This window comes from Adelges cooleyi, unplaced genomic scaffold, assembly GCF_023614345.1.
Source record: "Adelges cooleyi isolate 19-005CV unplaced genomic scaffold, UGA_ACOO_1.1 ACOO_flye_CR_arks_rails_tigmint_CR_PRNA_30, whole genome shotgun sequence".
Classification (NCBI taxonomy): domain Eukaryota; kingdom Metazoa; phylum Arthropoda; class Insecta; order Hemiptera; family Adelgidae; genus Adelges; species Adelges cooleyi.
The window spans coordinates 7,378,151-7,450,239 of NW_026095971.1; the positions used below are offsets into that span (position 1 = coordinate 7,378,151).

At 28.1% G+C, this 72,089-nt stretch overlaps 7 protein-coding genes across 17 annotated transcripts in view; 5 read left to right on the plus strand and 2 right to left on the minus strand.

Annotated features, from left to right (window-relative positions):
* The first annotated feature begins 5,385 nt into the window (after positions 1–5,385).
* Positions 5,386–25,120, plus strand: LOC126839091 (longitudinals lacking protein, isoforms A/B/D/L-like). 5 transcript variants are annotated; one of them, XM_050574126.1, is made up of 5 exons: positions 5,392–6,269; positions 9,403–10,144; positions 10,792–10,875; positions 24,513–24,621; positions 24,918–25,120. In XM_050574126.1, exons 1-5 carry the CDS (start codon positions 6,096–6,098, stop codon positions 24,946–24,948), a joined length of 1,140 nt encoding a protein of 379 aa, XP_050430083.1. In that variant the 5' UTR covers positions 5,392–6,095; the 3' UTR covers positions 24,949–25,120. The 5 variants fall into 5 exon arrangements, with proteins under 5 accessions (XP_050430079.1, XP_050430080.1, XP_050430078.1 ...); XM_050574122.1 differs by lacking the exons at positions 24,513–24,621; positions 24,918–25,120 and adding an exon at positions 22,098–23,282 and having other exon boundaries at positions 5,386–6,269; XM_050574123.1 differs by lacking the exons at positions 24,513–24,621; positions 24,918–25,120 and adding an exon at positions 18,792–19,136 and having other exon boundaries at positions 5,390–6,269.
* Positions 25,121–25,947: 827 nt separating this feature from the next.
* LOC126839094 (probable NADH dehydrogenase [ubiquinone] flavoprotein 2, mitochondrial) lies at positions 25,948–28,807 on the minus strand. Its single transcript, XM_050574131.1, has 6 exons — positions 28,650–28,807; positions 28,530–28,589; positions 27,928–27,990; positions 27,465–27,860; positions 26,746–26,822; positions 25,948–26,666 (listed from the first exon to the last, which is right to left on the minus strand). The coding sequence occupies exons 1-6, from the start codon at positions 28,680–28,682 to the stop codon at positions 26,573–26,575; spliced, it is 723 nt and encodes a 240-aa protein (XP_050430088.1). The 5' UTR covers positions 28,683–28,807; the 3' UTR covers positions 25,948–26,572.
* A 134-nt stretch (positions 28,808–28,941) lies between these two features.
* LOC126839086 (exocyst complex component 7) lies at positions 28,942–35,859 on the plus strand. Its single transcript, XM_050574066.1, has 14 exons — positions 28,942–29,145; positions 29,679–29,844; positions 29,928–30,124; positions 31,060–31,177; positions 31,247–31,497; positions 32,503–32,570; positions 32,680–32,777; positions 32,848–33,032; positions 33,097–33,276; positions 33,589–33,826; positions 34,125–34,341; positions 34,413–34,515; positions 35,072–35,205; positions 35,591–35,859. The coding sequence occupies exons 1-14, from the start codon at positions 29,110–29,112 to the stop codon at positions 35,691–35,693; spliced, it is 2,094 nt and encodes a 697-aa protein (XP_050430023.1). The 5' UTR covers positions 28,942–29,109; the 3' UTR covers positions 35,694–35,859.
* A 1,240-nt stretch (positions 35,860–37,099) lies between these two features.
* LOC126839095 (U6 snRNA phosphodiesterase 1) lies at positions 37,100–40,265 on the plus strand. Of its 2 annotated transcripts, none has more exons than XM_050574133.1 (5): positions 37,100–37,338; positions 37,443–37,607; positions 38,252–38,417; positions 39,544–39,700; positions 39,777–40,265. In XM_050574133.1, exons 1-5 carry the CDS (start codon positions 37,314–37,316, stop codon positions 39,942–39,944), a joined length of 681 nt encoding a protein of 226 aa, XP_050430090.1. In that variant the 5' UTR covers positions 37,100–37,313; the 3' UTR covers positions 39,945–40,265. The 2 variants fall into 2 exon arrangements, with proteins under 2 accessions (XP_050430090.1, XP_050430089.1); XM_050574132.1 differs by having other exon boundaries at positions 37,103–37,338; positions 37,443–37,603; positions 39,777–40,205.
* A 72-nt stretch (positions 40,266–40,337) lies between these two features.
* Positions 40,338–41,727, minus strand: LOC126839099 (nuclear envelope phosphatase-regulatory subunit 1-like). The gene is made up of 4 exons (XM_050574138.1): positions 41,328–41,727; positions 40,934–41,005; positions 40,719–40,853; positions 40,338–40,659 (listed from the first exon to the last, which is right to left on the minus strand). Exons 1-4 carry the CDS (start codon positions 41,353–41,355, stop codon positions 40,511–40,513), a joined length of 384 nt encoding a protein of 127 aa, XP_050430095.1. The 5' UTR covers positions 41,356–41,727; the 3' UTR covers positions 40,338–40,510.
* A 385-nt stretch (positions 41,728–42,112) lies between these two features.
* Positions 42,113–48,942, plus strand: LOC126839092 (ruvB-like 2). 2 transcript variants are annotated; one of them, XM_050574127.1, is made up of 10 exons: positions 42,113–42,260; positions 43,394–43,628; positions 43,907–44,057; positions 44,136–44,298; positions 44,369–44,478; positions 44,547–44,665; positions 46,402–46,514; positions 48,066–48,286; positions 48,370–48,623; positions 48,691–48,942. In XM_050574127.1, exons 1-10 carry the CDS (start codon positions 42,255–42,257, stop codon positions 48,765–48,767), a joined length of 1,449 nt encoding a protein of 482 aa, XP_050430084.1. In that variant the 5' UTR covers positions 42,113–42,254; the 3' UTR covers positions 48,768–48,942. The 2 variants fall into 2 exon arrangements, with proteins under 2 accessions (XP_050430084.1, XP_050430085.1); XM_050574128.1 differs by lacking the exon at positions 42,113–42,260 and adding an exon at positions 43,197–43,315.
* Positions 48,943–59,732: 10,790 nt separating this feature from the next.
* LOC126838715 (uncharacterized) overlaps positions 59,733–72,089 on the plus strand; it is a 14,017-nt gene continuing 1,660 nt past the window's right edge. Inside the window, exons 1-2 of one of the 5 annotated variants that reach the window (XR_007685725.1) lie at positions 59,733–59,851; positions 60,491–60,680. The gene's annotated coding sequence lies outside the window, so the exon portion shown is untranslated. Of the gene's footprint in view, positions 59,852–60,490; positions 60,714–65,476; positions 65,559–72,089 lie in introns of those variants that run through there. The other 4 variants (XR_007685726.1, XM_050573366.1, XM_050573367.1 and 1 more) reach the window with 4 other exon arrangements.

Sequence of the window (72,089 nt, forward strand, 5' to 3'; positions counted from 1 at the left end):
TTGCATTAAAGAAGGCCCCGCGCCAGATAAATATTAGGGTTGGGCCTATCCGGATAATTGATCAACTATCCGGATATCCGAAACTATCCGGATAGTTTCGGATATTCATTTAATTTTTATAAGACAAATATACCTTAATAATATACAGTGTTTTTAAACATACCGAATAATAAAATAATGACACCTAATTAAATTTTACTATCACATGAATGATTTTTAGATATATCCGTGTCAGTGGTTGTTAACCGACTATTCGGACTCTTTGCAGAGTCCATCCTCAGGGTTGTCACGACTGTTCCGCTGCCGATTAATAACGACACGATATATCTGAAAATCATCCACGTGATATTTCAACCCGTGAATATTTCAACAAATACATAAATTTGAGTACTCAAAAAAATATATTCGGATGGTTAAAAATCAAATGAATATCCGGAAAACTATTCGGATAGTTTTGGTTCTACGGATAATTGAAATATTATTTGATATCCGAAACTATCCGGATTTCGGATATCCGTATCCGAATTATCCGGATATCCGCAAAATCCTAATTTTACGGACACAACCCAAGTAAATATTTCATCGGTAAAATATCGGTGCGTCTTAGAGGACACGCGCTATAAAAAAATGTAAATAAATTTTGGCTTCGACGACTTTTAATAAAAACATTTACAAAATTAACCCTTTAAACGTACGAAATTATTTTTTTTTCAAAAAAAATCGTTTTAATGTGAAATGTTATCAAGATTTCAGGAAAAATATGGAAAACATTTTTTTTTTTTATTAGAAATTGTATTTTATGAAAATTTGCATTATGTTACTGCATGCAGGGTCACTTGAGAACCCAATAATAAATTCATTTTCCCACTATAATTTCAAACTAAATTCAAAGAAAGACAATAACATATGATCCCCAAGGATATTGTAGATGTATACATAAATTGTTTTAGCGATTTAGCTCTTACAATTACACAAACTTATTTTTAAATTGTATAGAAATGTGAAATTGATAAGATCAGTGTATATTTCAAAAATGTGTAATATTTCTTTTAAAATCTGATATGAAAATTAATTAAATTAATCTGAATACATTTTTATAAGTTTTTGCCTATTTGTTGTAATAACGTAAAATAAAATCTAACAATAATATCACAACTATGTAGCCTTATGGGCCATGGAAAACCTGCTTTGCATTTAATGGTTAAAATAAAGTTTTGATTTTTAATTTTGTATAGCAGTATTTTATAAGTAAATATAAGATACCAACGAAAATTTTAGTTTCATAACAAGTTCAAACGAATTTTGAAAAATATCTTATAGTTTACTCTCTAATAAATAAGTGACTTTGCCTCCTCTTAATAAAATATATAATGCAATTTGCATTTACGATTCTGTTTTGTTAAGTACCTAACAAGTACCCGTATAAATAATAGTATGTAATTTTGTAATATATTATGTTACTTATGTTTACGTTCTCCTTATTATACAAAATTTCTAATAATAGTTTATACCTATTCTTAAAATGGTCTCAGAAAATCGGATTTTAATTATTTATTTAGTTTCTGCAATGCTAAAATAAATCTAGTTTAGCGCCCACGCGTTTTTTCAATTTTTTTTCTTCTATTGTATGCGTTTTTACGCTGATAACGATAGTGAAGTGAGATATTGTCGGTCTGACACACATTTAATGTTATAAGCGAAAACTTAATTTACTTCTTTTTTTTTTAAAAGTGCAATTACTTATTGAATTATGACTTTTATTACATTTTTTTTCTTCAAAATTTGTATTTGTTATGCTTAAAAAAATGGCGCAAACAGAAATTTAATATCATACTTATTTTTCACGTTATAAGCAAAAACTTGAGATCCGTAATTTATCTTATAAACGCGATAACGCTTTCAAAAAAAATATTTTTTATTTTAATTTTACTCAGTAATCGATTTGGAAGTTTTTAGTAAAATCAGAATTCACCTAGCGTACTTACTTTTTGAGTTATTTATAACTTAGCAAAAACCAATGCGAATTATTATCATGGCGCGCGGAGCCCAAGGCACATCTAGGATGATTCGTCCCAGTTAAAAAAACGTGTTTGCGGACAATTCGTCCCCAGTAACTATTGAAAATAGACAATTCGTCCCCGGTCTAGTTTGATTATAAAATTTCCCATCATATTTTGTTTTTGATAACAATTTTGTACGGCAGGTCACCGAGTGTTTTGGCTTATTGGGGATCTTAGTCTGTGTCATAACATATATTAATATCTGTGTGCACAAGTGTTATCGGACAAGATATAAATAACTCAAAAAGTAAGCACGCTAGGTGAATTCTGATTATACCAAACACTTCCAAATCTCCTACTGAGTAGGTATAATGAAAACAAAAATAGTTGAAAAATTATAATTTTTGAAAGCGTTTTTAAGAAAAATTACGGAAAAAGTAAATAAGATGTTAAATTTCTGTTGCGCCATTGTTTTAAGCATGAAAAAATAATAAGTAAATTTTTTAACTTCAAAAGTAAGTCAGACCGACCAAATCTGACTTACTATCGTTATCAGCGTAAGAAAGCACAGAAGTTGAAGAAAAAAATATCGAAAAAAACGCGTGGGCATTAAACTAGATTTCTGCTGCATATTTTGCGAAGTGCATGTGCTTAACATCATCATTTCAAACCTATCAGCTAGATGCATTTTTATATCTGATTAAAACCTATACAGAACCCATTTTTTATACACCTAATGAAATTAGCATGCTAGCGATATTGCAGTCACATTTTTGTATTGTATTTTTTATAATAATGAATGGGATAGGTATCTAATAGCTGTAACAATACCTAGGATACCCTAATTTAAGCCTAGAAGGCGGTTAGACGACAGTGTAATCCACTTGCCGTACTGCATTGTAAAATAACTAATAATGCTTCACTACTATTTGCTTTTCAATTATTTAAGTTTAACATATTTAAAAATATGATAATCATATAATGATTTTTTTTTCAAATAGTTTATTATGGCAGGGTCCCTTAGCTAAGGAAATAAATACATATAATCATTATATTATACAACATTTCATGTCTTATTAGTTAAAATATTTATTGTTTAATTATTTTGTAAATGTGTTTTTAGGATCTAATAACTCGTGTGGTGTTAACATTACTGCAACTTACAATATTGAAAATGGTCGTTATTTGTGCCCCAATTGTTACAAATCATATAAACATAAAAGTTGTGTTTGGCGTCATTTAAAATATGAATGCGGTGTTGAACGAAGATTTTATTGCAGTATTTGTGAAAAAAAATTCACAAGAAAAACTGTTTTGGACAGTCATTTGGTAGCTGTTCACAAAATATTGCCACAACAAATAAATACAATTGTTTAATAGTTGAAAATATGTTAAAAATAACAAAATGTACAACTTTTTAAATCTGAAGTTAAGAATTCACTAAAATGTTTATTTTGTTGTTTTTTTTTTTTGTGTTATTGAAAGTTTTGGCAAAAGTTTATAAAGTGTATTTTTATATCATAAATAAGCAACACTTAATTGAAATCAAATATTGGTTATTACTCTTAATTATAAACTGCATTTGGAATACATTTGTTTATGATAGATTAATAAAATAAAATGTTTATATTATCAAATTAAAAATATATTGGATATTGCTTTAATAGTTTGTGTTTACTATTTAATACTTAGCAATAAAAAATCCGTCCTTGAATATATTTTTGTTTTCTGATGGATTTGACGTTATGAATGGTAATAGTTTGGTTACCTTCATTGAAATCTTGATTCGGTGTCATGAATAGGCAGTAGTATATAAAAAAACTTCTAAAACTTAATAAAATAAAAAATATTCTTGTAATATTTTTAAAATTGCAATTAAATTTACAGATCAAGGGAACTTCAGATATTGGTGCCCTAACCACTGTGGACGATCATACAAAAATAAGAATGGAATTTTGCAGCATTTAAAGTACGAGTGTGGAGTGGACCCTATGTTTAAATGTCATTTATGTCATAAAAAGTGTGCTCAAAAATCAGCATTGAAAACACATATGGTGGTACATCACAAGCGTATTCCTTTGTAATTTAATTTGTTAATAGTAATTTAAGAAATAAGAATTACATTTTTTTTTTAGATATAAGAATTTTTTTTGTAACAATATTTATTAATTCAATCAAATAAAAGACAGTATAAGATGCTAATCTTTATAAGACTGACAATGCTAGCTGCTTAAATGAATAAAAATTATATATATACAAGGCAGAGAGAAGTCAATATAAACAATTGTTTTAGAACTTTGAAGTAATAACTAACTTGACTTTTCTTAACTAACTCTGAAAAATGATATGGTACAATGTAAACCGGAATATTAGCATAATAGGTGATGTAATTCTATAACTTGTTACCTTTAACTCTAATATATAATATATATATTTATTTTTTTTTAGTTTGATTTACTTTATTACTTATTATAGTTAAAGATTTTATAATATTTCAAATAATTTACTTTCATATTGGTCATCAGTTAATAAATGTATTAGTAAGAAGTAGTGATACCTCGTAAGGATTGATAAAAGTAGAATCGTTAATTTTGAGTTACTGATCACTTGATTATTTACCAGATACAATTACCAATTTACAAAATAATCTGAAAATACAATAATATAGTAAAATACTAAACACGAATTAAATGTTATTTGGGTTACAACTAATAAATGGATATGAAAAATCACATACTGCCATACAGTTAACTGACGTACACAAATCAACAACACAACATTGTCAACGATAACTTTCAACTTTGTATTTAAAGAAACCATTAACCACAATCTTGTTCATTCATTTAATTTAATTCTTTTTGCTTTTTTTTTTTTGTTTTTTATAATTACTATGATTTTGTAAGCGGTGTCGAGAATCGAGATGACGAGATCGTTGATGTAATGATGGCTCAATTACTGATACTAATTACTAATAAGTAATATCATTGAGTATATAATACTGTACAATATATACCTACTCAATGGTAATGTTATAGAAAATATAGCCGGTAGGATGCGGGGGCGGATGGTGAAGTCACGGCTGACTTATTATCAACTTCTCGTATTATCAACTGTCAACTCGAAATTCGAATGCGCATGTGCAAACATTTAACATTACCCGGTAAAAACGTACAGTGCTCTCATGTCAACCCTCTGGAACTACTACAAGCATGCTCCATCAGTATTACAAACAAGGCCTATAATAAGTAAACTATAAAGAAACCGTTGCTAACATCTGGTGTGATGGCGAGAGGCGGGCGCGCAGCCAACATCTGTACGGTCCCATAAATCCATTATGGCCGTATACCGTGGTTGGTGGCGGCAGACTATAGTTTGTAGTGGTGGTGTGTCCGCATGCGCGTGTGTGTGTGTATGTATGTAGTGGAAATGACTGTGTGTGTGTGTGTGTGTGTGAATAGTGAACCGTTCTGTATAGCGCGTGCGTGCGAACGAGTGTGTTGTGTTTGGTCCTTTTTTTCGTACACACACACACGCATATAATATATATATATATACATCCTATTATCTGTCGTACGGGTTCGGAATTGGTTTTTAAGGTGTGTGTGTGTGTGTGTGTATGAGTTCATGAACGTGTGTGTGTGTTCTGGTGTTTGTGATGTCCGAACGGACGAAAATATCGTCGCCGAGTAGATCTGCGTAGCCGAGAGAGCAAAAATATAATTAAATAAAAGAAAAAAACCGGAGAAGAAGACGCGTTAGTCGCCGCTACATACACACCGTATCATCGTCGAAGTCATCGTTGAACACCGGGCGTTTTCAAAAACTGGTGTCCCCCGCCGAATTCACGTTTAATGATAAGTCAAAAGGAAATAAGATTATTGATATTTATACATTGATCGATAGTAAAAAATCGCAAAGTCGCCGCCGAACAGTGCACCAACGCAAACCGTTAGGTTCGTGTGTTTTAGTGCGCGTTGCTGAAAATTCCGTCCCGTATGTGCTCTCGTACCGTGCCTGCGGTATAATATTGATCATTTTTGGCGAACAAATTTAAAAAAGTTCGGATCGTCCGATACTTGGTCTTTAGAACCCGTCATGTCCGTCAGCCAACAGTTTTGTTTGCGATGGAACAATCATCAAAGGACCCTGATTTCGGTGTTCGACAGTCTTTTGGAAAGCGGTACCCTGGTGGACTGTACGCTGGCAGCCGAGGGACGTTACCTCAAAGCTCACAAAGTCGTCCTATCCGCCTGCAGTCCGTACTTAGGGGTAAGTGCGTCATAGCCCTTTGATATAAAAACTATAAGTACCTATATATTATGTTTTTTGTTTAGTGTCGGGTAGGTTCTGATCGGTCTGTTATTAAAATATTTTAAGTAGTAGGTATAATGTGTTGATTGATATTTTTACGAAGTTTTTATGAACGTAGGTAGTGAAAATATGCAGATAGGTTTAACGTACGATGAACCAGGATCCTGGTTTTTTTTTCTTTTTGTTTCGAGGGCATTTCCGTTTGGTTTTGGCCTACTTACGCGCCGCCGCCGCATGTGTATGCGGTGTCTGCACACGATTTTCACCAGGCAGTATGAAAACCAGTTCCACACCCCTTCACTTTTTTCCGTCTTTTTTCCTGTTCCGTTATTCGCGCACTCTCAATATAATGACAAAGGAAATTTCTCTTTTTTTTTCGTGAATTCACTGTTGGCAGAGAAATTTCACATACCTACCGCATATAAATAATAATGTACCTACTAATTTTATTAAAACGAGTAAAATAGTATTGATAACAATACAACATGAATATATGTACAACAATATATGTAATAACTGAATTTCACGTAGGTAGCACATCATTATATAAATATAGTCTATAAAATATTAAAAAATTATTTTGAAATAATAATATGAATTATTATTTTTTTGTTTAATCCACCTTAATTGCAGTTACATTATAATATGTGTACGTGTTTTGTTTATTATCGTTTGCTACTGTTAATAACAATTATTGTTGATATAGCCTTTTAAAATAGGTATTTAATTTAGAAATATCTATTTAAATTATGGAATTCAATTAAATTAATAACAAGAAAGAAGTTTATCAAAACATGTTGCATTTTCAATTTTTTAATTACTATTCTGTAATATTTCTAATGTCTAACTATTTGTTATGTTCCTCCTATAAGTTTTCCCTTTTAAACCATAAATATGTTCAGTTATTGAACAGGCAAATATATGTACAGAACTTTTTTTTAGAGATTTAGAATTTTATGTTATTATATCTTAACAATTATGTATGGTGTCTCGATTATGTGGAATTCTAGAGTAAATATACAACTACATAGTATAAAAACTATACTACACAGTATGTGTTGTACTTGCTTATGAAATATGAAAATTGTTTTGTTCTTCAACGGTAAAGTTTTCAATTCTTGATTAAAAAAGAATATCCCGGAATAATCCATTGTTTTTTTTTATTATTTTTTTTTTTTTAATAATTAGAAGAAAATGACCACATTCAATTTTTAGTGAAACTCTAACAGTCACAATTATTCTTTCAGAAAATATTTATAAACAGAATAAATAAGTGTTCAAATAAATAAAAACTTCTCAGTATATTTCACATATACCTGGGAGATTTTCCACTTAAATAAAAAGACAAGAGGATTCAAATATAAATCGTTAAAAATCTATTTTACTCATTTATTACCAATATGAATAAATAATATAATATGTAATCAAATTTACCTGTTCGATAAAAAACAACTTTAAAAATAATGATAAATTTTAATTACCTTCTAATTTACTTATTAATGTTTACTGTTCCTCTTTATTTTAATTAACATAATATAATCTATCTATGTAGTAAATACGTTGTAACTACATATGTAATTGTATGATTCTATAAATTATGTGTTTAGGTATTTTGTTTTTATTTTAAATATATCAATATAACCAATTGTTTTATGATTAATAATAAATTGCATTAATAATTTTTTTTATTTAAGAAATGATAATTTATATATTTAAAAAATTATTAGGTACTTTTTCTTTACATAGTTTACAGACTTCCTTTCTCCTTTCTAACATACCTACAAAAATATGTTTAGCAGTGCCCTACCCTTCCAGCATACCTTTCCAATTTCTCTTTCTTAAAAGCCCACCACTAAATCTGCTTTCATAAATTCACACAGACATTCTCTTATACACACTGATAAACTTTTTTTTTAATTTCTTACACCTGATATAATAATAATTTACCTTGACTTTTTATCAGCATCAATATGTTATCTCTTGTTTACCTGAAAAATCTTTAATTTAGGGGGAAAAAAATGTCAAAATTAAGTACCTTTATGGGAAACATATTTGATTTTTTTATTGGTTTATTGACCAAATTGTTTACTAACTTTTAAGTACTCAGATTTATTATTTTAAAATAACCTTTCAAGTAGTGATATCAGTCAAAAGTTTTTTTCGTCATCATTCTAATAAGGTATCTTCGAAAATTATAGCTTCAAAACTAAACAATGAAGCTAAAAAAAAAAAAATGAAGTAAAAAATCAAAAATATATCTACTTTAAACGTGGCAATCAAATGGATAAGACAAATTAGCTTTGAGTCCACCACTAAATATTATCCCATCAAATTCAAGTAGGTTTATTGATTAGTCAAAATAGACTAGCTTAAACAATTTCTATTAATATAAGACAAGTGTTACTTTATAAACTGTCTGGTAAGGATGGAAAATATTTAAATTATATTTAGTATTCTGTTGTTTTTATATAAGGTAATATATATATATATATTATTATTATTATTATTATTATTAATGAGGTTACTTAAAATATCATTTGCACATTATTTTGTAGTTTAAAAAGTTAGTTAATCTAAAATATGGTTATTTTAAATGAGGAAAAGTGAAAGTTAAAAAATCCTATCAAATTAATTAAGTATGAAAATGAAATCAAATTTACAAGATTAGAAATTGCCATAACTTTCTTTTCAACAATAATTTTATTCATACGTCTATTAGTTAATATATGTTATAACATGAAATAGGTATAAATTAATTCTTGTTGCTAACAAAAATATTATTGCTACCTAATACTATTACAATATATTGTCTATACCAACTTAATTTTTTATTTTGTAGATTTCGAACTCTTATTATAAAAATACTAATTGTCAGAAATCTATAGAATTCAATAATGAACATAATGTTAACTATCTAAATAAAAACGTATTTAAGTCAGGTGTCACGAAAATTATATTTTAAATAATTAAAATCTCACACCTAGAAAATTACATGTTATACTTAATACACTTCTTTACTTAAAATCTACCTATTACTTATTCTATTAAACTGTTGTCTAAGAAGCCATTTCATCATAAATAATTTTTCTAGGTTTTATTAAGTCAACATCAAGAGAAACATCCAATTTTAATTTTAAAAGACATCAAGTTTCAAGAATTAAAATCCATGTTAGATTACATGTATCGAGGTGAAGTAAACATTTCACAAGAAGAACTTGGAACCTTTTTAAAAGCAGCAGAATCTCTTCAAATTAAAGGTTTAACAGAGAGTGCCGGTATTGGGGTTCGTGAAAATTCAGATTTTGAAGATCCTGTATCTAAAAGATTTGATCATAGGAAGCAGCCACCTTCTCTATCATCTGTTAGCTCTAATTCACCTACTACTTGGAGTCAAAATGAAACTACTCGTACCTACTCAAGACCCAGAGAAGGTAGCTTATCACCAACAACAAAAAAAAGAAAATTACAACGAACAAATGGTCCTGAAGATCATCATCAAGATAATGGTGATGATAGTATGACTGAATCTGAACCTCAAGCTGTTGAAAAATCGCCTACAAATAATAATAATATCCCTTCTTCAGTCAATAAAGTTATTAAAATGGAGCCTTACCGAAAGTCATGTTCGCCAGAAAAAGAGTTTAATAAGACGACTGAAAATCAAATTGTTAAGCCAAAAGTAGAATCAATTTCTGGTGACCGACAGGAATGTTTGACTGAAATGTCTTACGATGATAGTGTGGATGATATGACGTTAGAAGAAGAAGAAGAAGAGTATGATGAAAACGAAGTATCACAACCAGGAACTTCACAAGGAGATACCAATCATAATGGTAAGTAGATTATACTTGTTTTAAGTTAACTATAACGTGTATTTTAAGGGGAACAAATAAGGCTATTAAGGGCAAAAAATAGGCCATATTTCATATTAGTTTATCTGGGAGCTGTTTTAAATATAAGGGTTTGAGGGAAGTTATGTGACCAATAGTTACCATCATTGGTTTCGTATGTATATAAATAAAATGGTAAATGAATACTTATTTTTGGTAAGTTCATAGCTTAAAAGTTTTTTATTTTTTATTTATGACAAAAGTTTACTAAAAAATTACTTTAGTAAAGTCATCATTATCTATTCAATGTTTCAATTTTGTTTTTAATTTTTAAATGTCTGATTATTATTATATATTTTCTTTAATTATAAAATTAATAACATTTATTAAAAAGTAAATGCTAATTATTAGAGCTTCTTAAACTCACGTGTTCACCAAGATATGTTTATCAGAATTTTCGAATAATTTGTGTTTAAGTTTGCAACATTAACTTTAATACAAGTTATATGTTTGGTACTTATAAGAATTCATTCAAAATTGAATAAGTAAATTTTTGGCCAGTGTGGCCACTGAACTAATATACCCTTTATATGATGTAAAAAAAAAGGCACTTAAAAAAATTGGTAAATTTATTTATTATTATTTTTTAGCAATAACAGCATCAAATTCATGGCAGTTAGAAACAAGTAATCAAGATAGCACAAGTACTGTAAATACGCCGATGGATTGCAAAGGTAAGATTTGAGCTGTTGTACTATTTAGTTGCATATTATTAGATATCTAGTATATATAATTACTGTGAAATTTAAACAGTTTAAAACTTAATGATATATTATCATATTTGCATGATTAAGGGATTTAAAAAATAAACTAAATATATGGATGTAGGTTAATGTATATTGGCAAATTGATGCGTATAAATCCTTGAACATTATATTGTATTTTAATAGCCGATTATTCAGTTAATGTACCCAAAAAACTTAAGATGAGTTCTTAATTGCATAATTTAATGACATTTAATATTAAATGTAAAATAGGGAAAAAATAATAATTTGTATTTATTTTTTTTTATATAATGCATAAAATGGTGATTTTTTTTCATTTCATTCTCGTAAAACTATTTACAAATTCAAATTTTTTTCATAAACATTCACTTTTTCATTATACTTCTAATTATTTACTAATTTGTTTTATTTAATTTATTTTGATAAAAGTTTAAGAAAATATTTGCATTGTCAAATTTAAATATTCATCATACTTTATAGACTATGTATATAATTATGTATAGACTGATGTAAACTAAATACTTAAATGTTTATTTTTCAAGTAGAATTTTTAACACTATTTACTAACAACCAGTATCAATTATGCATGCTTTTGTGAGTGGCTTAAATGCATGTATGTATGAAAGCTTGGTTTTATGATGGCTTTTTTTTTTTTGAAAGCATAGAATTTTTGTTACGCTTTTTTATTCTTTATTTTTAGCGGGAAAAAAATGTACAGGTGAATATAAGTAAGTTATATAAATTACACTATCTTGCGCTCTACTGAATGATAAATTAAGGTTATCTGGCGCGATTGTCTCGTGTACCATTACCATATTAAAATCTGAAAATTTATTTTAATATAATGACTTGAAGATTTCTGTAGAGAATTTGATCGGTTTACTAGTACTTCTTATCTTACTTACTGTTTAAATATAGACAAGATTATAATTCAAGTTGTAGTATAAACAGATCTACTAAGTGTGGTTAAAGTCCAAATAAATAATAACCACTGTTAATGGATAATAACAGATATCTATAAATCATAGTAATTTTTCATTTTAGTCACGTAGACTGTTGTATTGTAAGATATGAATACCTGTCTGTATACCATATTTATATATATATGTATATTGTGTAGCACATTTGTATGTATAACAATATAAATGTGAAATTTAACTGAATTATTGAAATTGGTATCCATTACATTCTTCATATTTCTTTCCTAATTAAGCATTATTTTTGGTAGTATATATAATAGAAAAAGAAATACATTTATGGAGCATTTTTCATCAGGTATCAATACATCAACTTTTAGGTAGTTCACTTTTTTCCAATTATTGGGTATACAGAGAAGTATAAAAGTGGAAATGTTATAATAGCTAACAAGTATTGCAAGAAAATGATTTATTAAACATAAGAATTGATTATATAAGTGTTTAATGTATTTTATTATTTTTAATGAGCAAATTTTTTTTTCTGTCACAGGATAAATATAACATTAGTCTTATCTGTGGCCTTTCTTAGATATTTAAATGTAGGTTTATCATTGAACATTTGACTAGCGCAAAGTTTGTTTCTCATGATCGGTATATGAATGAGTTAAATATGTATAAAAATTGTAATAAAAATCTTAGTGGTATTAAAGAAATATGATTTGCCTAAATACATTTATGTATTTGTTAAACACAGTAACTATATCAATATATTATTTATTTTATTATAGTCTATTATAAAATTGTATTCTGGATTATAGAAGGTATGTCAGTTTGAACCTTGCCAGTCATTTCAATACCAATAATCTTATATCATTTTGTTTTGACATTTCACTGAAAATACATTACTTAGTTATTCAAACTTGACTGTGGAGTAAATATTATTTAATATCTTAAATTATTGATATTTTTGGGAACCCAACAAATAAACTATACATTTTATTAAAAATATATATACATATTAATTATTTTCAATGTTTAAAGTACAAATTGTGGTGTTGTATTAATTTTAATCAAGACATCTATTTAATTATTTAGATTTTAAAGCACTTGAAAACAATTATGTTTTTGATATAACAAATTAGGGGTTAATTAAAGTAATGTAGTGCTTTGATTATTCAATAATAAATCATTTTTTATTGAATAATTATTTAAATTATTCTGTTCTTCGTACAGTAATGCTAAAACCCTCCGTCACATTGTCTAGCAGGTATTTTTGGTGTTGGATCTCGAAAACAATCTAGTTGCAGTCATAATAAAATGTCTAATGAAATTTTCAACATTTGTTAAGCATGTCAATTGTGCCAGCAAGATAGCATGTTAATAAAACGGGGATAAAATATTTTATATTTCATTTATTTTCTAAAAATCTGTGCTTATTTTTTTAATTATAATATTCGGTTGTATTTTATTAGATAGTACAAACACTATACTCAGGTAAAATAATATATACTTTATTCCATGTAAGAGCGGTATTGTGCAAAAACTAAATCGCATTACTCTCGTTTGCACTTGCGCAGCCTGGTGTGACTCATTTTGGTTTATGTGCTGTACCCCTCTTAAATAGGATAAAGTATTGATTAAAATATAAGAACTATTAAAAAAAATGCATTGGATCAAAGAGGTACTAGATGTCAAATAAAGTTGATAAAGAAAACGAGACAATTTATATTGATTAAGTTGAAGATTTCTATAAATGATTTCTCTGAAAAATATAATTTCAACTTTTCAAGTAATATTTTATGTATAAAACATTTTTAAGCTGTAAATATTTTACATATATTTCTTAACTAATAAAATGGGCATGGTTCTACTAACTTTGGACCGGTTAGATTAAAACGTTTTAATTTGTATTTTTTTTATTTTGGAAACTCTATGTGGTATGTGTGTTATGTGTGCTTTTCTTAGCAATAAGCTGTACGAGGTGCGGCCGTCATTACAAGCTGAAGAGCTCATTGTTGAATCACCAGCGCTGGGAGTGCGGCAAAGAGCCGCAGTTCAAATGCTACATGTGTTCGTACAAAGCAAAACAGAAAGCTCACTTGTTGACCCATATGAAGTACAGGCATAAACCTGAAAAGATAAAAACAGAATATTTTTATTGACAATATTTTATAGAAATAGATTATTCGGTACCGAAAGAAAAATGCTCCAATGTTTATCTTATATGGGGTTCAGTTATAAAATAATATCATGTAACTTTATAGTTTTATTTAATAGACTGATTTTGAAACTTTTTTACTGTTTTTTTTATCTAATTTGTTTCAGTTTTAAAATTAATTTATTATAATATATAGAGCTAAATAATATTATGATTGTTGAATAGGTGCAATAAAACATATATCTACTTTTTTATATTCCATATGTTGTTAAAGGGCTGTGTCTTGTATATTTTAAATGTATAATTTAGGTAGGTATTGTTGTTATATTTTAACTTAATTCCTAACACTTGTATATTTCTATTTTAATTCAGGTTACAAGTATTATTAGATTTTGAATTATGACATTTAAATAGTTATCAATTTTTTACATTTTTTGTACATTAAATATTAACTATGTTTTTATATGTTTGCCTAGTTTATTCAATAACAATTTTTCCATGGTTCTATTTTAAAATTAAATGTGATATTATATTTCACATAAAAACTGTCTATTTATTCTATGAAAATGCAGGGTTATACATTTTTGACACCCTTTTATTTTACCTTATTTTAAGCAGTCTAAGTGAGATTTAATTTATTTTCCAAATTATACACCACTTGTGTGTAATACTAAATATTTGTTATGATTTATGAATATAGTTAGATGTGTAAAATAAATATGTCAAAGGTCACCTTTTCCAAAGTAAAAGTTACGATTCAAAACATTAACATAGAAGTACAAGAGAAAGCTTCCTTACACTTTACGAATTTTAATAACATATTAGACTTTCATTGAAAATACCAGACATGCATAATAAATTGTTGCTAATAATATTATCATGTATCCATAGTACATTAAAATAAGCATTTTGTTTAATTATTTTTTAATAATTAACATGTATAATTATTATTTATACAATTATTATAATATTACTTAAATAGATGTATGTATATCATAGGTATCGTGTCTAAGATTAATTTTTATCTTAAACAAACACTACCATGTCTTATCCGTGTTAGAACAAGTACTTCAGTAACATTGATTCGCTCTATAATTTATTTGCTTCTCAACATTTCAACAAACTAATTGTCAAATTCAGAATGCCATTTTCTATTGAACCATATTTTGACTTAAGAAAAATAACATTTTACATATTTATTGTGTTTATATTGGTCTATCACTATTTCATTGTGAAATTTGTGTCGGAAGTGTAATAGTGCTGTAAGTCTGCATAAATATACTGATTATTTTAGAATATTATATAACTAACTAATATTAATGTTATTATTGTGCTTGGATTGGTTTAACACATCTTCTATTCTGTCTAGAACCTATTAATAAAATAATGTTTTAATAGGCTAATAGCTTGTCATAAATAAACATCATAAATGCTGATAGAATGTTTAACGCCACGCGGAAATAATCATATCATTAACACTTACAAGTAAATAGCATAACTAATTTTTACTTTTCTTTTTATTTATTATATAAATTAAAACATGTTTTTGGTGTCAGTCAATATGGAAAATAGTTGATAGGTATCTTAAAACTATTGTGCTGCAAAAATGTTTAGTGCTTATTAATCAATATATATTATTATACTGTCATTTATGGTTTCACTAGGAACATCTAAAATTGTTTTTGAGAACTTATCTTTCATATTGTTTTATCAAATAATGATTTTTTTAAAATCTAATACTCTAAACTAGATAATGAATTTTAACTGAAAACTAAAGTAAATTTTCCTAGCTCTTTGAAATTTGTATTATCTTATTTTTAATTTCTATAAATTTAGGTTCATCAAATATCAATAGTTTTGTTAGCTTAAATGATTACAATGGATGTTTTATTGCCCTCCTTTTGTTTAATTGTCTATATCTGTCTGTCATGTTTGTTGTTCGGATCCTTTACAGAAATAATAAAAAGATGGCAAGATGGCGGTGAAAATTGGGATGGATATCCTCCTTCACAACGTTCTCTAGTGCCACTTTTCAATTCATTTGGTCCAAATGGCCCAATGTCCGCTATCAATTTCAAATTCACTAACTACTACAATAATTGTAAGTTTGATCCAACATCGTCAAATGATACATTACAAATCAGTAATGCCAGCTCACCAAGCACCAGCGGTGGAGTCGAGTGCCCACGTTGCGGCAGACATTACAAATTAAAGAGCTCGTTACGTAATCATCAAAAATGGGAATGTGGAAAAGACCCTCAATTCCAATGTCCATTTTGCAACTATAGAGCCAAACAGAAAATGCATGTTGCTCGGCACATAGAACGCATGCATAGGGAAAAATGTTCGGAGGAATTTCAAAATATTACTGGACAAACTACAACAGGGGCAACTACGGTAACAGCCGTTGCAGATATAAATTTATAAGTACAAAATCTTAAAATCAAACTAAAGTGCCGTAATGTTCACATATTGACTGGTCATTTTTTTTCGAGTCCCATGTAAATCAAAATGTTTTTTATATATTATATGCGATTATTTAAGCATGTTTTTAAATATTTTTTTAACTTAATTATTAAGTGTTAAATGTGCCAATGAAGTATACAATATTTTCATGTTGTGTACACATTATTTATTGTATAGAAGTAAATTTAGTTAAGAGTTGGCATATGGTGTGTGACGATTTTAATTAGTCCAATTGACTCCAATGAATTATAATTATTATTTGCATTTCACTTTGAACTTATGCTTGTTATCTTATTCCAGTTTTTTGTTTTATTATTATTATTATTTTCTAATGTTTATTTAATATTAGTTTACAGTTTAAAAACAAACAAAGATACAGGAATGTATTAATATTTTTATCAATTAAATTAACACAATTAAATAAAACCAATCACAATAGTTTGAAAAATGTATTTAATAATAATATTCCAACTGTGATATCATTCATATTTGTCTGTTGGCCTAGTCGATATATATACTCTTATGGATTGTTAAAATCGCCATATATCATTGCACATATTATTCGTTAAGTGATATTTTACAACAAACCATTATTATGTAACTTTATATGTTATCCTAACGAGTGTCCTAAACGACACCCTTCGCCCCCGTCATATATTTACGGCGAAAAATATTATAGGCTAGAGCAGTAGTTATAGCAGTTGTAGTAGTTAGGAATAATTATTTTTCAGTGGTAAAATAATAAAAAGTGTGATATACCTCCCTAATTAATATTTGATGGATACATGTATATTTATACTTGGGAAAAAATGAAATTAAAATAATCAAAATATAAAAAATTTGGTCCAATCAATCAAACGTAATAGTTTTAACAAATCCAAAAAGTCTGATATTTAAAATATATGTTTGTATTATCATTATTATTGAATGATTGCCAGTCGGCAGAAACCATGTGATAATCGTGCCTTTTTGTCTGTACTGTCTTGATTTGCATTTATTTAACTTATTTTTAATGTGCTATATCTTCTATATTAAAATTATTATCAAAATTATTTGTTTCCTACTAAAAGTGCCATTCAGAATTGTTTCTTGTAAATTAATATATTTTGCTCTTTCATAGTTTATAATGCCATGTATTCAATCAATAGATTTAGATATTATTGTTTCTTATCGTTTTTTCTTACAAATTTTGTATAAAAATGAATTAATATATTCTATAGGTACATTATGTTAATAATACCTTTTTAATGTAGTCGACACATAAAAATCAAACATTCATGTGTCATAATAATTTGTTAATAAGTATTATTTTATTAAGTTATGAAACACATTTTTTTAAGTTAATTATTGTTTATATAATTCAATCATAATTATCCTCATTAGGTTATTTCATTTTTATTTTTGTTTCGTATTATTAATTTCTTTTATTGTTTCTGTTAAGCCCCTACATTTATCATGTATTACTTCATTTAATTATCACATGAGTATTTATGTTTACATCCTTTTGCTTTTATTGTAATATTTTTATTAAAACAAAAACAAACATTTATTTATTTTTTAAACTATCTTAGTTTTATTATTTTAAAAAAACAAAGTGAGTGTGTAGGTAATACTTTTGGAGATAGGTTGAACTTTTCATATTCCAGTCAGTACAAATATTTACTTGGAATAATGCGTGTATATTATTAAACTTATATGGTGTATCAGTCATTCATCGTTGCTTGCTCTGCTATTATGGGGTGTTCCAAAACTGGTTTTTGTCATGTCCGATGGGCGGTATGTTTTTTTTATCATATTTTTGTAAGTGTCAATGTACTAACTTGGGATCAATATTTTTATGTAATAAAATTTTAATATTTGCTTTGGATTTATTATGAACAAAACGCTTAGGTACTTGTAAGTATAATAAAGTAAGTATAATTATTATTCTACTACACATAATTGTCAAGTATATAAATTGTTAATTTTTTTTTTTAATATATTTATAATATATAAAATAAATGGCAAACAATGGGTTGTTACATGCATGCTTTTTGTGGTTGCTCCTGGTAAGCTGAATTTGATATTCGAGTTGTGCCTCCACATATCCATTGGAATTTACTAAAAAAGTGAAGTATACTAGTCAATATATGAAATATAAATAGGAAAATTGACTACTTATAAATTACAAATTATTCAATAAATATATCTTGCTGTTCTTCCTGTATAATAGTAATTTCTCAATTTCTTTGAAATGAAAATATCAACTTGATACTAGTAAACATTCAGTGTTTGCACAACTCGATATATATTGTAGGTATAATGATGTTTGTTGTTTTCTACAGACTTTATGTTTGCCATCACCGGCACAACAATTGATAATTCAACAACTGTACGTTATGAATGTCCACAATGTAGCCGTACTTACAAGTGGAGGAGTTCCCTTAAGAGTCACCTGCAAAACGAATGTGGAAAGGAACCCAGATGTCTATGTCCTCACTGTCCATATAGGTGTAAAGTGCGATCAAATCTGTTAAAACATGTGCGAAACTATCACAAACCTCCTCCATCAGTTGTTCAAAATGCCATGTATGAAGGATCAAAAATTTCACACCAATAACAATGCTCAATGTTTTTTTTCTTATAAATGATCTTTTAGTGCCAAATTTTACTATTATATTTTAAGTTTTTCTGATAATTTGATATTTTATTATTTAATATTTATGAATATTTAGATATATTTATCTACATATATATATATATATATATATATATATATATATATATATATAGTATATATATATAGGTATATATTTTTCTATTTTAGTCAAACAAATACAATTACCTACTTAATAATTAATTAATTTTTGGGACTGAATTTAATTATGTGTTGATAGATCTTAATTTTTTTTATTGTGTGTTATGTTTTCAATTTAGACTAAAATATTAGATATAAGACAAATACAAATTTGGGTTGTACAAAAAATAATTGTTATACATTTCCGGATTCTTACTAAAACTTTCTGTTTGTTTTAGTATTGATACGTCATATGAATCGTTCTTAATAAATAAATAAAAATACCAATCTATGCAATATTTTTTGAATATATAGTTAAGTTTTTTAATGTTACCTTAAGAATGTCAATATCCCCATTTTACGCTCTTTGGAAGCAAACCTATATTATCATCCCTTGGCTATAAGTTTACCTCATAGTCTTCATTTATCAAGAGCATCTGTAAATAAAGGTAAGTATTAAATAAAAATAGTAATATTTTTGTTTTAGAGATTTAATAATGTGTTTTTATAGACCAATTGGTTTTTTTTTTTTGTGTTTTTTTAGTTGCGTTTTTTCCTAATACATGTTTTAGTCTAACCATTGGTACATAGTAGTTATGATTGGTCATTCATTATACAAAATGTACTACTGTTTTACAACACCGTGTAAGTACTATATATAAAAATGACTTAATTGTTATATTACAAATAATAATAATAGTACTAAATGCAAATTAATTGGATTTTAATATTCTATATTAAATTTAATTCTATGAGAAGTCAAACTTTGCCAGAAGTATTATCATAGAATAATTTATAGTTGAAAAAACTTAAAAGTTTTGGTAGTTCTGAATTTGAACCCAGGATCACCGTGGCCGATTAGGTGCTTAAAAGTAGCTGGTCAGAACAATTGACTAGCAGTTGTGGGGTCCTTGGTCCAAGTCTTTTACCCAAACTTGGAACGTTTTTTGAACTATAATTGCTTTTAATGTTATACTCTTAGCCAAGTTTTATTTCTTATCAAAATTAATTTAAATAGTACTAATATTTGCTACTATGTGGTATTTAAAATGTTATGATATATTATTATGATATGTCATACAATACAAAGTAAATTGTACTTAATAAATAATTATTAAAAAGTTAAAATACAAAGAAAATGTTATGTTTGTGTGAAAGTAATAAAATCACTACATGTAATTTTGATTTTTGGCCACTTAACTATCTACTTTTCCTTACTATAATATCAATGTTTATTGCGTTTTCGGTTAGCTATAATGTTAACTAAATGAAATCTGAGAATAAAAATAAAGTGGAAGGCTCTAAAAAAGAGGTTCCTATATGTAAATATTTGAGGGCTATTCAATGAAAGAAAAAGACTAGAGAAAAACTAACATTAGTTTACCTAACTTACTTCTAATTGCAAAATTATTTGATTAAAATATAATAGAGAAAATAGGAAAATGTTAACTTAAAATAAGAAATCAAAACTAATTTCCTATAAGAGCCTTTATTTTCCAAAATTACAGCACATCCAATTTCATTTGGACTAAATAAAAAGTACTTATTTAAAATATGTCGAATATCTCAATTACAGTAATCACTTCAAAGAAAGTAAATTCCAATGAGTTCCCTCCAAAAACACCCGGTTCTTATCTATTCACAATAAAAAATAATTTATGTATTATTTGTATATTTTAATCTTTCGGTCATTTAAATTAAAAAAATGAATATACTTTATAGAAATATAATATTTAAAGAAAAACATATATTTTTAACATATTTAGAGCGTAGAAAACAGCTATGGAATAACAGAATAAGTTTTATTTTATTTTAATAATTTAATACAGGCCAAGGCCCAGTAACATAAAAAATGTGTACATTAGTTAATTACAGTAAATAGTAGAATGTATGCATAATAATAATAAATAGAAAATGAAATTCTCAACGGAAACTAAGCTTATTTTAAAGAGAGAAAGAAGAGTCAGTATTGGCAATGCGCATAAGACGGATGATTGGAGAGTTCAGATAGTAATCAGAGGAAGAGAAAGGGATATGAAAAGGGGCAGATGAACATGTGCGGCGGCAGAGGACATTGAAGGAAACTCGGGATAGAGAATCAGAGCAGTCAATTTTAGAGGAAAGTAGGTTAGTTGGAATGATATGTTAGCTGTGTGTCGGCGATCAGCGAGACTTTCAAGGGAGAGAAGATGTTGGATTGGAGTGTAGTCATGAGGAGGACAGGGTATGTTAAGTTTATAGGCAGCGTGACTGAGGAATTTTCTTTAAACCCTTTCGATCATATTACGGGCAGAAGAGGTGGATGGGTCCCAGATTACAGAGCCATATTCGAGAATGGGACGAACTTTAGAGCAAAAGAGAGTTTTTAAAGGAGAGAGTAGGTGAAGTTCTGTTGAGACTCGATTAATGAAACCTAGCAGCTTAAGGGCCTTACAACAGGTTTTATGACAAACATTCTTGATATAGGTACCAATAGTGTCCTGCCTAAACTGTTGGCTAAGTTTATAATGTTATAAAAATGTAAAACTTCTATTAAATCTAGTGCTAATATCTTAATAGCACTGGAAAGTTGACAAATGAAAAGTCCAGTTATTTTCCCGGCAACAAATAAGAATTTGCCAATATGATTGCCTCGTGTAGGCTAAATATCCATAGTTGGAAAGTTCCCAAGTATAGACATTCGGCATAATTGAGGTAGCCTATATTGACTTCTTACATAATGCTAGGAAAATAACGAAGACTTCCTGGTGCTATTATAAACACCTATTTATTCAAAAATAATTAAACAATGATGTTTTTAGATAAAAAAATAAAATTTCTTGGCTATATTAATATTTTATGATATTTATCTTAGTTTCAGATTCAGATGCGTTGTCTGAGAAGTTTGAATGCAAATTGTGCGGCAAAGTGTACCAATGGAAGCAAAGCTTAAAACGACATATACGCGAAGACCGTTGCGACAAAGGACCGCAGCATGCGTGTCCTCGTTGCGGTATGAGTTTCAAACATACCAGTCGCCTAAATAAACATGTCATACTGTGTCCACATATTGTGTTCGACGACAACCCAACATCCTCATCTACAGTATCTGCATCTACATCTTCAACACCTACAGTACAGCGTATACTCAAATTACCCGCTCCGTGCCCCGATGCATTGCCAATTACATCAGTTTCCACATCTTCGACCACAACGACATCTCCATCTCAAACAATATTGGTGTTACATTTGAAAAACCAAAATTTGGCACAAAATTGGAAATCGAACATCCAAAAGTTAGGAAATTAATATTTATTAATTTAACGATTTTTCTTAATGATACAGTCAATGTTCTTTTATTTTCATTATACATTTATTTATGTTCTTTATAGCCATATTAAACAATAAGCAATTAAGCATTTTTGCTAATTCTTAATGTAGTTAATATTGAAACACTGATGAACAAAATATCATGACTGTAGTAAATAATTCATTTAAATATTCTGGATTCAGGGTAGGAGTCGAACATGGGTTGTTTTTTATTGAATAATAGCAGAATTAAACTTTCCGTTTTATTTTCAAAACTATACTATTTAATATTCTCTTATTAGTTACTACTCTGATTCCAGGGTTATTTCTGAACTAGTCAAATATGAAACAAATCATTCTAGTCTTTATTATTTCATTATTAAGTGCAATTTACTGAAAAATAATTTTGAGTTTAGTAGTAGGATAAGAATGCGTATATTAATTGAAGTGCACGGTACAAGAAGTGGTTAATTTGAATTTTGATCAGAAATTCCAGAAGTCTATAAACTCCTTAAAAAAATAATTGCTATACATATTTTGATAATTATACTAATCTATTTACTAAATAAGCTGATAATGAAGAAGTTCAATTATTCTTTTATTATACTGAGTCCTTCAATTATTGTACTTGCCTATTATTGAATAAGCATACATATTCTTGTTAATTCAGTTTTAGAATATATTTTTGATTTGATTTTTACAATGTTTTCTTGAATTCATTCTAGTCTGTAGGGTATCACACTGATGTGTTGTTTGATTTATAATATCAATATTGTTTAAAACCTCTTTTTTTTTAAAACCTATCTAGTCATACTTGTGTTAAAATAAATATTCAGAACTAAAATATTTTTATATTATTTTTTTTTTATTGATCTAAAAAAGCAATTTGCCAAATCTATTTAATATTTTATTGGTTGTTCAGATTTTATTTTATTAATACCTTAACAATGTTACTTAACATGTAAAATTAATTATTTCTTTTTATCTATATATTATGTTTGTAACAGTAATCAAACACGCACAAGACACATCGATTTTGTCAATTTTTGTTTTTTGTTTTTATTTTAAACAGATTGAGCTTGTATTTTAGTTTTTATAAAACCGGTTAACTATTTACATGAAAGTAACTGTAATGTGTTCACTATTAAAATTTTGAAAATTATATTTTATCTTAATATTAAAATAATATTTTTTAGCTGCATTTATCAAGATTATATATTAAAATTATTAGTCATTAACTTTCATAGTTTTGAGGTTTTTTTCCTTTATTTGAGTTTTACATTAATGACATTTTTTTTAAACTAACTGTGTATAACTTTTTTTTTAACTAATCATTTGATATTTTTTATGTTTTTTAAGTGTAACTAGAGTGCAATGAATATTTGATATGTGGTTAATAGTAGTTTGAATTACCAAGCTACTTATTAAAGGATTGTTCTGATAGTTTTAGGAAGTGTTACTAGTCATCTATAAATAGCACAAATTTAAAATAAGTTTTGTAATAAAACAATGATGGTTTATATTTACAATGCAAACAATTATATTAAGACTAATGAGTTTCCTTTATTTTTGTCATTCTGTAGCTTAACTAACATGATTTTCTTTTTGTGTGTGTGTGACATTTGTCATTTTAAATGTATATATATTACTTAATTTTTTACAATGTATTGTGCATACACGTAAACATACATTATATATATATATATATATATTATATAGACAAATTGTATTTTATTATATTTTGAGTGAGCAATACAAAACATTAATTTACAACACTATACAAATTGTGTTATTGTTTTATTTTTGGTAATTGTTTATACTTAAATATTGTAAATTGTTGTTGAAAAACACAAAGGTAGAAATTTTCATTCTCAACTTATATCTAAGGGTTTAATGCTTAATCATTCTTAAAACTCCATAATATGTTACAACAACAGGTGCATATCATATTAAATTTAATTCTTGCTATATTATGTTTCAGGGTATCATCGAGCGTTGTGGATTACTAAGTGCCCTTACTGTCGACTAGTTATTGCCACTGAATTAGAAGACCATTTGGGCTCTTGTAGTGTATTCACTACGCTCAAAATGTATTGTATAAATAAAAATAAAAAATAACCATAAATTAATTTTTTTGTACACTATACTGTTATAACTGATATATATATAAATTATGTGTTAACAATTCATTTTTTAGTAAATTTTGTGCTATTTTAGAATTAAAATTGATTATTATTGCTTTCAAGCAACCCTTATAATACCTCTTTCTTATGCATTTTGCTTCTTTTTTATTTTTTTCATAAACTAAATATTGTAATGTTCTCAGTTACAAAATTAAAGCAATGTATTTTGTAAATACAATGCCATTTAAATTTTTTCTTTATAGAAAAACCTTGGATATGCAACGTATGCGGTAAATGGTACAAACACAAAGAATCATTGAGACGCCACACTAGAGATGAATGTGGAAAAATGCCTCGACACAAGTGTAAAATTTGCAATATGTATTTCTATCACAGGCATAACATGAAAACTCATTCCATCACTAAACATAACATATTAATTTAAACATCAATTTATTTTCGTGTAAATGAGCAATTATTTTTGTCTACAATGTTAATGTTATTCATATTAAAATGAAAAAGAAATATGTATATCATGGATGCTTATTATACAATTTTATGAATTTGCTTAAATATATAGATTTTGTGTGCTGGTTAAGTAGCGTGCACGCATGTACAGTGTACAGTAGTTAAGAGCTAATTGTAATTTTTTCCACAATCCCAGATCATCAAAATGGCTATTTCAAGCTTGGCAGATATACGTTGCCACCCACCAGTCTCCACCAAGACATAACAAACAATGATGGCTCTTCGTTCGGGTCTATTTCATCTCCAAAATTGGCGGCATACACATGTGCTAGGTGTGGAAATTCTTACGCTCGATTGCATAGTTTAAGTCGTCACTTACGTTTTGAATGTGGGATTGACCCGAAGTTTGAATGTCCCGTTTGCAAAAAACGGTCCAAACACAAGCACAATCTTGTGTTGCATATGAAAACTCACCTCAAGTAATACTACTGTATGCATAAATAATAAAATTATTTTGCATTTAATAGTCACAGATATCTATCAGTAACTGTAGTCACAAGTTACCTTTTTATCTTCCATATAATAGTTGTATGCATTAATTTAAGTTTGATAAGTGAAAAATTCATAAAATGACTAGACTATCTTACACTGAAAAAAGTTTTAGTCAATATTCAAAAATTATTTTTAAAAACATTTTGTAATTTATTTTCAGTTTTCGTATTATTATGTTTATATATTGTTATAAAAATGTATTATTCTATTTATTTATTTAAATAGAACAGGTAATATTATTGCATCCTACTATTTTTTTTTTAAATACACCAATGATTAATATAATTGATTTTATTAGTCCATATAAATGTAGTTAGTTTTAAAAACATTACCTACACATATCGCTTTAATATATCATCTATATTTATAACTACTAAGCTTACACAACATACTTATTTCACATTTGTATTTTACAATGTTGACAAATTTAGCAATTTCAGATGACTTGGATGAAAAGTTATTTATGAATCTTCGGCTCGATGAAAAACACACGTGCCCGGATTGTTTGGATTCGTTTGATAATCGATCTAATTTATTGAATCATCGAAGTCAAGTGTGTGGTCTAGATTTAAAATATGAATGCACAAAATGTCAACGCCGGTTTAAACATGAGCACAATTTAAAAGGCCATAGAACTATGTGTATAAAACAAAAAAAGGTTGTATTAGAAAAAACAAATACGCCAGACAACAATTTTTTACCTTAATGTTTAAACATAGTTATTAGGTGCAGCTTTATGTAACTAATTGTAAACATTTTATATGATGCATTGCTAACAACAGATACATATTTTTATTTTTTCTTATAAAATAGAATAAAAGACTAATGCCTTAACATACACTTAATAGAATGATCACATTTTAAAAATTACAATGTAATCCTAAAATAAAATGTGTTTTTACAAATCTGGGCGCACTTTAAATCCAGGACCATAAGGTTCTTCCTTCAATGATGTTAATCCATCAATAGGCTCTGATGCAAATCTACTAGATCTATATAAACATAATCAGAATGATTGTAAAACTTAATAAATAATTTATAATAGTAAATGTGTTTTTTATTAATGTTTACCTAGGCCCAGGAGTAGGAGTTTTTCCATTTTTTAATTCATCAATAATTTCTTCTACGTCTTTGGTTGTCAAATCCTCCTGATAAAAAAAAATATAAAATGTAACAGTATAGTCAAAATTTAACCTTTTAGCCACTGTGTCAAATGATAGGACAAACCCTTAAAATTGTAAATATTTGCCTGTATCTATGGGAAAATGATTAATACAACATTTAAATTGTTTCGTGCTAGATAAAAAATTTGAATTTGTGACTTAAAAAGTTTATTTAAGTTTTTCTATCATCTCAAACAAATATATTATTTACAAAGAAATCTTTTTTCTACAAATATCTAAATAATAAAAATGTTGAGTAATTTCTGCAATGTTTCTTTTAATGTACTAAAAATGGGATATGCACGGTCATTCTGTTTTTTAGTTTTGGAAACTAAAAAACAAATTTAAAAACTGAAAGTTAATAAAGTCTAATAATTCAAACTAAAACACATTTACCTTTACTCTACCTCGATGTAAAAATGTAGGAAACAAAGCATGCTAAATTTCTAATGAACAATTGTCAGTATTATATGAATTATTGTTGATGATACTTCCCTTACAGTCTCAATCTTTCACTCCACACAAGTCCACCTTTTTTGATAATAGCTATTAGCTAGCTATCAGTTTGAGTGGCAAATGTCCCTTTTGCCGAAAGATGGTAATGATAAAAAATGTTAGTGCACTTACATAGTAATCATCATTGATTTGTACCATTGGTGCATTGACACATGCACCCAAACATTCAACTTCGGACAGGGTCCATTGACCATCTTTGCTTGTTTCTCCCACGCCAATGTTGAGTTTTTTTTTTAGGCATCCTAATACTTCGTCCGATCCTCTTAACCAGCATGGCGTTGTCGTACATACTTGTACATGGTATTTACCAGTGGGTTGTCTCATAAACATTGTGTAAAAAGTTGCCACCTCATACACTCTCATTTTTGGTAATTTTAAGATATCAGCCACTTTGTGCATTGCTGATATAGGCAGCCAGCCATGCTGTCTTTGAGCCAAATCTAACAAAGGTATCATAGCTGCTCGCTTGTGACCTTCTGGGTATATAGCCAATATAGCATCAATCCTCTAAAAGGTTTTTAAAAAAAGGTTAAAAATTGTATCCATCGTAGGTAAGATATTAAACTCAATTTACCTTTTTGTTTTCTTCATTAAATTCAAATTTGATTTCAAGATTATTTTCCTTGGTATCACGATGCTGTAATCAATTATGTTTATTTAATTTACAAGCAAGCAAAACATTTAACAATTTACTTGATTTTTGAACCTTAAAAATAATAATATACTAATTTTGTGATTTCAATAATCAATATTAAACAATAAATTTGTATAGGTAAATAAAGTTTACATAAATTAACTTTTTAAAATTGAGTAAAAATGATAATTGTGTAAAATTGATACAAATACTCATGTAAGTGTATGTTTCAAAGAAAACTAGTACTTGCTATGAAATGTGAGCGAATAAGATGAGAAAAACATAATATTATTATCTTGTTAACCTTCGGATGTATCCATTGCAAATTTTCATCTTTAGAGATTAGTTGACAATGAGTCCGAAAATTAATAATATTAAAAATTAATAACATGGATACATCAGAAGATTGTCAACTTAATAATATTTCAATCTATAAGAGTGCCAACTATTTTTTAGATGACAAGACCTCATTAAACTTGTCATTAGAGTAAATACCAAAATATATTATGAAAATTTAATGACATTCTGTCTCTTAAACTTACATTAAACATTGTATCGTGTCTTACTACAGCAGAAGTCTGGAAGGTTCTTGAGTTTGACAACTAAAAATTAAAAAAGAATTCAAATACATTTCAGGTATAATAACATAAACTAAAACTTACAAAAGATCTTGCAATTCTGTTTAAAGTTAGCATGATGAAACTTAATAATTCTTTTTTATTTATAAAGTTTTAGTAGTGTTCTCTTAACGTTAGAGAAAAAAGTTTTTAAATTAGGAAAAAAGTGTTCAATTCGATAATCTACAGTCGACACTTGGTATCAAAATTCAAGACCGAATAATATTATATCAGCTGTTTTTATAAATCATGACAACTTGATAACATTATCACTCGGATAAATCGTATAATAATAAAATGATATCGGAATTCCTAACAGCATTCAGCAACACTAATCTCTATCACAATAATAATAATCATTCTAAATTTTAATTCCCGATTAGTAAATAATATGTTAAGTTTTCTAGTTTTGTTATATTTTAATTCTACACATTTACAAACACTATAATTTGATTCATTTTTTAAGTACTGCAAAATATTCATACCTATTACATTTTATCAAACAATGAGGAACATGGATTCTAGTGAAAAATTAGAACAGGTATTTACATTTTTGTTGTTCAATTTTTACTTATTCAAGAAAATTAATAAGTTTATAAAATAACGTATATACTTTATACTATTACCATTTATCTGATTAAATATACATAGACAGTCCATGTGATGTTTAAAATTGATTGCTCATTAGTAAGAACCAAAGTATTTAGAACGTTTTTCCAATATTTATATTTCTATGTGCTATCTATGGGTATTTAATTAATATTCCTACCCATTGACTACTGATAATTAAATCATCATTAATGATAATATAAAACATTCAATAGCTATGATCATGCCACAATTATTCAGTGTAATTTGTAATTTGTTTATTAAAAGTGAAACTGGATAACATAACAGTTTCATACACAAGATCTTCCAAGAATGTGATGTGATTTTGGTACCAGAAAAAAGTAAAAGTACACATTTGATGTTTTCAAATTAATAGTATAAATTAATTTGGTGTTTATCTCATAGTATTATTGTATTTTAGAATGTTAATGATTAATACTTAATAATAGCATGTTTATTATGTAGGAACAAAATAATTTAGCATTATTCAAAGAACAAGTAAAACGCAGTAGTCAATTATCTGAAAAAATGGTTGATATTCTTACATCGTTTGAGAATCGTCTGGGTCATCTTCAACAAACTATATTACCAATATATAATGAAATGGAAAATTTACAACTAAAAAAAAATAGTATGCTTGCCACCATTACTGATTGTAACATATTTTTACAAATACTACACGTAAAACATTACATCTTTTTTTTTCATTCATAGATGTTGAAAAGACACTTTTTGAACTAGACAAAGTAATTAAATATCATGATGTATGTCCGCAAGTGGAATCTATTATATTATCTAGACCAAATGGGCAAGATGGATTAAATGAGTACTTAGATGCTATGGAAAGACTCTATGAAGCTAAAAACTATTTTGAAAAAAATAATCCCCAGAGCGTAGAATTGGAAAACGTAGTAAGTTAATTTTGTATTATAAATGAATCGATTAATTTTTAAATTTGTTCTTTATTATCAAGTTAACATTTTTACATAACATCATTTAAAATTTTATCAGTATTCTTTGATTGAAATAATTTATTTAATTATATCTAAAATTCAATTTAAACGTCCTGATGAAGTTCTAGGTAGTTCAAATTTTACTTTTAAACTAAAAAAAAGTCGTCTAAAATAAAATGTTTATTGAATCAGGCAACCATTTTACATATTTAATCAAATGGAATTTAAGATCACGTTACCCACCCATGTATTAAGGAGAAAAGTATAGGCAATTTTTAGAAAAATCTTAATTTATACCTTAAACTTATATTTAGTAATACAGTAATGATAATTCTTGATGTAATGATAATGGTCGTTATTTATTTGTCAGATTATCACAGTCATCTCTATACACAAAACTACAATTATTTTTCATCAAAAAAAATGTGCGCAAATCAAAGCCTAAGTGTTTTAAAAATTTTGTAAAATCAACAAATTTGTACAGTAATTAAAGAAAAACATTATCTGTGCCATTATTTTAAAATATACAGATAAGCAGTGCTATTCATAACAACAACGACTGGTGTTATGGATGGGCGTATGGTAAACTATGATGAGGGTACCTCTCTTGACAGTGGAAATTTCACATAAAATCGGTCGCTGTTCTTGTGTATAGCACCGCTAATTGTACATTTTAAAATCAATCATGTCTTTGCTTAAGTATTTTTAAATTCTCGATTACTCTATCCACTAATTTTTTAAATATACTATAAAACGTAAATTTTAAACATTCTCAAAAAGAAAAAAAATGTTATCAATTAAAAAATAGTGCCTAAGCACCATTTATATAAGTGTTATTTAGTTTTTGTTTTATTTCTTGGTGATGCTCTATAATATACATTTTTCTTTTTTAGTCTTCACTGTTCAAATCTGGCGGGGACACAATTCAAAGAGAATTTAAAGAACTACTTTTAAAACATAGTAAACATGTTCAACCTGCTATTCTTCTTGATATTGTTACTAATGATGATGGTAACTACAATAAATATCCCATGTATAACTGTTCAATTTTACCTAAAAAAATTTAGTTCTATTTTACAGAATTAGTGACTGATGATTCGTCTTCTGTAAGTTCTATAAGCCATTTTCCAGAAAACGTTTCTACGGATCTTATTCGTTTAGCTGACTGGTTAATTAGTCAGTCGCGTGATGAATACATGAATGTTTATGCGAGGGTTCGTGCAAATACTCTTACTAAATCTATGACTACTCTTAAAGAATATCAGAAAACTGGTAGTGCAGGCAGCACCTATATGGCAGCTTTAGGACAAACAGTTGGATCTCCTGCTGTGGTATGTTATACTTAAAATAATGTAATTTTTTTTTTATTAAATCATAAAACATTTGCATTACAAAAAAATACATATGAATTAAATAGATTTATCTATCTCCTAAAAGCAAATGCTTGTGTCGGAGATAGAGAGTTATACATATATTATATTTTTTTTAAAAAGCAACAAAATGAATTATATATTAATCTCTTAAGCTCTTTAGCTCGAAACAATATAATTTATTATTCTAAACTATTCCAACATATAATTTTTTTTTTTTTTTAACTTTTCCAATATTTATATACAGCCAAGTATTTACAAATTTCTTCGCATGTTTAGGCATTATACGTATACATTTTTTTAATTCACAGTCCAAAGAGTTCATCCGGCCGTCATCCATTCTTTAAGACGTTTATATTTAAAACTCGTTTTCCTGATCTCAGTTGCAGAGCTAACAGCGTTATCGATTTTATTGTATAATATATCACAACATTTATTAACGTCTTCGATATGGTATAAATTAGTCCATTGTTCGGATTCCAACTTAGTATATCCTGATTTATATTTTTACTTATTTTAAATATAATGTATGACTGATACTGTTTTCATAGTTTATGTTTAATAAAGATCAACAACATATTATATAATTCATTTAAAAAATAAAAATATTAAATAATTCACATAATACTAAAATACTTTATAAGGTTCTCACTAAATTTCGCAAGATGCATACCTCCAAACGGTAGGTCATTCATTAAATCATTTCTTTTAAGGGTGGATATCTTGAACAAAAAGTAATTAATTAAATACAGACATTTATTCTTTCAAGCAGCCTGGAAGTATCAATTTAATTTTTAACTAAATTTATTTTAAATGTGTTATAAAATATCTTCTTTCTATCCTCTAAACTTTGAAAATTTAGGCTTATAAATTAACTATGAAGAAGTCTGTCTAGACTCTTTCAGAATTTGACTCATTTGATTTGTTGTATATTCCCAATTTTTAATTTCAAAATATTATTTTTAGAAATCAAAGTTTCCACATAGACCTGAAGTGACAGTCACTAGAAAAACTTCAAAGCGTATCCAACATGTGTAAGTCACTAAATTGTATAGTTATTAGTCTTTAAAGTATTAATTAACTATAATAATATTCTTGTGTATTTTTTATAATTATTAATGATTTTTTCATTATAATTTTAAGCTTTGAAAGAAAGGCCAATCGAATGTTAATGAAAGCATCTCAAACCATTGGACAGTCAACTGGTCTCAATTTAGGAAACAGACGACCTGCTCTTCTTGGTAAGTCAAAAAAAATTGTAAAAAAAAGGATTTATTTGGATTTATATTTAATTGAAATAAAATTTGACAGAAAATCGAGAAGATGTAGTAGATGAACAAGAAATGGAAAATTATCTAGTTTCAGTGATTGCCTTACAAAGGCTTATGCAAGCAGAACTTTCTCTTATGGTTGGTATAATACCTATCAAACATCACCACCAAGTGTTTCAAATTATCATACAAGAAAGTCTATCCAATATTGTTCATGAAGGAGAAGTAATAAATATTATTAAAATCTTTGTATTTGACCAAATTTTATATTTTAAAAATGTTTAAACAGAATATATCAGCTAGAGCTAAACGTTGTATACATAGAAAAGAATTCTCCAATGTGTTTGTTATGTTTCCAATCTTAAAGCATTTGGCTGCTATGAAGACTGATTTTGAACGTACAATGGAAGGATGTGATCCGATTATTCGAGGACAATATTCCACAATTCTCAATACTCTTCATTCAACAGTAAATACTTATGTCATTATTAGTGATGCTTAAAAAAAATGTTTGAAAACATAATGGTACACATATATTTTTCATCTTATTATAAAACCAAAAAGTGTTAATTAAATATTGTATTTTACCCTAAGTTTATAGTTATATTCAAATTAAAAAAACAACTGGCCAAATTTGTATGCTTTTGTTAGTTATAAATCGTTTAGTTTGTCATTTTAAAGTGTTGGTAATACGTGAGTTGCTGTCTTTAAGAAAAATATATTTAAGCATTACCCTAGTGATTAATATTTTAAATTAATTAATGGTGTTTATTTGTTGTAGGGAGTTCGTACACTAGACGAAATTATTGAAAGTGTTAGAACCGACACTTCTATGGGGTTGCCGCGTGATGGCACTGTTTACCAGTTAACTAGTGACGTTGTAGTGCTTATGGAACATCTTCTTGAATATATAGATAGTGTTGGTCCTCTTTTAGCTCAAGTTCCAATTTACAATAACATGGTACCTCATATTCTACCTGTAGCAGACAAATATAAATTTCTCTTGGGACTTTATATCAGTAAGCTATTCTATGTTGACTCTCATGAGTAAAATTTAATACCTTTATATTCTATATACTAAATCTTTCAAATAGCTGTCAACACTAAAGTGAACATTATTGTGATTGTGTTTTTAAGTTGACAAAACTAATTTTGCTAGTAGATTTTAAAAATAAATAAGTTATAAATCAGTTATTTTAATAGATTTACCTAATGTATAAGACTAATACTAATGTGTATTTTACTAGTTACAAGGTATACTTGGTATGAGTTTCTTGAAAATATAACATTTTTTTATTTTTTATTTTTTGCTTTCAGAAAAAGTGTTATCTCAACTAAATCTAATGCTCGTGAACCGAAGTGATTCTTACAACGAGATAGGCGTTAAATATTTGTTTAGACTGAATAATTGTCATTATGTGATCAAAGCATTACAACGGTCAGCTCTACTCGATATTGTTTCACTTACTGAACCAGAGTGTGAGAACACTTATCTCGAAATGATAGCAGCACATAAAAAATCATACCAACAATGGTAATTTTTTTTTATTAAAACAATAATTTGTTTATTCTTCAATAAATAACATATGATATACTATATTTCAGTTGGAGTAAAATTAATAGTTTCATAGCCAATTTAGATGATATACAAGTAGTAAATGGTAAACTTAAGGACAAAGATCGTAACATAATAAAAGAACGATTTTCTGTAAGTTTCTAATTTTCTTTTGTTATTATTTTAACTTATTAAACATTGATTTGTTAAGAGGCCGCTATATAACCAATTTTCTAGCGTTAAAACATACCTACACAGAATGCGTTTTACTCCCTCTGTGATGATTTTAGAGCAAAAATACCCATAATGAAAATGATAGATGACAACATTTTGGAGTCAATGTCGTATCTTTTTTTTTATAAACCTAATGTTTAACTTAATATTTAACATTTAAAATCATATTTTTTTACTTTTTAAAATATCTATCAACTTTTTTAACATTATCATTTTCAAAATTGGATATGACATTGTCCTTGAAATATTGTTATTCGATTTTAGAACAGGGGCTTTTACCATAAAATCACTATGAACTGAGTAAAACACATTCTGTGTAGCTATGTTTGGATGAAAAAAATGTTTAAATCGCTGTCAAGAATGCTGTGATAATCCGATTCAAAAATTTAATTTGCAAGACTTAAATTAATTAAGATTATGTAATTATATGTATAAAAGACTAGTCAATTTTTAATAAATATAATTTAAAAAATAGGGTTTTAATAAGGAAGTTGAAGAAATTCTTAAACTTCAAAGAGGCTATACTATACCAGACATTGAACTACGAGAAGGATTAAAGCGTGACAACAAAGAGTATATTTTGCCTAAATACAGCGCATTTTATGACAAGTAATGAAATGTATTCTATTTATTTAATGTAGTATTTCTGTTACTTTGTAGTACTAAGTCAAAATAAAAGACAAATTATTTTAAAATGTATTAATATTCTTGTATCAAATGTTAATAAGGGCCAATCTCAGTTTTTATAACTTTTTTCGGCGAATGACCTTAAATGTTTTTGTTTTCCATTAGGCTGTATGTTAATTTTGTAGACAACTTTTTATACATTTTTTAATTTTTGTTCTGGGAGTCATTTTTTTATACAAATTGAATAGTGTTTTAATTTTTATGTTTAGCTATCTAACACTATATTGCAAAAAAAACTATTGGCACTTGATTAAAGACGTACATTTAAAGCATTTATAATGAATAATATCTGTTTTTTTTATTTAAGGTTTTCACAATCATCATTTACTAAAAATCCAGAAAAGTATGTCAAGTATACTCCAGCTCAAGTGTCAGCGATGCTTGACAGATTCTTTGACGTGGCAGCCTAAGTTTATTTAGTATTTAAACATTTAAAAATATTTAAATTATTAATGCTATTACTTAAAGCATTATTTATTATTGTTTACAAAAGTTTGTATTTTTATATACCTAACTGCATTGATGTATCATGTATCAATTACAGATTAAATCAATTTACTTATTTATGTTTTTTAATGTATTAGTTTTATAACATATTTATTACTGACCTTATAATTGGCAAGTGTACTACTTACCATTTGCTTCTTTATTAGTGTTTATTGTATATTTTTTATTAATATGAAATGTTGATAAATAAACAATAATAACTATCCACGGTCAATAAAAAATATGTTAAAAAAACATGTTGTAACTAAAGTTTGTTGAAGTGGACAAATTTAAAATTATATTTAATGTGGCATTACTCTCGAACGCGCCTTCGCTGCCAGGAATGACATGCTTTGGTTATTGCGCACTACCTTTCTTAAATGGGATAGAGTATAGGTACATAAAAGATGTGGTGTGAGGAATTAAGATAATTAATTTAGGCTAATTACGCTTAAAATGTTGTAAATTTATAGTTGATTCTTTTAAAGTAACTGAATTAAATCTAGTCGAATAATTACACTAATCATGTAAATTATAATATTAATAAATCTTAAAAGGCATTTCATCAGTATTATAATATTAGTCTTTAGTGTCATAGATATAGTATGAATATTATATCATATTAAACGAACAGTAATTAGTAATAAGAACTAAATCTGGAAATTCTAAGTTTATGGTATGAATTGAGTGCAACAATGTAAATAAATAACTACTATAAAAAAATTAATAATTAATATCTCAATTATTCTCACTCCTCTGTATTCTGTTATTTCTGTATAATATAGTGTAATGACGTGTGTGTCGTGTGATAATTTATCTCATATCTGTAATCTGTATAATACATTGAGTATCGTGTAATAATATATTGCTTTGCTACAACTACGGTAATAGATAATATAATATATCGGTTATATTTATCCATAACCATGGCTACAAATAGCCATTGATCATAGATGTATATAATTAACTAGATTGCTAACTGTACATGCCACCAATAGAGAAGATTGAAGCAGCTACTTTCCGCCATTTCGGAGGGAATTAAAACTTATCACGCGAGAATAATATATGTTTATAACAATCATATATATATATATATATAATATTGATAGAATAATATATACAGATATATATTATATGCATTTATAACACACATAAATTCCACCAGAATGGCGGACCGTCGGCTTTAATTCTTATTGCTAGTTAGCAATCTAGTTTATTATATATATATCTGTGCCATTAATTAATCTATGAACCAGCAATACCAGATGATTTTTTCGAAAACATAATGTTTAGTACCCCTTGTTTCTTATCACCGCCAGAATTTTGTTTATCAATATTTGAAAAGCTATTTGTTAATAATTGTTAATTTTATTTTAAAATATTACTTAAGCACCTAGCTAACCGTGTTCTTCTATTTACTTTTAGGTTATTGTTATATTAATGTTACTACCTACTAGGTAGTTATAGAATCAATTAAAGTAATTTCTATATTGTATTTTTTATTCATTGAAATTAGACAGACCTTATGGACTTAATACAAAATTATGGAGAGAGTGACGACGAAGACAAGTAAATAACTACTACTAAACTACACTTAGCTTCGAATTTTGAAATCTATAATAACATTTATTTTACACTTGAAAAGTACATTTATATTTTGATTTTTTAATTAGAAATTCTGAGTCCAAGTTACCCGTACCCAAAACTGTTGTTTCAATGTTTGATGACAGAGAATTCCATCCAAAGCCAATTAATGATCAGAATCTTCATCAAGGAAGGGCTCGTATGTTTGAACATGAACGTGGCAATTGGGCTACTTTTGTTTATATACCTTGTGAGTAGGTAAAAAAATAATTAAAATATTTTTGTTGTATTTTCAAAATAATATATATTTCCAATTATTTTTTTCAGGCTTTACGGGATTGCTAGTGGGGGGTTTGGACCACAATTATATTACAGGGGCGTATTTAGATATTTTTTTGGGGGGGTGGGGGCTGAGGTACTAACTCCTAATAAAAACTTGATAATATTAGACTTCTACAATTCACATCCTACAAGCCCATAGGCAGACTAAAAAAAATTGGGGGCTGGAGTCCCCTCAGCCGCCCTCATAAATACGCTCCTGATATTACTACTAGATAGCTGCCTTCCTATACCTGCAATATACAATTTTTTTGGTAAAATTTTATATAATAACTGTATTAAAAAAGTATATATCTTTCTATAATAAATTAGGACATTTTCCCCAACTTCAAAATAAATATTGAATCAGTGTAATATATCAGTGGTTCTGACAATCTATTATCAGTATTTATCTCTTCCCATCAGCTGCTGTAGTGTAACCTTACAGTGGTGCTGGGACATTCACAGCACTGCTGGCGGGGTATACTAATAGCATACAGATCCAATATAGAAATCTAAGCACCCGGTGATGGAGACATAATGCATATCTATATAATTTATATTGATTTACTTTTAATAGGTCCAGATTTGGATTTAGTGGAGATAATTCAAGAAAAATTGAATGAATTTGGCCTAGAAATAATTAATAATCCACATGTCAGTCTTACACGAACAATTGTTTTGCAATTCCATTGGATTAATCGTTTTATTAGCGATTTGATATCAAAACTTAAGTCAATTGAAAAGTAATAGTTTATTACCTTATTCTAATAATTTCAAGTCTTTATTTAACAATTGAAGCTGTTTATTTTTTTAAGAGCTTATTGCACTGTACAACCATTTTAAATAAAATATTTCAATTGTTTTCATTAGGATATAATATTAATGTGTTGGTAATAGAGGCATTAGGGCTTATTTGAGACAACTTGATAGTAAAATTAAAAATTTATACTGAATCTGAAATGTCATTTTTCTAGGTAAATTTATATTATATATGCTCTATAACTTTTTTAAAAATAGTTGAAAATGTTCCAAATTTATACAAATTGTTCTTCAAACATAGTACTATCGATAAACATTAACAAACCAAAAAAATATCATAAACCCTTTCCCTTAGAAGGGATAGAATTTTTTTCTTTATTTCACTTTTTCAAGCAAAGTTTTAGAGATTTAGATCTGAAAATTAGACTGAAGGTAGATCTAAAATGGATCTATAACATACAATTTTCTCATAAATCTGTAGTCAATTTTTTTATTAAGGAAAAACACCAAAAATAGGGTAAATTTACACTTTGGCCTTAGTTAGTTTCTAGGTTGCTATGTGCGAGTGAACCAACAGTCAATAAGTAATGAAAATATTTTTATTATATTGTTAATTACGATATATGGGTAACTATGACAGTACATTTTTATAGACAGACGATCAACCCTGCACAAGACTAAATATTAAATTTATTACATTATTGCTGGTCCCACAATCTCTTCTAAACCGCTATAACTGGTTTGAACATACTATCCACAGATTTGCATCAAAGCGTTTTTTTTAAAAGTTATTTTATCACTTTCAGTTATAATATAATCTGTAGACCTGTAACCTCTCCGCCCCCACCATGCCCTGACCCCACTGTACTGCCTTTTTTACATTTGATATAGCTTAATAAAAATCTAATAAAATTCATTAAACTTTGATGTATAACATTTATATTTAACATTAAATTAAGTATTGATTTTAACCAGTTGAAATTAAACTTGATTTTCTCAAAACAGTTTTTGGCAATCACATCTTTATAAAATAAATGGCTTCAGTTACAATGTTGTAGCTTAAATATACAAAAATTTAATTTTCATTATATCTGTAATTATGTATTTTAGATTTACCATTACCTTTGGCGAATTAGAAGTATTTTGTAATGACAATTGTACCCGCACTTTTGTTGGTTTTCTTGCTCAACCTCCAGAATTGTTATTACAATGTGTAGAACAACTTGATGGTGTATTATCAAATTATAATTTACCTAAATATTATGAAGTAAGTATAATATTTCATATAATTTTTAATATAATAATTATATGTTACGAATAACATTATGTATTATTTTTTAAAGGATCCTAAGTTTCACTTAAGTGTTGCATGGTGTTTAGGAGATCAGTCTAACCATTTACGAACCAGATTAAAAAATATAGCATTTGAATTTGATGTATGCCGTATGCTTAGAGTAGACAAATTAATGTGTAAAACAGGCAATAAAATATTTCATTTTGACCTTGTTTAATTTGTTTGTAATATATATATAAATATATATAATTAAGTTTTCCAATTTTTCCTATCTAACCTATCCTATCTCTCAAGTTGGACCAAATTACACACAGTGTAAACAATTTCATCAAGATCAGTTAAGTAGTTTCGTAGTTCATCGCTACCAAACATTGTGACTTGAGATTTTTATATATATAACGATTACAATTAAAAATGAAAAACTTATGTGTAATTACATCAACTTGCATAAAAACTGTAAATCATTATTATATTCAATATATAATGGTATTTAAAAAAATTAAATTTGAACTTCGTATTGTTTTTTATTTTAAGAGAGCGCTTTATTCTGTGCTAAAAATAATCATGTTAGGCACATAATGTGAGCAACAGATGAGAAATAAATTTAATTTTTATTAAATGAAATACTTTCAGTAATTACAGACCTTTATGTAACAGAAATTGTTTATATTCAAACTAATACATTTAAATGTATAATAATTTTTGAAAACCATTTTTAAAATTATTATTTTTGTCAATTTGCTTTTGTTTATAACAAACTAACAAAAATAAGTATATAACTTATCATGTAATTTGTTGTGGCCGAGGTCTTAAAATAAGTTTGCCGGAGTCATCACAGGACATATTGAAGTCTGAAAGTACATGCCTTGCTCTTGATGTTATAATTGATGTGGCTATTACTTTTTTGTGAATTCCAGTCAAGAGTAATATCACTAAACAAATAGTCAAAACATAGAAATTTTATATCAATTAACAAGTTAACTGTTCTTACTTAATGTTATTGATGATATAGTAAATAATAAATGGTTGTAAAGTGATTGAACAAAAGATACTTTTGCTGTTTGTGGGTCTGTAAGCCAATAATATGCTCCAATTGATGCACTTATTGTTGAAATGGCTAAAATTGCTGTTTAAAAAAAAATACAATACATCAATCAAATTATAATTTGTTTTATAAACATGCAATGAAAATTATATATTGCTTACTCCGCCATCGATTAGTAATTGGTTTAATAGAAGCAATTACTTCAGTTAGTCTCCTCTCGAAAGCCTTAAGATCTATAACATTGATGACTTATATTATTAATAAATCAATAAAATAGCTGTCAAAAAAATATAGTTTCAGTATAAAGTAGTTCCAGAACTAAATTTTAAAGAAACAGTTGTAGTTCAAATAAAAATTAAGTCGTTGGGCAAGTACACGTTAAAAATTTACAATAAAATAACTAAAATTTAAAATATTTACTAAAATTATAGTATTATGTAATTTAAAAAGCATTTTTCTTAGAAAATATTTTTAACCATTAGAATGTCGAATAATCTCTTATTCTAAAGCTAGTATTTTAGTTTTTTATTAATACTATAATACTAATAAAACTACCATCGCATGCAGTCTGTTCAAATGACATTATAATTATTATTCAGTCTTGGTAATTTCTTGAATAAAATTTATTAGTTTCCGTACTAATTTAAAAACTATTAAACTAGTTATTTTTTTTAATAGTCCACTGCTCTTTTGGCTTTTACAGTTTACACTTTTACAATGTTTTGTTTTGATTATATTCGTTTCGTTATCAGTCACTTAGTTTACTATCACCACGAATTAAGATAACCGGATCACAAAATAACCAGAAGAGACACTCAAGAACATAGATACATATAATAAACTAGATTGCTAACTGTACATGCCACCAATAGAGCAAATTGAAGCAGCCACTTTCCGCCGTCTTGGTGGGAATTAGAACCTTATCACGTGAGAATAATATATGTTTATAACAATCACAGATTTATTTATATAATATTGATATAATAATATATACAGATATATATATAATATGCATTGATAACACACATAAACCCCACCAGAATGGTGGACCGTCGGCTTCAATTCTTATCGCTAGTTAGCAATCTAGTTTATTATATATATATCTATGCTAGGTTATAATAACTTGGCAAAAAAAAAACAACCACGAAGGCGGGATAATGCGGAGCGTTGGCATCAGTGTTACCGTCATAACCATAGTGACATCGTTTACTAATTGATTACTTTATTATGTACGTAATATGTTTAATCAATGATAGTGGTAACATGGAAACTTGTTATCACCCGGAAGGTGGGAACCTATGGCCGAATGTCATTTATCAACACACATATATATATCTGTGTTTATCAATGACTTATGAGTGAATCATCCGTGGTGTTTATTGGTTATGTCCATGTTTTTATTTTTCCGCTTTATAAATAATACGAGTAAATTCTTATTGTTTAATATTTTGTAATAGTCTTGTATAACTGACTTTAATCATCATGTCCGTAAGTAATATTTTTTGTAATAAGTTTATTGGTAATTTAACCAGTTAAGGTTGCATGCGGCTTTTTGTAATTTGTCTTGCATTTTTCCCTTACACTTAATAGTTAAAATAAAAGGTATATTATGGTTATAATATAAAGGTATATATGGTTTTTAATTTTCTTTTTGACAATGCATATTTGCATTAGTACATTACTAGGGCTAAATAATAATATTATCAAAATAAAAACCCTCCTTTTTGTTCCAAGTAAAAAAAATATATTCTTTTGACTTTTAGCGCTATTAACTGTTAAGTTGTGAATATTGTATTAAGCTAAGCTAAGTTAAGTAAACTTAAATATTGTGCCTGAATATTTTTACAGGGATGTATAATTGTTAGTAATGTTTGTATCTTTTAGCATGTGATGAACAATATAAAATAAATAAATATTTAAGTTAATGTAAAAATGTTCTCGTCCAGTAAATAATTATAATATTGAGTAATATTTTTAGTTTACTTAACTTAGCTTAATACACATAGCAGAGATATGAAGTAAGTGATAACCAGATTATACAACTCGGCTACCACGGTGACTTTTTACTATATTTTTACCTAAAAAAAGTTTTCTAGAGGTGTGGCTAACGGATCACTCCCTCATCAAGCCATTCAAGCTATACTACTTACTTATTATTATTATTATTATTATTATTATTATTAACACATTTACTTATTATACTTAACATATATACTGTATAGATTGTAAATATTATCTTAAATAAAAATAAAAAAAATAAAAAAGTTTACTTCTAATTTGGATTTATAACTCCACTTTACTTATCATTATAACATAATCTTTACAAAAATATAATTTGCATAACATTTCTGATATTTTAACACATAGTAGATAAAAATCGGTTCTGTAGTTGTTAGTTAGAGAACTGTTTTGAAAACAACAAAATTTACACAGTTAAAATTGGTAAACTTTGCTTCGAGATATTATACACTGGTCACAGCGCGTCCTAATTTTTTATATTTAACTCGCGTCACAGCCATGGCACTGGATAATTATTTTTTGAGGTATTAACATGTTGAAAAAATTCTAAAATTTGTAAAAGCTACCTATCTTTAAAGAGTGTTTGTTGTTTATTTATTTAGGCAGCTGCGGTAGCAAAAGTTCAAGAAGTGCGAGAAATATCTCGAGTAGAAAGGATTGGTGCACATTCTCACATACGAGGTCTTGGGCTTGATGACAATAGGGAACCCAGAAATGTATCACAAGGCTTAGTAGGTCAATTAAAAGCTCGTAAAGCTATGGGTGTTGTTTTGGATATGATAAAAGAAGAAAAGATTGCTGGTAGATCAGTTTTACTCGCTGGAGAACCAGGCACAGGTATTTTTATTCAGTATATAATACATTTTTGCGACTAGATTTAAATTTTTTCAACCATATAATTAAATCTCTTTCTTTACCATATCCCAAAAAAATGGGGTTGGTCAGCCAAATCTGCTCTCTTCTTAAATATATCCTATCATCGTTCTTAATTCATTCTACATATCCTCCATATCATATTTTATCACATACACCTACTTCTTTGGTTCCACTAACTTTGGTTGTTAATAATAAACTAATTATTTTATCTTGTACTCTATAATATTTTCATTATTCAGGGAAAACAGCAATTGCTATGGCATTGGCACAAGCTTTAGGCTCAGATACACCATTTACATGCATGTCAGGTTCTGAAATATATAGTCTGGAAATGAGCAAAACTGAAGCGCTGACTCAAGCCATTCGTAAATCTATAGGTGTTCGAATAAAGTAAATTAATTTGTATTATAATATTGTACATTATACAATTATTATTTGTTTTTCTATTACCTATCTGTTATATTTTAGAGAGGAAAGTGAAATTATCGAAGGTGAAGTAGTGGAATTTCAAATAGAAAGACCCGTCACGGGAACAGGATCAAAAGTAGGAAAATTAACCATGAGAACTACAGATATGGAAACAGTTTACGATCTTGGAAATAAAATGATTGAAGCATTGTTAAAAGAAAAAGTAACATTTATTGTTTTTATTTATTAGTATTTTGTCGTGTATACTCTATGTTATATTTGTGATACAAAAGGTTTTGGCTGGTGACGTTGTTACTATTGACGTGGCTAGTGGAAAAGTCAACAAAATCGGAAGATCATTTACTAGATCCAGAGATTATGATGCATCTGGTCCACAAACCAGGTATTATTTTGCATTTCATTTACTGTTCTATAAAACACAGCTAATAATTGTATATTATTTCTTTACAGATTTGTACAATGTCCCGAAGGAGAACTTCAGAAACGCAAAGAAGTTGTACATACAGTTACATTACATGAGATTGATGTAATAAATTCAAGAACACATGGATTCTTAGCATTATTTTCCGGTATAATGATAACTTTACTAACAAATGTTTATTTATTTGGTCAGAACTTTTGTGTGTAATATGATATGTCCAAAACTATCTAGTAATTAGGTAGTTTTTTAGGTTATAGTCTAAAAAAATTTGTTCGACTAAAGTAGTGTCTCGCTAACCCAGACTTTTTAGGACCAAACTCCGCCCGAATCACCAAAAGTTTGGATTAAACGGAATGAGCTTTAAAATGTCTGTAAAATAAGTTTGAGACAGTTAAACTACTAAAATCAAATTTTCATCATAATTTTTCAGTTTCAGTACAATTTTGTTGGACTAACTTTTTTCTGTTTACACTCATCGGCATCTAGCAGTCAATTTCTGGTTAAAATAATTTTTAGACATCTCTATTATCTGTAATACAAAATTCGAACACTGAACAAACACCTAATTATGTGTATCCGTAGGGACGTATAGTATTATAATAATTAGATCAATTTTATCAAATCTATGATTTTATAATATTTTACAATAATTTTTAAACAGTCTAATATTAATTGATTCAATATTGTTTATTATTGCATACCATATTGATATTTTAAATTATACATCATTGAATTTATAAAAATCTCTGAAACAATAAAGTAAACAATTTGAAAACTTAAATAATTTTCAAGTTTTGAGTGAAGTTTTTGAAAATTATTTTAGTTTTTTAGGGTTAAGAAGACGTTATACCATTTAAAAATTATTGTAAAAAATGGGTTTATGGTAAAGCGTGTAGGTCAAAGCGACTTGGTCATAGAGTAAAAATGTTGGTGCCGTTAAAAAGAGGAGAACTTTAACTAGGTTCTCTCGTCGGTTTTTATGGAAAACTTAAATTTTACCTAAAATACAAGCACTTAAAAAAGTTTAAAATATGTCAGAATTAAAATATAAATTGTGAATGTTGGGTTCATGTTATCAAAAAAAGCCGACGAGAGAACCTAGATAAAGTTCTGATTATTTTAAATATGTAAAAAAAAATGGTCTATGATCGTTATTTAGTTGATAAGAGAGAATATGCGTACCAGTTTAGATGAAATTTTTTTTTAAATCTCTGTCAAGGATGCTGTGAGATTTTGAAAAATAAATAAACTACCAAAAAAGAGTCAAGATTACATAACTAATAATTAAACATCACAGTTTAGCATTTAAATTACGATTTTACAAAAAATTGCCTATACCTAACTCCTTAATAAATAGGGGATATAACGTCATCTTAAGGGTTACAAAACATTAATTAAATAATAATTTATTGAAAAGATAAATGAAGAGTGAATTTGTCAAATGTTCCAAATGCCAAAGTATAAAAATTGAATTTTATAATTTGATTTGTATTTTATTCATTACCGGAAACACAAACATGTTTTTAAATTTTAAATATGATTGTTTTTTTTTTAAATAATTATTTCTTACTTGAAAAATTTACAAAATTGTTTCTGGTAATGAATAAAATACAAATCAAATTATAAAGTTCAATTTTTATACTTTAGCACATAGAACGTTTGACTAATTTACTCTTCAAATACGTATAACACTTGGCAATTATCCATTAAACACTGAAGAGTTTGTGCTGTAGCATGTGTCATGAAAATGTTGCCATTCAACTCAAAGAGAATTGCGCAGTTGCAAGCTTGTAATAACAATAAAGCGCACTAGGGACATACTTTACTCCTATGTGATATTTAAATAAAAATATTATTTTTATTTAATTTTTACATATTTTTCAGGTGATACTGGAGAAATTAAATCTGAAGTCAGAGATCAAATAAATTGTAAAGTCAGTGAATGGCGAGAAGAAGGCAAAGCTGAATTATTGGCCGGCGTTCTTTTCATTGACGAAGTAAATAAAGCACTATATTTTAAAATAAATGTAAAAAGTAACTAGAAGTGGGATCTAAGAATAGTGATGTCGATGGATGTAGTCACAGGACTGTAGGAACTATTTTAACTACAACTGTTAAAATCTCTTTTTAAACGCTTTGATGCAAATCTGTAGGTATGTTTTAGGTATGTTTAGAGTCTGTTGATATTAATTTGTTGTCGTTATATATCGTATTAATAATATAATAAAAATATTATTTCTTTTCATCTTACTCATTGACTGTTGATTTATTCAAACATAGCAACTTGGAAGTTTAATACACTCAAAAGGTATTTTTCTCGTTTTTAATTTTTTTTTTGGCCCAATAAATTACCTTTCAGGTATTATTTCTGATTTATCAACTTACTGTATGTAAATTTAACATTCTAATGTTAAAAATGTACACAGCTTTAATTTTGATTTTACGTAGCACGTTATAACTTTTCGAAAAACAGACAATTAGTTAAAATTTTAATAAAATATTTTGGTTGGTTTATTTACATGATTATATATTTTACAACTGATTAAAACTATATAATATTTATTAATAGTGAATAGTTCTTATTTACGGTTTTGCATCAAAACATTTATTTGAAAGTGATTGTATTACTTTCAGTTAATTTGTTATTGATTATATATTACTTATTATTATTATTATTATTATTATATTAAAAGTGTAAAAAGTATTTATACACCATATTATTTTTTTCTAAATAATTATTTACTTTTATGATATTTAACTCTTCTTTCTATAAAGTAACAATTGTACATTCTATATTTTGAAGTAATTCCTAAATATAATAAAAATAAAAGAATTTAGATAAATGAACAAATGTTAATTTACAGAAAAAGTTATAAATCATGGAAGAAATTAAATATTTTTAATAAAAATAGAGTGTATGAATACTTTTTACTTCACTGTATAATGTATATTTGTATAAGTATAATACAATAATAATATTACTGAATAATATATAATTAAATATATGTATATATCCGTAATTTTTTTTTTTTTTAGTTGTAAAAAATATTTCTCTAAATTTTTTTGGCTTTTTCTCTCTTTGTCTCGCTATTTTAAAAAGAAGCCTTTACTTAAGGCTTGTCCATCCCAGACATAAAATATCTTTCGAGCAGATTCACAGCTGGATCTCAACAAAATTTCAAAAATTCTTTGTTTAAAAAACTGTAGCCAAAAGTGTAAATAAACTTATTTACGTTATTCTAGAGCTTATTTGTATTTTTTCAATAACAATTAAACCATTTATAAATAGGCCGAAACAAAGTCTATGAATTAATGTATGTTTTAAGTTAAAATAAGGCCATCAAAAAGGTCTGTGTGTGCTCATATTGTGACCATGTTTTTTACGACAATTCTTTAATTTATAAGATATTCTAAAATTCAGTTCAGGATTTGGATTTTAAAAAAAATTTAAAGGATTATTTTTTTACAGTTTGAAGTCTTTTGGGAGGCTTTGACTACGGTTTTCTAAAAAAAAAAAAAACCATCATAATATATAATTTTTTTTTTAGGTACATATGTTGGACATTGAGTGTTTTTCATTTTTAAACAGAGCTCTTGAAAATGAAATCGCTCCCATAGTAATTACAGCAACTAACCGTGGAGTAACTAATATTCGTGGTACAAATTATAAATCCCCACATGGTGTGCCACTTGATTTGCTTGATCGTATGGTTATTATTATGACACAACCATACTCTGAACCAGAACTAGAACAGATTTTAAGAATAAGGTTTGTATGAAGTTTTTCATTCTAATTATGTTAAAAAATCATTTTCACTGATTACCTGTTTTTAAAAAAAAATATGATTATAGAGCCGAAGAAGAAGATTGTGAAATATCTAAAGATGCATTAGCCATTCTAGCCAAAATTAGCAAGTCTACATCACTGAGATATGGCATTCAATTAATCACCACAGCACATTTGGTTTGTAGAAAACGTAAGGCTACTGAAGTGACAGTGGATGACGTAAAAAAAGTGTATAGACTATTCTTAGATGAAGAGCGCTCTACTCAGCTTATGAAAGAATACCAAAAGGAGTATATGTTTGATCATTATGCAATGGGAGGTTAGTATTACATATGTACATTGTAATGTTATTGATGTTCATTGATTTTTTTTAAATTTGAAAATAGATGCTGAAGAAGAAGAAGACAGAGAAAATAAAGAGGACTCTGATGCTATGGAAGTTCAAAACAACAGTTCGTCTTGAGCATCTTTATCGTAATAATAAATGTATGATCTCTCTCTCTCAAAAAAAAAAAAATTTTAAAAAATTAAATGTAAAAAAACTCCATTTCAAATAACTTAATCTCTGATGTTATTCTCTGAATGTCTAATTTTTATTTTTTTTTTATTTTTATAATAAAACATTGATTGGACAGTTATGTGATTTTTATGGTAAATTATTCTGATACTAATTACAGCAAGTTAAGGACTATATATTTTTAAAGGGCTTCTACATCTGCATATATTTGGTCGGAAATAACTCATTATAATTTTAATTGTTCTCTAGAATATATAACCTGACAATAGTTTTAAATACAGATATAGATTTTTCAATATTTAATTATTGCGCATCGATCAAAGTACAATTTTCATTTTCATTTAAAATATATTGTAAAAAAAAAAAACTTTTATTTTTCAAATAGAATAATTTATTAATAAATTATAAATATCTTTAAAATTGTGCCACGTTTGATACTTTGTAAATGTTACGAATAATTGAAATGTTTTTTTCAAACTTAAATTAGTTTTTTTAGGAATGTACTGTTTGAAGTAAAAACATGTATTTGTACAAAAACAGGGCATGTATAATGCATTTAATCATGTATTTAAAAAAAAATTAAATAACAAAATATATACCTTATGCTGTGGTAATGTATAAGTTTAAAATTTTTAGCTTAGTTTGTTTAGTTTTATCTAAAAATTGTCTATATTATGTACCTTAATAAATTCTATTGTAGGGGGCCACTAAATAGATTTAAAATGTGTACACCTAATACTCATATTTTATAATTACTCTTCATGTTATTATAACAATATAATATAATACTATTCAGTTTAAGCAGCGGATTCAATTTTTCTATTTAATAAACTCTGACTAAAATCCATTAAATAGTTTATTAAGGGGCAAACATTTTTCTAGCAGATTTTAGTTGTTTGATTCAAGGTCTATTAATTTAAAACACAGCTAGCAATTTAAAAAATATATATAACGATAATTTAATAGTAGAATAATACCAAAATAAGAGAATAGTACAGGAATTGCAGACGATGTGTCTAGAGTAAGATAATGCCAGAATAATCCTAGAATGAAAGTTATGAATAAAACAAGAAATTTTAATTTTAATTTAAAAATTTTAATGTTGGTTGGTGAAATTACTCAAATATAAGTTACATAAGTGGCCTGTGTAGAGATTAATAAAGAAACCTCAGAAAGGTTAGAAATCCATTTATATTCTTGGTTAAAATGACGTTGCCCTAATTTTCTACCTTAAACCTGACTATACGGAATGCGTCTTACTCTGACCATGATGGTTTAAAAAAATAATAAAATGCCTTTTTTTCAACATCAAGTATTAACATTGACTGTAAAATGTATGACCAATGGTATTAAGTTAAAACATTGATTAAAAAAAGGATATGTCGTTGTCCTCAAAAATGTTATAATTTGTTTTATTCTGTAATAGGTATTTTTGCTCTAATACTATCAGAGACCGAGTACTCTAAAGCTCATATTATTGCATTAAGCTTATACATGTTGCCTATACATTACTCCTTATTAAATTCCCTACTAATTACATCCTTTTTATTGGAGGAGTTTGAAAATCATATAGTAAAAAACTGACATTAGGATAATGATGCAAACTTGATGGAAGAGGAATAAACGACGTAGAAGGTATGTATTTTAAAATTAAGGGGATTACTAGCGGTCTGTTCTTAAGGAGTTTACTTATTAGTATAGACAATATTTAAACAAAACTTCAAATACATAAAATGGTCCATTTCAATTCTGTAAACAGATTCGAGTTCTTTGTCTTTATTACGATGTACCTATAATAACAAGATTATAAGTTATAAACACATATTATTGATGTGATAAACGTTATAACATTTATAAATTCTCATCGAAGCGTTTTTTAAAGTGATTTGATCACTCAGCTATATTTATATTTTCTAAAACTTCCCGACTTAACTATGCTCCGTATCTTCATTATGTTCTTATCCTTTTATATAATATGTGCCGCCTTTTTTTATAGTAATTATTGTACCTACCCAGTACCCGGAAATGCACACATTTACACGTTATTACTGAGATAACTTGGTAATCTCCAAATTTAAATAACGTTTTAAAAAATTCAAATCTGTGTTTTGAATATTATGATTCTTATTTTAATTTTAAATGTAACCGAAAGAGTAAAATTCTATACGAATAAAGATTAAAGACTAAAGGCATGACTATGGTCACTTTCCTCGGTGTCCAACGAGTAGATTTCAAACAATTATTTTTGTTATGAATACCTAGCTAAAAGGCCGATTAATATTTTTGTTTTTTATTGTATTATACGCGTTTACATTTTTACTTTATTACTAGTCAAGTTACTCAAGTGAGAGTATCCTTAAGTTATGTAAATAAGGTATTAAGTTGTTTTTCTTTTTTACATTTATACAATATGTTATGAATGAAATGGTGCAATCTGTTCGGGTTTTTGTTGACAATAATACGATAAATATTTAATCAAAACTGCATGAAATACTGTTATGATATTCTGTATTGTACTACAAAATCAAATAGATTGTGTCAATATTGGTTTGCTTTAATGTTTACATTCCCAACTTACATGAAGTCGGCGGTAAGGATTAGAACAAAATATTTTGTTTTTTATTTATGGGGCCCACAACTAAATATTGGACTCTGGGCCCCTTGAGGACTTATCCGGGCTTGGATCGGCCGAATTTTTCATCTAAAATAGCTTTAAAATTATGGTAACAATTTGTTGTTTTTAATTTAATATCACTCGAGTACTGAAAACTTTAAAAACTATAAAAAAAAGGAGGCTAAAACGTTTGTTTTGATTTTTTCCATATGGCATTAATGTCCGGGAGTAGGTCCGAAGGCCTAGTTCGGACGCCTGCTTGACAGAATGGGCAGTGTTCAGCCGTTGTTTTCTGCTAAGTTTTGATAGGGGGATGGCTAGGTTCGAACTGGCGACGGTGCCCGCCTTATAGGCCACTCCGTCCTGTTTGTTTTGATGTGTACTTAATGCCTAATTTGGTAAATTAATTTTTTTTAGATAAATTGAATCTAACCTATCAAAAATAAAGTAGTAAATTGAGTCCCAGATAAAAATTGAATACTTCAGTCTATTTGCATTACCCAGCAGACACCACATGTATGATAGCTTGAAAGTCTCTGAAAAATGTTTGTTTTTTAGTAGTAATATATTTAAAAGATAGGCTTAATAAAATCAAGTCAACATTTTAGTTTTTTAGTTATGTATATGTAGTTATACTTATCTTAATCTTAATAATATAAATACTTATTCAATACAGAAATATTTAAATAATACTTCCTAGTTCCTTTATAAATTCAAGTCTAGTAGTATTATTATTGGCCTTCGTTATTTGTTCTCTTAGCATATTTTATTTTTCGACATTGTTTTTTGAATTGTTTAAATTTATCATTAAACCGCTTATTTACAGTTTAAAAAAACCTATTTCAACTGCAGTGGAGAAGCGATAACTCTAGATAAGTGTGATAAATGCGCGTATTTATACATGGGACTGAACTTGCCGCTTTAATTTTTAAACGTATGATTCAATTAACCTGTACCCCTTAATACTTATGTACAAAAATGTAAAACAAACCTAGTACATTCAAAAGTGGGGTTGTGACATAGTAGTGACTAGTGACACATAGAGATAAAACCATATTTAAAAAACCTTTTAATGCAAATCTTAGACAAGGGTTATTATTGCAATGGTATATTGGTATCTAAAGAGTACCATACACAAATTTATAACTAAAGTAACAAACTACGTTTGTTGTAGTGTTCACATAAATCATAACGTATACCAGTAGTAAGCACTAAAAACTTTTTTATTTCTTTAATGCTTTGTAATTTTAGGCCTTTAACCACGAATTGTATTTTTAATAAAACGAATTACCAACCTAGCGAAGTATTCTGTGCTAGAAAAATAATATGTCATAACTCATAAGTAATTTGCATATCGCTATTTTTCATTTACCGATGTAAATTAAGTATATCAACATCAGTTAGTGTGATTATAAGAAATATTTGCTATATTAGTAGATTTGCTTTATGTGTTCTAATTATTTTATATGTAAAAAAGTATATTATAGGTACTTTAAAACCCAAGTAAATACCTACCCACTTATTTTATAAATACTTACTACTAAAATGGTAAAGTATTCAAAGTGTAATAATAACGGATGTCGACTGTTTTCGCAACCCTCCGCCATGTTTCCGGTGTGTTTGTAAAGGGGAAAAAGCCTAGGCGGAGGGTTGTAGCGCTCCGCCCAGCGCTAAGCCTATAACGGCTGGCCTCAGCGATAGCATACAGAGCGGTTGCTGAAACGTCGGTTTCAAAAAGTTCTTCGAAAACTAATAAAAATTTGTTTTTCATTTTTACAATTAATAGAGATTTACTGTAAAACTATACAAATTAATTTGAAGCGTGCATTAAAAACGATTTATTATGTAATTTAAATGTGAATCGGTCATTCAAGAAACTCTTTAAGTCATGAAATTAGAATTTTACAGACCAGTAAAAAACTTCTTCCGCAAACACATCATTAAATCGTCGAGTTACATACCATACAATATATGAAACAGCGTTGTTGTAAAAAATATATGACAAGAAGTAACTCAATGTTATTAGACATAGGTAGCTTATTATATCACTGAATAAATTAATAACAATTAAATAATAAGCTACTGGACAGTTAGCTGAGATAATAAATAAGACGGTAATTATAAAGTTAAAGGTACCTCAAGCGGATGATTTTCACAATTGGAACTAGATCTGGAGTTGTTCCAGCATTAAAAAAGTTACGTTGTTTACAGACACAACAAAAGCCTACGCCAGAGTGTTAACCAAATATACTATGCATCGAAGCTAAAAAGTCAGTTCTCCAGGCTGTATATTGTTAAGGTTTAGCATACCCCGTCTCGGCTTCTTTTTGGGTCTACATATGTACATTACATTGTATTGATTATGTCCCCCTCTTACTCAAGGGTCCCAGTCCCAGTCAAAGATCTAGTTCCAATTGTGAAAAGCGTCCCCAGAATCGTGGTACATAAAATTGTCGTTTCTGAAGCTTGTAATGCCCTTTTATTTCGTGACGATTTCGAATCGATTGACGTTTGGGGAGCATAACATAAAATTAATCATTATTCGCTCGAGTATTGTGGTTACCATGGTTACAAACCAAGTGTTTATTCTGGGTTAGCAACGAACAAAATTTCGTATTTAAAGTACAAAATTCGTGTTTGAGGCTACCGTTAGGGGTGGAATTTTCGAAAAGTACTATGCCAGTTACCTTCGCAGGAGTGTACTCAACAACTTTCCAAAGGTTCATGGTGATCGGATGAATGGTGTACTAATGCATAAAGAACAGACAAACAAACAGACATTCATTTCTATATATATGGAATAGTTAAATAAATTGTTTTTGTAATTTTAATGAATATTTTTTGAAAAATACTTTTGAACGTTGTTTTTTACTGCCATTAAGTAAAACACGATTGATATTGGCAGAAATGAAAACTGGTTGCTATAGTTACTTGAAAAGTTGCTGAAATAATTAATACATTTATACCGTTTTACTAAAATGTCATAATGTGTATTTTTTAAAAAAACTATAATTGGATTATACAAAGAAATTGTAGTCGTAAATTGCACTTGAAATTATATTTAGGCAACTGTTTAAGGAATTCATAAAAAAAAACACATTTGAAACCGGTATGAACCGGAATACATAAACCAATTATTTAAAAATCGAATTATTTAATTAGGGTGAAGTCAGGTATTTTCGTGGCATAAGCAATTTCGTGATATAGTTTGTTGGTCGTATCGCGTAATTCCCTATAAGAAAATTGTCTTGAAAATCACACTGATTGTTAAAATAACTGTGTTTTAACAATCAGTGTGATTTTCAAGACAATTTTCTAATAGGGAATTACGCGATACGGTCAACAAACTATATCACGAAATTGCTTATGCCACGAAAATACCTTCCTTCACCCTACATTTTTTTTATGTTTATATATAAACTTCATAGTATAAAAATTCAATGCCACGTTTGAGTAAAATATACGAGAGCAGTATAATAGTTTTGTAAATGTTACATTTAAATACTGTTTAGTAGATTCCTAAATGTCTGAAGACTGAACAGGTTTTCATACATTGCAAAAAGTTCAAAAAGTTTTGTTATAAAACCACAATTGTTATGCCTTGTTTACATGAGACGAGTTCTCGGCCGAGCGAATAGAAACTGTTTCTATTTACTAGGCCGAGTAATGTGCCTGTGTTGTTTAGATGGTCAAGTACTCGGCCGAGATCACTGTCTCGGCCAAACACTCGCCACGTATAAACAAGGCATTATTTTGGGCAAGAGATTTCAGTTTTTATGTTTGGGCATTGTTCCAATTTTTATAAATTAAATCCTAAATAAATTCCATTATATTAATTTCAAAAAGAATTTCGGCATCTTTCTTAATGTATAACTCTTTTTAGATTTTTAACATATTATTGTAATTCAACCTTATGAACGTTACGTATAACTATGATCTTATAACTGCTTTAAAATGTGTTTACTTACGACAATTATGTGTAATTTAACAATTTTTATCTTAAGTTGTTTTTTTTAAATTTAAAACTAACTTTTGTTTTTTTTTTATAAATTTGAGGTAAATAATTTAGATAGCTGATAGGTCGTCCAAGAAGTAGTTAAACTGTTTTGTAAATAACTCACTAATGGTTTTAATAAGGCAGTTTGTAACTTTATGAATAATTATGATAGTAATTTGCGATATTCTTGGACATTTAATCTTAAATTTGTTGTGTATATATTAAGTTCACCTTACTCAACGAAACTTTACAATTGTAAATAAAATACATTATTTCAGCTATAGTATTTTGCCTAGCTGAAATTTACCAATAACTTTATCGTCATTTTATGAAAAAACTAGATGAAATGAGGAGAAATAATCTTTTTATAAGTAGGTATAATATCTTTGTAATTATTGAGTTATCTAAAATTTGTACAATTTAAAATTTGTAGTAAACTTCGTCATTTGCACAAAACTCGCCATTATAAGAACTAATAGTCTTTTCTATCATGTTTCTTTATTATTAATTTTGTGATAAATTAGTAAATATTTATTTATCATGTGCGTCATTTAAATTATATAAAGGTAAAATAATAGTTTAATATTATAATTGAATTAATATTAACATTGACAATATTGAAATATATTTGGCATTTTTCTTATACTTCCTATGATTTTGTGAGTCTTAACATTAAAACCAAAAGTTTTAGTTGGCCCATAAACATCACATTTTAAATAATGATTTATTTACTGTGTAGTTTTTGTTATTTTCCTAAATCCTATTTAGTTTCCTTGTAGGTGCAAAACATATTGTACTGACGTAAGTTCTCGGTTAATGGTTTTTGTATTGTAAATAATAGTATTGTAGTAAACAAATATTTTAGCGTAACACTGTAACGTATACAGGGTTAAAACGGTTAAATATTTGATTATTTTATTTCTTTACTTTAGAACGTTATGGCTTAAACATTTTCCATAGATATTTTTCTGGGCTATTTATTCCAAATACTAAACAAAATATATTAAAGCGATTAGTAGTTACTGATATGATAAAAGATAAATTATTATTCTTTGCTAATGCAAAACCCTAATACAAAAAGAATTTGAAGGTTAATTTGTTGACAATGTTTCTGGACAGATTTCTCGTAATTGAAGAATATAAACCACAATAAAATACACTGTTATTTTCTATGTAAAGTTATTATTATCGCATTACAATAAACAGCTTTTGATTTTTAGAGTTATTAGTTTTTTTACTAAAGATTTGGCTTCAACATTAGTCATTAGCCGTTTGCATATGTTTACATATGATATATTTTTAGATAATTACAATAATGGTGTTTATGTATTTTTTATTAAATTAGTGTGTTGTATAAATTGTATTATTATGTTTATGTTGTCAGCTAGTATTTCTTCGATCTTGTTTGGAATTTCATACTGGTGCGCTTTTCTTCGTATTCCTCGTATTCTTCGATTATGTGTTTGATTGTGAGGTGGACTAGGCAAGTTTTTCAGTTGGGTTTTTCCTCTTTGGTTATTAGGTGCAAGTGTGTGAGGTTTGAGCGGCCAATTCGAAGTCTTGTTAGGCATGCCGATTCTCTTCTCGGGATGTGAGGGGTTGCGTTCCATTTGTTTATAGATGTTTTACATGTTTTCAGTTTATTAATTCCTATGTTATCCCATTTATTTTACCATTTGTTTGCACATAGTTCGTTTATCAGTGTTTTTGAGTCAGTATATGGAACATTAAGAATCAGTGGTATATGTGGACTGTGGTTTTGTTGCTTTGTCTGCTGTTTAATTTTGTGGGATGTTCGTATGAGTATTACACTCATCTAAAATTCTATAACCTTACATAGAATCAGAGCCGGCCTTAGGTAAGGCGTAGCTAAAGGCAGGTTTTTTGCGAGTGATTCTTTTAAGCTTTAACGATCTACTTTAGTTTACTTTTAAGAAGACGCTACCAATTTTTCAAAAAAAAAATAATTTAGAGTTTGAACTATAGTGTATACTTATTAATACAATAATGAGGATACATTATTAATTGTCAATTTTTTTGTCAAATTATCACAGTCATTTCTATAAGTTAAAGTATAATTTTTTCCCATTAAAACTAATTTGCGCGGGACAAGTATGTAAACTTTATCTATGGGATAGCGTTTTATACTTATCTATTTTTTTGTACAATATTCAAATTTTTATTATTTTTATTATTTGCTCAACTTATAAAACTTAAATGTCAACGTATCTATTCAATTAGCTTTTTTAATTAAGAATAGCGTACTGCAAATTTTGACTAATCGATAACCAGTTCTGAATAAAAAGTTTGGAAAACTTGCGTAGTGTCAAAAGAATCACCCGGTATAATACACACTATTTTTTTACACTAGACTTTTTTTTTTAATTAACAATTTCTAAACGTCGATATTTTTTTTATTTTATAAGAAGTTTCCAAAAGCTGACACTTGTTCCTTTAAAATACTTATAGTTTTATACATTTGTGTTTTTTCAAAGAGTTTATTTAAAGAATTTCTTATTTTTCCCACTTCATTGACGTTGGTTAATAATTGGTCGCAACTTTGTGTACAATAATCTTAGCCAACAACAACAAACTTTATTAATACATTGGAATCATTCAAAATATGGGCTATACAAATATTTATACATATTTCCTACTTTAAGGGCGTGATGATCCTCGTTTTGACGGAAAAGTGGTTATTTTTTTTCTATTTTGGCTTATAAATTACAATCAGTGAATGAGTTCTGACCTATAAGCTATGTATATAAAGAAATTATTCAAGTGATTAAAATTGTATAATGGTTTTAGACACGAAAATATACTCGCCTTGTAATACCAATACCTCCTCAGCTTTAAATTTAAACTTAAATAGTTATTTGATAGAACTGTAACAACTTACTACAAGGTAAAGTATAGTATATTATAAAATATTTTACTTTTTTTAAAAATAAAAAAACAGTATTTTAGTGTCTAATCGCAGGTGTGCTCAATTTATAATTCGTATAATGTGACAATAATAATATTATGTATGACATTTAAAAATCCTACTAAGATTATAATGTGTTTTTTTTTTTTAATTATAGAATGGGATGAAATCAATTTGCTAAGAGGAATTTGTTTTATAAATGTTATTTGTTTATAAAAAAATCATCAATGTTATGAAGGCCTATTTTTTAAAATTTATTTTAGATTACGTCATTTTCTTATTGGAAAACATTCACTTTAGGCACACTTTGAAAAATCATGTCTTGTGATTTATTACGCTATTAAGTATTGACCAACCATATTTTTTTATTGAATTCACATGTAAACAGTATTTGAGCAATATTTGACTTAAACGATTCATTTCTAGTATAATAATATTATGGGTTGCACCAATTCTACTTAAAATTTGAAATACAGTTTAACACGCAGCTCTATTATAGTTGAACTACCCTTAAATTTTAAGTTTGGGATTGGTCCAAATAAATAAAAGTGAGCGAACTAATACTACATATTATTTCAAAGGTATGAGATTTTAAAATTATTATTTAATTATAATTGGTATTATATGTATGTATAAATTAATAAATATAAAAGTCGCGTCTATTCTTAACTATACTGCATCTATAACACCCACTCGAATTTGAGCCTTTGTCGTTTTAAGTCTAATGTAGAAAAAGTACAAGCGTATGAATTAGACGCTCAATTAAAAAAACATTTTTTTAAGATTTAGACGTTCTTTGTGAAGCAATACCGCTTATACCTATTCACGGTTCGCACGAGGATTGCTATATAGACCGGGAACAAAAACAAAAAGAACTAGTTTGTTCGAGAACGAGTTTGAGGGTTTTTTCTTAAACCAAAAAATGAGAACTAGTTTTTCTTCTTTTTTACACATCCTTTGACTGCGACACTACACACACACACACCCAATGTATACCCAAGCGCTGTGTGGTTTTTTTGCTTTCATTACCGTAGAACAATAGACCGTCCCGTCCCGTAATTACTCAACCCTTTTTGGGTGACCCTTTATAAAATGTATTCTAGTTGCACATGTAGACACGTTAATTTATTATTATACAATATGCAAACCACGTACGAGCAAAGGCACAATCAGGTAACCCGTAACGCACAATGCCGCCACAGCCACGCGTGGACATAACCGGTTGCTGCTGATTTTCGGTGTCGTTTGGAGGGTTGGTCAGGCGAAATACACTGTTGTTCACACGCAACTGCTATTATGTATTACATGTATGTACTGTTCTCGTGAAATAATCCGTACCGCCAAACAATTACGCTGTACGTGGCCAGTAGGTGTTTGACAGTCGCCAGCACACCTGGGCAGACTTTACTTTAAGGTGCAGTAAGATACAAATTGTGCTGTAGGAAATTTAAAATGTACCGCTGACTGAAAGACTAAGTACACTTCGGAAATAAGTAGGTATACATTATATAATATTATAAAATGTTTAATTGAATCGGTCATTTCAAAAACGACTTTTTGTCATATTTCATAATTATATACTTAATTACGTATTCTGTGTAATTACTAAATTTGTCAGACTCATATTTAATACAAATGTTGAGTACAAGAAATTAAAATCACTGCAAAAACTAGCTATGAATTTTTTTGTGGCTAGTGTAAAATTTCAGTTTTGTGACTTGTGTCGTTTTTGAAATGACCGATTCAATTATAAATTTGCCTTTTTCCCCGGGAAGTGGGCTACTGTTGACTTTCATGAAAGGACCATTTTATAAGCCACTATGATGATTCAATTAATCTTTAAGGAAATTTAAAAATTACCCTATTTCGCTTGTAGTTTATGAAAAATTAAAGGAAACCTAATTTATTTAATTCGGTTTGACCATTATCCTGATTTTTAGATTTTAATTTTTTATCTAAAAAAAAAAATCAAATTGTTGTATTGAATAAACATTTTTTTAATTTTGAATGTATTAAAAAATATAATAATTTACGTTAATTATGGATTCAATTATTTGATTATCCGGATAATACAAATCTCGGGGTTTTGAATCATCCCTAAAAATCCTTACAATAATGCGCCTACCCTTAAGGGCTCAACGACTCATGGCATCAGAGGAATGTCACTTATACCGACGCTATCAACTTTACTCTCGGAAGCAGAACCTGGGTTTAGGATCTATGTCCAAGCATTCCAGACAAATAGGACAATTCGACTCTGTCGTGATTTGAATACAAGACAGCAATGATGAAGAACTAGAATCGGCACGTGCAACAGTTCTACATGGGCGGGCTAGCAGTATTACCTGACCAGTTGTAAGTATATTCGAGGAGGTTTAGTGCGAGTAGAGCCTGGTGGATTAGAGTCTTAGCAAAAACAATTTATCGACATCTTTTCCACTGCATACAATTACAAAAGTATTCTATGTCAAAATATACGAACAATTTTTTTTCACTAAAACGATTACATTGTACAAGAAAAGTTTTTTTTTTGGAACCAGTTACAAAACCCTAACTAAATCGACATTTTAATTGGAAATATTATAAAACAACCCATAAAATGTATAGTTTTATAAAATAATAATTAATTACGATTAATAATGATTTTATTATTAATATGGTTGGTAATTTGTATTATAAAAGAATAACTGTAGTCTATAAGAATGAACACTAATTTTAATTTTTAATTAAGTAATTATAGTTATCTTATATATTAAATTACTTTAACTAGTTAAAAATATATTTTATTAAATAAAAAAATAAACTATTTATCAGCTTATTAAAACAATTATTTAACATAATAAAATAAAAAAATTAATTATTTTGGCCATTGGTTTTAAATTGAAACTAAAAATAAATTTTTAATAAATTGCATATATTATCGGTCTAGTTGGAGAGCATATGTATGAAAACAAATTATGTTCACAAAATAGAAATTCTTATCTGGTTCCCACGAAACAGAAAAATTGTATTATTGTTGTATATTGGACAACTTAAAGCCCGCTTAATAACTTGCATATTATTTTCATTTAAATAATAATAATCAATTAAATTAGTCATTTGATTGGAAGAATATTTGTTTTCTGTAATACTTTGACAGTATAAAATAGGCGTGAATCATAGATATATATAGGTAGCATAAATATAAAAAAAATTTAAAATGGACGAAGAAAATGCCTTTAATTAATTCAATTAATGAAAATCTAGCAACAAACACAGGTTTAAGGTAGTGTACATTTTTAGCAACGAGTTTCAGTCAATGTGAATTCGTACAAAAAAACTTACAGTTCGTTCCATCCTCAGATGAAATGTAAATTTCAATCTACATTTACAATTTATTTAGATACATCAAAAAGGATTTTTCGAAATGTTACAAATAATAATGAATACATTAGTGTACATCGTCTTCACCTTCAAAATTATCATAATTGTTATATAAAAAAAATACATAACTAAAAAATGTACATAAAGTATCAATAGTATATTTTTTGTGTGCTCGTAGTTGGTGAAAAACGGGGAAGTCTTTGTTACGGACATCAATCCGTTGTTGCGAGTAATTTAAATAAACATAAAGAAAAGAAAGAATGTCTTCGATTAGTGTACCAAAGGCGAGTATGAATCCTTCTAATTTTCAACTCGTTCTCTTGTAAAAAGGAATTTCGTCATGTTGCATATTTTTCTTTGTGATTACAAAAAATGAAATACATTTTTCGGGGTGGACTTCAAATACTATTATGACGGTACCTCCAGCCATTGCCAAAAGAAGACCGGCGATTGGTCTGATGCTAATGCGGGGGAGAGGGCGAATAATATATTTTCATATTATAATATGTTCTTTTTTCCCCGCTTGTATTTTTTAATTTCAGACTACGGAATGAAATTGGGTGTAAAGGAAAAAGTTTAATGAACAAACACATACAAAGTACATAAAGAAAATAACCCTCTATGACGTGTTTTTTGCTTTGTTCAGCACATCATCATTATTATTGGAAAGCGGAAAAAAATCCCCCTTTTCTTTTTTAATAATATAATCTTATAAAATACCCTTAAAGCTACATAATAATTATTATTCGACGAAAAAGAAAATGCGTAACAAGATGCATTCATTAAATATTCAATTTAGTTTATTAATTATTTTTCTTATTTACTTTTACAAATAATTTTTCCATTCGGTTTCTCAAACTTAATTATGTGTTTGAGTTTGAAATTGTGTTACATCTTATTTTATGTTGCTTATGTTAAATGTTAAACATAAATATAACATTAACGGAATATATATATTCAGTTTTATCACTTTTTTTGTCGGGTTTTAAAGGAGGGGGGGGCAAAGCTTAAAACGAGGTTAACTTAAAAATTTTGATTTTAAATTGAAAAATTACGTCAATATTTTAAAAATAATTTTAACACAACACAATAGACATACTAATTTTAGAAAAAAATATTAGAAAGTATTTTGTTCGAGTTGTAGGTATATATTAGCATTATACTTTTAACTTGGTGAGAATTGTGTGTAGGATTCGTTTTCAACTGAAAATATAAGACATTTTTTTTCCTTTATAGCATATTATTAAAAAAAATATATTATATTACCTATTATTAAAAAAATCATTTTATTTGTTTCTCATATATAAATATGACAAACAAATAAAATGATTTTTTTTTTCTAACTTTCGCTCTGTTATTAAAAAAGTATAGAAACTATACATTTTCTCGCAAAAGCTGTTTAAGCTATTATAGTAGTCCTATTAATACATTTTCAAAAAAAATTGTCTTAGTTCATCTAAGACAATGTGTTATGAAAGATAATAAATAAAATAATTTGATTTTTCGCTCTCATGGTTAATTTGTAGTTGCATTTTTTACAGTCCGTTACTAATGTGTAACAACAAATATCGCATCGAAGCTAAAATTCGAGTTCATTATGATTTTGGTAGTAATAGAAACTGATATAAGTATAAGTATTGTAAACGAATGTCTAGAATATCATACATTTTAAATGGTATTATTAAATAACATTCAATAATTTTGAAATTTAGAAATTGAACAGCAATCATAAAATATTCAAATTTATCTGTACATTTGTATTCAATTTGTAAGGTTTTAATAGTAGTATTTTACTGTTTTTTTTTTATTGTCCATTTATCTTCTCTTCCATAACATTTGTCATTAACGTGTTATGTCTCATAATGTGTCCAAAAAACTCAGTTTTTCTTATTTCCATCGTTCTGATAATTTGTCTTGGTTCGTCTATCATATCTAACACTTCCATGTTCGATTTCCTTACTCTCCACTTGATCTTTATCATTTTCCTCCATGTCCACATCTCTAATGCTTCTATTCTTCTTTTATCTAGAGTGCTTAAGGTCCAGGACTCACTACCATATAACGCTACACTCCAAACATACGTTTTAATAAATAGCTTTCTAATTTTATTCGATAAGTGTCTGCTTGTTAAGAGATTTTGTTTCTTAATAAAAGCTTGCTTATCCAAAGCTATTCTTCTTTTTATTTCTGTTGTGTATTTGTTATCCTGCGTGATATGGTTCGGTGATATTGAATTGAGTCCCACGAATATTTTTGGGTTGTCGGAATTGAGTCGAACAAATATTTTTTGGTTGTTTGAGTTGAGTCCCTTCAGCCTATTAGCGTTCATCCAGGAGACACCACGTGGAGGTTGGCTGATTAGTTTCCAAAAATGTGTGTGCTTGCTTACACTGTTTATAACTGGTCAAAAAAAACTTTCAATTTTAATAATTTTTAAAAATAATTAAAATAATGTCGAATTTTAAATAGTTTCTGGTAAAAATTTAAATGAAACCGATTTCAAATTGTCAAATCTGCTAATTTGTTATTTTGATGTATGATAATCTGCTCCCGTAAAAATTGTTCTTTTTCCAATGTTTTTTTATACATGGTTTTGTTGCATTGCTTCGTATTTTTACGTAGGTATCTGACTGTATGTCCAGAAAAGTGTCAACAAGAATAAAAATATTCGGATGTCCTGAGTGAAACAATGCATTTAATTTTGCATGAAAACTTTCACAACTGATAGTTGTCCGATTAGCGCTTGCTGAAAAATCACACCAAATTTTGGGGGAGAACTGTCCAATTTCATTGTCAATGTAATTATCTAAAATGTAATCTGTGAAACTGTCAATTTTATCATCATCACATGGTTCACCATCAAATCTTCCGTGAAACATTCAACTACGTCATTTTCGTTTAAAAATGGCAATCCGAAAAAGTACTTGAGATATCTACTTTTCTCAGAATTAGACTTATATTCCTTAGACAGACCCAACTTATGAATTTTTCGCCATCAGCTTTACTTTACCAACACTCAATTCAATATAGCCTGTCCAAATTCCCTACTAATAATAGCAAAAGAGACTATGCTTACGATCTTATCTACGTAATCAATTCAAACATATTAAGATAATAAACTGGACTCAATTCAAATAACTAAAAGTAGGAGGGACTCAATTCGATGTTATACATATGGTTACCTAGGTAGCAAAATGAAATCATACCTAGGTAACCAAATATGTAATCAAATGACTTCTTCAATAGGTGTGTCATGCAAACTGACAGTTCTTTGCATTTCTTTTCCATGTTTGTCTACTATTAATATTTTTGTTTTTTTGGCATTTAGTTTTAATTGAACTTGTTCAACATATTACTCAAATCGCGTTCGCTTTCGGCTACTATGGCTATATCGTCTGCGAACCTTTTGCTGTGTATCTCATTTACCTTTCACACCTTTCTTTTTTGCTTTAAATTTTTTAATGGCACTTTGAATATCGAACCGCAAAGGTGACACAGAGCAAGCTTGTCTCATTCCTTGCCTAACCAATGTGCATTTTTTATTTCAATTTGAGCTTTCTGTTTTTTGTATAATTAGAAAATAATACGTCTATCCCTTCAACCTATGCCTTTTCAATGTCCACAGACGCTATATAAGTGCTTCTATTCATATCTATTCTTCTCTCCAATAATACTCTCAATGCAAGTAGCGCTTCCCTTATTTTTTATCCTATTTTTTATTATGTTTAGTAAAGTTTTCTATGTATGCGATATTAAAGACAATGTCCTATAATTAGCGAAAATGTTCTGACTGGATGATTTTAATGAGCCATCTGAAGGAAACCCTTTCGGAATACGGTTTGTTTACTTATTTATTTTTTAATTAATAGTTATAAAGGCGGGAACAAGAAGAACGCAAAAGCGTTTATAGTCATAAGTTTTAAGAATTTAATGAAAGTCTTGTAAATAATTATTCATGTTGTAAGTATTTTGGACAACGATCATCGGCGTGGAGACGAAGGGTTGGAAAAATAGAGTAGACAAAAAAAAAAAAATGCTTTAAAGAAAAAGACGCAACTTCGGGGTAAAGGGAGGTGATGTTAATAAAGACGTTCGAGGGCGGAAAAGCCGCACGCGGCGGAATGGTGTTAATTGAAATTCGACAGACGGTAGGGGGTTGCCGATTTTTCACTCGGGCGGTCTTACTTGAATACATATTACTATTATTTTCCCGCTGCCGTCAAATATGTACTGGAGTAGTACAAAAAAAAAAAAGAAAAGAAGAAATTTTACGTGGAATAACTATAAGGAATGGGGTGCGATTGAAATGGACGGCGGCGTGCGAGGGTGGTTGCACCGATGATTACTCGGTAAAAATATAAAAGTAATCGGGGGAAAAAAGAAAAGAAAAAAAAAAAGGAAAAACCTTCCCTCCGACAAATGGGCGGACGCCGTCGCCATCGAGGCTGCGATTCGCCTTTATCGATCTGCACGTTGATGGACGGCTGCAACCCTCGTATTATTGAAAACGAGCACTCATTTTCGGAGGAGGGGAAAGTGCAAAAATAAGTATAAACAAAATTGTAGCTCTTTGATGTCACTAAATGAACAGGACAGACATTTTTTTTTTTTTTTGGCATACACAACCGATGTACGGTACCCGCTGTTTCTGACGGTTTACTACTAACTATAATACACCAAGATGATTTACCTATTAGACTATCGTAGGCTAAATATTAGTTTATCCTTTGAGGGCAAGCTACTTTTAGATATTATTAAAATATTATAAGAGCCGCAGGGCCTAGTTTCCTTAAAATTTGGCGCATTTAGGCTTACGGTATACATTCTTGATTTGAATGGGGGAATCAATTTTAATAGAATGTCCGTGAAGTAATCAATAATAATAAATCCTGAACGGTTTGGTCCAATGATGTAGGTAGCTATAATGTCCATAGACATAATTAATAATGGCATACTGCGATAAATACATAAATGGCTGTCGGCGTAGGAATAAAACGACATTAATTAATGGTTCATTTCATGCCCGTTTAAGCCGTGTACAATAACTAATTGTAGAGAACTAAGATTTAATAAGACTAAAAAACGTTAATAAGAAACCTTCATTAGTACCAGACTGTAGGTGTTCATCAAAACATAAATGGAAAGCAACATGTTCGAAACACAAAAAGTTGCACTTTGTTTGCACCGAAATTAATGGTATATTATTCATAAATACGAAGTTACAGCTGATCTTAAGCTGTAAGGGCGTGTAAGGCAGGAAGCTGTGTAAGAGCGAAAATATGGTATTAACTTTTTATTCAGGAACAGCCGTAGGTACGATAGTAAATTTAAATAATTTGTATTCGGTAACGACGTAGATACTTCAATTTAAAATGTCGTACATAATAACTGTCTCGAGGGGTAGTCGAATACACTATTATTTACCGTCTGGTTAACGCCATAAGTTTGCATGTGGCTGTTCAATAAAATATTACGTAGTTGCTTTAATAAGTTTTTCTTCCATGTACGTTATTTAATGTTATAACATTTCAAAAATGTTTGAACCACCCTTTCCCAATATTTTCCGAAGAGCGTTGATCAATTAAACTTATTGCATTACATTAAGGATATAACATTTAACTTGTCAAATAATATGTATGGACGTCGATCTCCAAAATTAAAATACATATTATTCGAATGACTGGCATTATTACAAATTTTGAAATTCATAAAATGTTGACTATTTTAGTGTATATTAAAAAAAGTAAACTTATTACTGGGTGTTCATGGTTTTGGTAACATTTTTGTAATTTAATCGCTTTAGATCGAATAAATTTAGCCAATTTTAAAATAGAGGAACTTGTGGAAATATGAATAAAATTATTATTAAAAACCCAAACCACAAAAAATGTTAACTTACTCGCGCATCTGTGTATAAGTTTAATTTTTTTTGTGGATTGAGGTTTTAATAATATTACATTAAACAAATTTCAGATGGTCGGTTAGGCTATTTTAATTAATCTAGTATTTGTTAGTGGTTACTAAAGTGTTGAAGATAGCTATAATAATAATTATATTATTACCTACTTAAAACAAATTATCGTTTCATATTATTTACAGCTGTCTCATTTTTTAGTAGACGACTAGGAAAGTATTTCATTGTACAGTCGTTATTATTATATGACTAGAACATATTAATATCTCGTTAAGTTATTCGTGTAAAACGGTTGAAATGGTCCATGACACGGTTTGCTAGCGATTTCGACGCTGAATTTTCTCACGATGTTCATGTACCCGAGGTTTATTTATTTGTTTATCAAATAGGGGTTGGAACCCTAAGACAAAAGATGTACTCATTTTAACAAACCGGTCACCTATTGTTTTATCCGTTACCCGAATTGGATACATTTTATCCGACAACGCGATTCATTTGCATAAGACCCCTGCTATTGTCTTCGCGGCGAAAATTATTTTTTCCGTTTATTTATAATAATATGTGCTCGTTTTTTTTCCATACCGTTTCGTTTTGTTTCAACACATTCATCGCGGACCCACGTGAAGCGACTGTGGCCAAAAAAAAAAAAATCCTCCACAATAAATATGTTACAATATGTCTTCGCCTGTATTATAAAAATACGGTGTGCCACCACCTGGCCTCGCAACCGGTTCACTTGTCGGAAACAATGATCGCTTTGTTTTAATACCGTCGAACAATGCTCGGTTGTGGCACGGAGCTGTAGGTAACAAAACTTTATTAGGATGCCATATAAAGGGTTGAATCAGATGACCGAAGAATCGGTCGGACGACCGTTCGCAGCATTATATTATTCAAAATAATAAAACTATCAAAATATGTACAGTTTTTATCGAGTACAAATGAAATTTCAGTTAAAAATCGCATCCCTTCGCGACTGTATACACGTTTTCTCCACGGACATACAAAACTACACCTGCTGTCGGTTGCATTCATTGTATTCGACTAAATTAAACTGCTCATCGGTAGTCCGGTCGGAAATTATTTCTTGATAAACGCAATTTTAAGTATGCTAATACTATTTACACTGATCATGACCTAGATTAAGAAATAATGTAAATGTAAAATGTGTAATGTTTTCAAATGCTAAACTGATTTTCATTTGCGAAAAAGTGTTGTACGTTTATTTTGTATTGCCATTTTAAATCATTATCATCATCATGTAGCTTAACGGGCCATGAAGGCCCAACGTTGCCATCATGCGATGGTTTCTTGACGAATTCGCTTCCGGGACGGGTCGTCAATCCATCGCTGGAGAGGGGGATGGCGGTTCCTTTTAAATAAGTTATTTAAATATTTGAAATTATTTATCGCCAAACATATTATTGAAATACTCATTTTATAATTTACCGTCTGAGATAATGTTTAAAGAAATAAAATCTTATTAGTAATACATCAAAAGATGTAAAATAAGGTAAGTTGAGTCTCTATAATATATTTGCATACTTAAATTAAAAATTAAATATACAAAATAGGACATAATAATAGTAATAATCAAAATTGAATGGCTTAGCCGAGAGCCATTGAATAAATATATATTTTAACATTAAGGATAGTGTATACTATATAACATGTACACTGTAGTCTAGTTAGGCACACATTTTTTTGGTTTTTTACTTCCACAACGAAAAATTAGTACACCTCGGTGAAAAAAAAGGGATCGATAAAAGCATCAAATGTTTTGGCTAGTCGCAAAAGTATTCTTCATTTTCCATTTAAATAGCCCACAATACGTCCTATGTTTTTTTTTTAATTGCTCATAATTTTGTAATTTTTTAAGACACATGGTTCCTAACTACCGGCGTGTAAAAGCTTATGAATCATCAAGATTGGTTATAATTATAATTAAGTTATGACAAGTAGTTAAGCCGATAAAGTCCATTAAATATTTGGGAAAAAATATATTTAATTCAAAACACAATTATAGCTATAATCAATCTGACAGTCTTTTCATGGGGTTTTAAACGCTTTCAAAAAATTGCAAAATTATGCATAATTGAAACAAACTAGAATATCTTGTGGGTTATTTCAATTGAAAATGAAGAATACTTTTGCGACTAGCCAAAGAAAATCAGATTTTTTTTTCTTTTCCTAGACATTTTTTTTACCAAGATGTACCCATTTTTCGTTGTGGAAGCAAATATTTTTTTGTTTTTTGGACTAGTTTAAATTATATAGTTATAACACCTTTTACTATATTTTATTTGTTTAATTTTTCTATTTATTACAATAATATTTAATTTTTATTTATTATTTTTTCGGTAATACGGAAACATATAGGTCAGCTCTAGAGTAAATAGTAAATAAATCATGACTAATATTTAAATATTATGTAACAGGGTTAAGTAAATATTATTCATCTTATTCAATATAAAATCGTTACTGATGTAATATCAACAGCTCTAAACACATGTTTTCCAAAATATTGTTATTTTCGCGCTGAAATTTTAATATATAAAGCGATTAAACTAATACTAAAGAAATCAGTTAATTCTGCATTATTTCGTAATTCGTAAATATTTATTCTTCATCAGAATTTAATATGAAAAATATATTACCAATGTGTTTTTTTAGCAAAAGTTTCGTTTTTTTATTGTTAGGGTTGGTTTCTATCATACAGCATGGCTATATTGTGGTAAGATTTATTTATTTATTTTTATTTAACAGGTACGTAGTACAGGGTGTTCCAGCATGTAAGGTAAGTAATAGGTGATTGGACATCTAGGGGACCTCCAAATAAGCCCCCCGTTTTCATTTTTTCGATAAGTAAAAAATTGAAGATTTCGACAGTTAAGTAAAAAAAATAATGACCTAAAAAAACAAAAAATTATTCCATGTTATTCAGTGCAAAAAGCTCAAATTAAAAGAGGGGTCACATCATTTTCAGTCCCTTTCGGTCCCTAATTAAAAAAACGATAAGAGAAAAATGATTAGAGACCAGAAATAAAGGATAAATGATAAATGCTAAGACATAATTGATAAGAGATAAAAGAAAAAAGATAATTGGTAAGAGATAAATTATGAGAGATTAGAGATAAATGATAAGAGATAGGTGTTAAAAGATAAGATATTAGAGATAAATAATTAGAAGCAAGAGATAAGAAATAAATAATAAGATAAGTGATAAGAAAAGAGTTAGGGGCTGAAAAAGACTGAAAATGATGTGATCCCCCTATTAAATGTTAGCTTTTTGCACTGAATAACATGGAATCATTTTTTGTTTTTTTAGGTCATTATTTTTTTACTTAACTGTCGAAACCTTCAATTTTTGACTTATCGAAAAAATGAAAACGGGGGGCTTATTTGGAGTAATCACCTATTACTTACCTTTCATGCTGGAACACCCTGTATATTCAAGATTTTACTTAAACAAATATTTATTATTGTGAAAAGTGTAGATATTTTTCATAATATGAAATAATAACATAATTTAAAACTCACCCAGTAGAAACTCATGGCACTGTACTTTATAGTGATTAGTCAATTACTACCGCCGTTTTCTGTTCCTATCCCTACCTATTTATACCCCTATTTATCAAGATGTACTGTAAGACATTTTTTCGTGAAAAATAATTTAATCCTGAAACAATTATGATTATATATGTACCATATTCATGTATTTATACTGAAAAAATTAAAAGGATCCAGTATTTATTTATTTATTTATTATTAATACGGATATTATCCAATTACAATGCTTCACACAATATGCGTAACAGAAACATCTAACTAGAACTTACACAAATAACATAACAAATACAATTATAATAATTAGAGTAATAATACACAGATACAGGATATTGTTAAAATAAGTGGGGGTGCTCATTGGCAAGACGCATCATCTTATCAATTGGGTGGTTTCTACCGTAATTAGTGCTGTGGACAGGGATAATAAAAAGAGCAGACGACCTAGTGGGATAGGAAGGAACATTAAAGCTGATTTGTGAGAGTAGAGTGGGAGCATCAATACGCCCATCAATCAATTTACGCAGAAATGATAAGTTGGCCTCAACTCTCCTATCTACTAAAGGGACAAGACCAAGCATGTTTGCAACTGGTTGGTGTGGCTGGTGTTCGATATTTAAAATAAAAGAAGCAGAGTTTAAAAATTGCCTTTGGATACGTTCTATAAGGGAAGAATCAACTGCAGTAAAGGGGTCCCAGAGGACTGATGCATACTCTAGACGTGACCTAACGAGAGAACAGTAAATAGCCTTCAGTGAAGCGACAAATTTGAATTCTTTAGACATGCGTATAACGTAACCTTAGGGATTTACAACACATTACTTCGATATGAGCGTGGAAATCTAGCTCAGGGGTAAATAAGACACCTAGGTCTTTTATGCTATTTACCG

What these genes read in the sequence shown, in the direction of transcription:
- LOC126839099 (XM_050574138.1), bottom strand. Translation starts at nt 41,355, where the DNA reads ATGTCATTTGAACAGACTGCATGCGATG. An exon ending in TGAACAGACTGCATGCGATG is followed by an intron (nt 41,006 to 41,327) that starts GTAGTTTTATTA and finishes TCAATGTTATAG; the next exon opens with ATCTTAAGGCTTTCGAGAGG. An exon ending in AATTACTAATCGATGGCGGA is followed by an intron (nt 40,854 to 40,933) that starts GTAAGCAATATA and finishes TTTTTTAAACAG; the next exon opens with CAATTTTAGCCATTTCAACA.
- LOC126839091 (XM_050574121.1), top strand. Translation starts at nt 6,096, where the DNA reads ATGTCCGTCAGCCAACAGTTTTGTTTGCGATGGAACAATCATCAAAGG. An exon ending in CCTGCAGTCCGTACTTAGGG is followed by an intron (nt 6,270 to 9,402) that starts GTAAGTGCGTCA and finishes TAATTTTTCTAG; the next exon opens with GTTTTATTAAGTCAACATCA. An exon ending in TACGCCGATGGATTGCAAAG is followed by an intron (nt 10,876 to 15,955) that starts GTAAGATTTGAG and finishes GATCCTTTACAG; the next exon opens with AAATAATAAAAAGATGGCAA.
- LOC126839094 (XM_050574131.1), bottom strand. Translation starts at nt 28,682, where the DNA reads ATGCTAACTTTAAACAGAATTGCAAGATCTTTT. An exon ending in GACACGATACAATGTTTAAT is followed by an intron (nt 27,991 to 28,529) that starts GTAAGTTTAAGA and finishes AATTGATTACAG; the next exon opens with CATCGTGATACCAAGGAAAA. An exon ending in AAATCAATGATGATTACTAT is followed by an intron (nt 26,823 to 27,464) that starts GTAAGTGCACTA and finishes TTTTTTTATCAG; the next exon opens with GAGGATTTGACAACCAAAGA.
- LOC126839092 (XM_050574127.1), top strand. An exon ending in AAGCATTGTTAAAAGAAAAA is followed by an intron (nt 44,299 to 44,368) that starts GTAACATTTATT and finishes GTGATACAAAAG; the next exon opens with GTTTTGGCTGGTGACGTTGT. An exon ending in TGATCATTATGCAATGGGAG is followed by an intron (nt 48,624 to 48,690) that starts GTTAGTATTACA and finishes ATTTGAAAATAG; the next exon opens with ATGCTGAAGAAGAAGAAGAC.
- LOC126839095 (XM_050574132.1), top strand. Translation starts at nt 37,295, where the DNA reads ATGGACTTAATACAAAATTATGGAGAGAGTGACGACGAAGACAA. An exon ending in AAACTTAAGTCAATTGAAAA is followed by an intron (nt 38,418 to 39,543) that starts GTAATAGTTTAT and finishes TATGTATTTTAG; the next exon opens with ATTTACCATTACCTTTGGCG. An exon ending in ATTTACCTAAATATTATGAA is followed by an intron (nt 39,701 to 39,776) that starts GTAAGTATAATA and finishes TATTTTTTAAAG; the next exon opens with GATCCTAAGTTTCACTTAAG.
- LOC126839086 (XM_050574066.1), top strand. Translation starts at nt 29,110, where the DNA reads ATGAGGAACATGGATTCTAGTGAAAAATTAGAACAG. An exon ending in GCGTAGAATTGGAAAACGTA is followed by an intron (nt 30,125 to 31,059) that starts GTAAGTTAATTT and finishes TTTCTTTTTTAG; the next exon opens with TCTTCACTGTTCAAATCTGG. An exon ending in TATTGTTACTAATGATGATG is followed by an intron (nt 31,178 to 31,246) that starts GTAACTACAATA and finishes TCTATTTTACAG; the next exon opens with AATTAGTGACTGATGATTCG.